The 70,922-nt window shown below is 32.2% G+C and overlaps 3 protein-coding genes across 4 annotated transcripts; all 3 read left to right on the plus strand.

The window, feature by feature from the left end:
• Nucleotides 1-21,771: 21,771 nt before the first annotated feature.
• Nucleotides 21,772-38,506, plus strand: LOC134278839 (uncharacterized). 2 transcript variants are annotated; one of them, XM_062761144.1, is made up of 4 exons: nt 21,772-21,868; nt 22,342-22,549; nt 22,650-22,754; nt 38,126-38,506. In XM_062761144.1, the coding sequence occupies exons 1-4, from the start codon at nt 21,812-21,814 to the stop codon at nt 38,275-38,277; spliced, it is 522 nt and encodes a 173-aa protein (XP_062617128.1). In that variant the 5' UTR covers nt 21,772-21,811; the 3' UTR covers nt 38,278-38,506. The 2 variants fall into 2 exon arrangements, with proteins under 2 accessions (XP_062617128.1, XP_062617129.1); XM_062761145.1 differs by having other exon boundaries at nt 22,345-22,549.
• A 2,265-nt stretch (nt 38,507-40,771) lies between these two features.
• LOC134278845 (ankyrin repeat and KH domain-containing protein mask-like) lies at nt 40,772-45,249 on the plus strand. The gene is made up of 2 exons (XM_062761150.1): nt 40,772-40,860; nt 42,408-45,249. Exon 2 carries the CDS (start codon nt 42,488-42,490, stop codon nt 44,915-44,917), a length of 2,430 nt encoding a protein of 809 aa, XP_062617134.1. The 5' UTR covers nt 40,772-40,860; nt 42,408-42,487; the 3' UTR covers nt 44,918-45,249.
• Nucleotides 45,250-51,092: 5,843 nt separating this feature from the next.
• On the plus strand, nt 51,093-56,533 carry LOC134278840 (trichohyalin-like). The gene is made up of 15 exons (XM_062761146.1): nt 51,093-51,199; nt 52,172-52,282; nt 52,393-52,440; nt 52,704-52,775; nt 53,186-53,281; nt 53,670-53,753; nt 53,889-53,975; nt 54,182-54,268; nt 54,650-54,733; nt 54,909-54,995; nt 55,122-55,205; nt 55,326-55,412; nt 55,629-55,730; nt 55,998-56,069; nt 56,286-56,533. The coding sequence occupies exons 2-15, from the start codon at nt 52,193-52,195 to the stop codon at nt 56,349-56,351; spliced, it is 1,146 nt and encodes a 381-aa protein (XP_062617130.1). The 5' UTR covers nt 51,093-51,199; nt 52,172-52,192; the 3' UTR covers nt 56,352-56,533.
• Nucleotides 56,534-70,922: the final 14,389 nt, after the last annotated feature.

The raw sequence follows: 70,922 nt of genomic DNA on the forward strand, positions 1-70,922 counted from the left end.
TTCGGAGTTTCCTCAATTATGCGTGAATTTTGTCTTTGACAAACTTTTCTCTTAGGGAAATACTTAGGAAAAACTTGCCTATCTGAAATGTTTATACACGAAATGCACCTGGTGCTGGCTATAGTATACGAAATATATAAATTTGATAGAAAGACAAGCTTGTGTTCTCTGTTTACTGAAACACAATTTGCTGTAAAATTGATGAAAATTTGCATAAAAATGAGAAAATTTGGAAATTTACATATTTCTTGACCTTCTTGTAACCTCTGTGTTTCCCGTAACTTAGAATCAATATCAATTCTTTGACAGGGATGACAACAGGTTTTTATTGATAAACAAATTGCATCATTTTAAAAGCCACACCAAACCAGGGTCCAAACAGGGGTCTCAGCCTATCTGAATAGAGCAAGTCTACCTGAATATCTGGCCAAATGAATAAACGGATTAGAAAAACATAGTTTTGCAAAACTTAAAAAAATGCTTGGAGGGGTTTATAATAATTATAATTTTATCTTTACACTTTGATTGATCAATAATCACATATTTTTAATAATTATTTTTAATAATTATTGATATGAATGGGAATCATATCTTTAGGGTTAATTTTAGTGATTATCGAACTATACGAATTTATGTCTGATGCTGTTTTATGATTAATGATCGACTTTAACATATCGTCAATAAAATATGTTCAAAACGAATAGATTAAAGGCTGAACATTTACCGGTATGAGCAATTCGCATGAGGTCATCACACAGGATGTTTTAAATTTATAGATAAGGGACAATTTGCTTGATCATAAGCTGATGATTAATTGCATTCGCACCAAATATTTACACGGAACTTAAAATTTTTTATTCGACGTATTTTTGTTCAAACCGTCTTTTATCCTTTATGAGTGCTTAAGGACTTCCAAAACATATTTACTGCAACACATGGTGAGCCATCTGGTGTGAATTACTTCTCACCAATTCGTTTCTTTAGTAGTGTTGAAACATGTAAAATGTCTTTTCCTTGTCCTTGTCGTTTTTGCATTTATAAATATACATTTTAAATTTTTTTTTACCTTAGAAATTCTACAATAGTAAAGTAAAAAAAACTTAATTTCTACACAATCCTGGTTTATAAATAGGCGACGCATGGTTAAAAAAAAATCACGTGCGGGGTGGGACAAAGTTCCCTTTTAAGTGAAATATAAATTATTCCTAACAGTTAGAGAGTACAGTATAAGCGAGTCATAATTGTATATCTCTGTCATAATAGAATATCAACGTTATTATAAAGAAGAAAATAAAATAATTTAAATAAATACCCACGGGAAAACAGTTGAAAATAGGTAATTGAAGGTGAGTATCTTTTTTTTTTATGTCAATTTAGCATGAAATTTTTATTCAAAGACACCGTAAATTTTTTGGTTGCATTTTAATCGATACAAGATTTGCTATTTTACCTTTATTTTATGCATTTGTGTGAAAATTGAGAGCGAGAAGTCCAATGAACATGATTTTCTTTTTTTTTTTTTTGGGGGGGGGGGTATAAATAAAAGTCAAATGTGTACATCTTTTCATGAGCTTATAATACATTGAATTTCTCAATATACATCGAGGTACAGTCAAATTGAAATATGAATTACATAGTCAAGTTTTCACATTTCTTATAGTGTTTACGTTTATGAACATGTTAATGAACAAACTGAAATAATGGAGTGTTCAATTGCCTTGGAAACTCTTGTCTTACTTTTTGGGAATATAATTCCTCATCGGACATTAAAATTTCATAAAAATCGTACTACAGCCACTTCCTTTCTTTATCATACTATTTGATAGACAGGGTAAATATCACCTCTTTACCTTCTATATTTTTTTTATATCGCTATCTTATACCTCATTATAATATGCTAATACAACGCACTATCTGATTGGTTCTAGACAATATGTCACAGTTTTCTTTTAGTTATTTTATCTATGATATGTATTACTCATGGCAATAATTTTTACTTATACTCATCTATAATGAAAAAATGTGTTTAAAAAAATAAACACGAATTCGTATATGATTTTTATTTGATGAATAAATCTTACCTACGATTAAAAATATATGACCGAGTTTAACCGACCGTGACAATCAAAGAGAGGTCTCTTGGACCCATGTAGAACACAGTCTAGGTTGTTTTGACAGAGGTGGTCAAGAAGCCTTTAGCCCCCCCCCCCCCCCACCTTTTGAAGTCGCCAAGAAATGGTAAAAACATTGATGACTTAGCGAAATTAAACGATCAACAGTTATGTTCTCTCATAAGCTGTATTCCTGAAACTATCACTGTCTCTGCTAAAATGTTGAAGACATATTCTGCAAATATGTTTGAATGATAAATAAAAAGAAAAGATTTTCAAAAAAAGAGAAAGAGGGTTCTTTTAGCCGACATATTAGACATTTTTATCATTACATTATTTATATATTCATAAATAAATTTGATTTTATGCTCAATATGAATATGAAAGTAATTAATGGCGCATAATCAGATACGATAGACAATCCCTTGTTTATACATCGCATCATATCTGGTGTGTGAAATGTGTTTCCGTATAATTTGATTTATTTACAAATTATTCATGTTTGTCGTGTTGATGTGGAATTATTATAAATTCCCGGATTCTGATACTTTACAATTCTGTTGTGTTGGGAATGAACATTAGGAAGATGCATATACTTTCAACATAAGGAAAAATATAAAGCAAATCGAACGCCTTTTTGTGTGCAGATCATGAAATGTACTAAGCTCCACGGGTATTTGTTGTCCTGAGCGCATTAATCTTGACGCCCAAATTCTTACTTGGCTAGTGATACCTTTAGAAAACATGTGTATCTAGATGAAAGTTAACTCGGCAACATGCGCCATCCCATTGTTTAAGTTTTATTAGGTGATTACACCTCCTATACCCGATTTCGCGGATTCAACGATACCCTAATATCGAGTATTATACGCGATTTCACGGATAATACTCGATTTCGAGTATTCTCTCCGACCTGTTAAATAAAGAAAGTCATAGTAGCATTTTTATAACGAAGCAAAAACTCTTATGATTGATTGAACTTCTTGGCGACGTGTAGCTTGAAATAAGGTTTGTATTGCTTCATTAAATAAATTAATTTCTTTTGTTTATACTATTTACTCGAGGTTTTCTTACTTATTTATACTGAAAACCTTATACTCACAATTATGACGTTTTTATTCTTTAAAAAGATACTCTTGGGGATGAATTAGGCGCTTCTCATGCAGTAAACCTGCCTTTGGATAGGATACACTTTATGGATAGCAAAGTGTTTTAAAAAATCATGAACTTCTTCAATCATGATCAAACTGCAAACTGTGCAGTTGATTTTTATTTCATTCTATTTCATTCTATTTCATTTCATTCATTTTCATCTGAAAAATGACATTAAATTGTGCTTATTATAAATGGGTCGTAAACTTAATATCAGATGGATAGAAAATTTAATGTTTTTAAACTTTGGCACAGGTCATTGTAAGACTTGAAACGCAGACAAGAGGAACAAGAGATTCTCTCTGGCGTAAGTTAACTTGGTAAAGGATCTCAGAATGGTATTTTACATATAAAATACATTAAGATGACATTGTAGTTTCATAGCGTTATATAACATATCTAGTGTTAGTTTACAAGAGCGCTGGCATTTTATTTATGTCAATTGAAATTTAAATTTTGCATTTATCCTAAAAGGGATTTCGCATTTTAAAGGAGTCGTAAGGTTTCATTTTGAGGAAGATATATGGGATAAGTCATTTGATCATTTTCTCAACAGACAGCTTCTTTCATTTACGTTTCTAAGTTTTTTTAATTGATGAAAGATTTAAATTTTAATTTGAAAAGAGATACTTAACAGAGACTTTGGAGCGTACCTCTAACTCTTTAATGACAGCAACAAGAAGTTTTTAATATGTAAAACCGTCTCAAAAATTATCATAAATGGTTTCATATACATAGTTAAGTATTAAAAAGTCACAAAAACTGCATTTTTGAAATTAACATTAATTTTTTTGCTGTAATAAGTTCCCCCTGTCTAATATAATATCATGTAAACAGGAAGCCCAGGGGCAACATCGTTCTCCTGACTACTTTGGCTAGGAAAAAAGCAAAAAATCAATCAGTTCCAATTCGGTGTTGAAAAGTATAAATATGACCTATCATGGCTTTTATGTTCTTAAGAAGATTTTTAAAGATGTTTGATCGCTCATTGTGGCTCTACCCTACACCCAGGGTTCATGATTTGAACTAACTTAAACTTTTACTACCTGGGGATGTTTCCGTATATATATGACCAACCATGGCATTGCTTTTCTGTCTTGTTGTACATGTAACGTATCCAACAATAAACTAGAGGTACAGTGATGAGTTGCAAATTTTGACCTATACTAGGCAATGGAGGTCATTAAGCAGAGAGGGATATACCCCAAAGCGTAGCACACAGACGGACGAACGGACACAATGATCACTGTATTCCCTCCCGCTTTTCAAGCGGAGGGGGGAGGGACTGGGTATAATCAATGTCCCAAGTCATGAGACCTTACTACTCTATGACCTATGGAGTAAGTTTAAATATTTAACCCATTCACCCATATATGGTGGCGTCTCTATGTGAGTGAAAAAAATTATTGAACGGGATATTTTGTTTGTTCGCTTTTTGTTTAACGTCCGGATCCCTTTCGCTCATATGCAGACGCCAGCACTTGCCAGTGATGAGTTGCAAATTTTGACCTATACTAGGCAATGAAGGTCACTAAGCAGAGAGGGATCTTTTTCCTGAAAGTATATACTCCAACACAGGACATCGGTTTATAGATTTCATCCGAAGAAACGGTTTCCTGGTCAAGCATTAGGATTCAAGCCTCCCTTTTTTTGCTACTTTAGCTAGATAAGACGCTTTACCCTAGGCCACGAGGGCGACTGAAGGGATAATTAACAACATACAATCAATTACTGAAGATTCTTTTTATCACATGTTTCATACTTCACTATAGATATTTTACACTTTTTTAGATATGAATCTACATTATTTCATTTCATCACTTTCATACAAAACTCATTGTAATGTCACAGTAGTGGGATGTGAAACAATATCCAATGAGTTTTATCATCGGGAATAATGGGAAAACATTTTATAACCTAAACAAGACAACTAAAAAATCCATCTTCAGTTCAAATATATTGTTAATATAAGTAATGGTAAGGGGTATGTGAATTACATATTATAACACAAAAAGCCAATTTGTTTTGGATTTAGAAGACTTTGGTAAGTTAATAGTTTTATAATTGTAAAGTCACAGCAAAGGTAACAAAAAATGGTACATGAAAAGTTTTATTACAAAGATCTTGGATATCCAAGATGGTAAAAGCTCATATAGTCATTGTATCACATAGGTCTCAGAGCTAAATTCGTCAAAGCCCTCATGGTCCGTCTCGGAGCTTAGATGATAAAAAACTATTGATACTCAGTGCGCACATCTTTTGTACAAGAAGCTGCATCATAGGATTTACATATTTGGTAATAGCAATTAGTTAGTTAGAGTGTCACTTCATTAATATTAATATAGTCTGCCCCTCACTGAAGCTCCGTCTCTCATCTCCTTATAGGACACGGCAATGTCCACTGCTTACATTAACATTGCGTATCTTGCACATTCTTCAGAGTTTGTAAACAAGTTCGTAATTAAGATATTATTGTCCGTCGCTCTACACACTTAAAGTAACAATAATAATTCATAACACAATATTAAAATATAGATAAATGTACCGTACAAATTAATATTTCAATTACTGTACAGCAGGAAATTAACTCGCGGAGTTAATATTCGCTATATTCGCGGAAAAAGAAATTCCGCGAATTCAACATATAGTGAATAATTCTTTAAAAGATTTATAAGGAGAAACTGAAATTTTGAGAGTGTATACAAACACGCAGTTTTTGGTGTTTTGTACAGCTTATTTATTGTTAAATTAATTTCTATAGCTAACGATTCTAGTAGACGTGCAATGTAATTATTTCATTAAACAAGCTTACAGTATAATTCCACCCGTGCGTATCACTCAGTCATTACCTTTATCAAGGCATTTGCGAAGTAAACAGGGTAAAGACAATTAAATTAATTTCAATTATATGATTAAAAGTTCAACAATCTGACTACTATATATTTTTTTTATTTGGACTCGGAAATAAAAAAAATATTCTGAATGCGTAACATTACTTTGACTTCAAATCGGGATCAGTCCGGTGTTTCGTTGTTATTTAATCGGGCTCAAAATTGACACAATATATAGACTTGCCTTTCCTGTATGATATGCGCGATAAACATGAACAGACTTTTATAAGACAAGACATAGACTGAAAATAACAGTTCACACAATATATACATAAAGAAAAATGCTTGCAAGTACTGTTAAAAAAATGTATGGTTTTATCCTTTCCGCGAATTCAAACGACCGCGATTTGCTGAAAATTGAACAAATCGCGATCTTTTCCGACCGCGATTTTAACCTGCTATACAGTAAACTTATGATTTATACGCTCCTTGTGTTACAATATGTGTGTAAATTCAATTTAAAATACTGTATACAGGGTTATTTTCACTCCGTCTTATTTTTGCCCTTTTACCTTTGGAAACACTTTTGCCCCGTTTTAAATTCGCCCAGACATCGTTTTGTTAAAAAAATTATACTGTATTCTTTGAATTCGCCCCGTTTTAAATACGCCCAAATTAGGGTAGGATGAAAGGGGCGTAAATAAAACGGGGGCGAAAATTTCCCTGTGTACAGTTCTTTGACGTTGGCATACTAGTAATTTGCATACCAATTACACCCTCAAAACTTTAAAAAAATCTTCATACACTGTATTACTATTGTTGAAAATGGAAAAGTCACATTGTGACAGACGTTTTTCGTTTTTCATTTTATTGTTTTTACACTGAATTGACGACGGATTTTTCTTTTATTTCCTGATCATCACAAGGAGCACACAAAGGTTATGACCGGTCGGCAGGGGATGCTCACTCCTCCATGGCACCTGATCACATGGTGCGTGAGGTCACTGTTTGCTCTGCCCCTATTTTGTATTATTTTATGGACTTTTGATCTTGAATACTGCTCATTTAACTCAATATGTTTCATATTTACGAATTTGATGGTATGCTTTATCAAGTACTGTACTGTACTTCATAGATTCCTTAGTTTTCGCGAGAACTAATTATCGCATAATGGCTTTTAAACGTCAAATCGCAAAAAATATATATTTGCGAATGGATGGTTGATCAAGAAAAAGGACATGGATTTCAGCATCATAAAAATAAAAGCGAGTTATCATAAATTCCTTGCGTTTAATTGGGAATTTACACCCTTGGAAATTTGCCGAGATAATATATAAGAAAATACTGGTTAGTAAAACAAAAAAAAAACCTATTGCTTAAGAAAGTAAAAGGAGTGTTCTTAAACTGCTACACTGCTGACCTCTGTTATGCAATATTCTAATCTCGATGTCATTTGAAAATCAGTTGATAGTTTACGAGAATACTTATTATAAGAGGGGTCTGAAGGGTTACACTTAATCTTATCTATGAATTTGTTAACATTTTACGTCATTATTGCATAATGTTTGATGTGGTACAAAGAACATGTTTTCGCATGAATATTTTGGCGACATGATTTCCACGACATGAATCCAATACCATTTCGTCGTTGCCTCAGTGAAAATGATTTTCAAGGGCGAAGCAATCTTCATGACACCCTCATTAGCATGCAATAGGAGTATTACATCTAATAAAACTTCCAAATAATAAAACAAACTCAACTCAACAGCACTGACAATCTCATGCAAAAAAAATTAAGATCCCTATCTCAGAACAGAAGACAAAAAAAGCTTTTTGTAAAGACTTATCAAAATCAGTCCCGTCATTTTGTCAGCACTTCCGAATCGTTTGGTATGAGATAAGGCTTATAATTAGAAAATTAGTCCAATTAAGTGATAATTCCTTTCCTAAAGGATATTAAATTCTCCCATGGTAAATTAAATTCTTCAAAATCCTACAGGAAATAAGTGAGTCCTGCAGAACTTTGAAAAAATCATATCTCTCTAGAATTTTATTTTTCTTAAAAGTAGTTTTAAACTCTGTGAGTGATGGTTTACCACTCGGTATACTTGGTTCTTATATCAAATAAGAGTTTGGTGGGTGCCAATATGCCACTTTAATTTGGAAGTGGCAGAATTATTACAGTTTAAGATAAGTGTCGTTTTTTTTTTGTATTATTGTGTGTCTATAATGATAACGTCAAATAAATTTAAAGAAAACAATTTCATTAATCGCATTAATCCAATAGATGAAAAATATATTTAACCGAAATCTCGATTTCAAAAATAAATACGGATTTCTCTATGCATTACGACAAATTATAAGAGCTCTCTGAATGAAAAAATTATAAATTCATTGTAACAAACGTTCCTGTACTAAAGACAAGTTTATCTAAAAATGCGAAATATTAAAACGAAATTTTAACTTAGTTACATGTATCACATATTTAAGAAGAGTGGATCTAACTTACCTTAACACAATTACCTACTAACTGATCGATGAATGGTCATTCACGTTATTTTTACAGAAATTTATGAAGATAGGTGGATTGGAAAACAAACAAACTTATGTTTACTGTACTGTTTTACAGTATGATTAAAATGGCATAGATACGATAAAATCTCAAGTGTACGTATTTTTATTTTATAACATGTATAGAGGATGATCCGAGAGCAGCATATAGGCCTGTAAGATAATGCAATCATGTGTACACAATCAGTTGTAAATGTATTTGTGTAATAGATGAGATTAGCCTCGAAGTACTCGATTTTTTTTGCTAACATTTATAAATGAAGATCAAAGTGTATTAAAAATAAAAATAAATATATGTGTTTTCAGTAAATGCGATTGAACTTGTTCACGAGACAATCGATAAAAAATTATCTGATTATATTTCCATTTCCAATTGTTTTCTCTATGATAAACACTACAAAAGTGAATCTTGTTAATTTTATGGTAATACCCTGTGGTATGTATATTTCTCTATTACTGAAAGGTCAGGTGTCAACCAGGATGTATATCACTGGCGTATAAGTATACAAAAGAAGAAATAGATGTTTTGTTTAATTGTTTACTGAGTAATTTGATATGATATATCTTTTTAACAAACATAATAAATAATGAATTATCTTCGGCTCGAAAGCAAGTCACTAGCGCAACGCTGTCCATTATCACCGAGGCCTCGCGAGACCAGCCACATGGAGAAATTGACATTGCCACATGGATCTGCACGTACTCCATCATCTGATACAGACATCGTCCCTCAGTCATTACCATTCGACTTCTTAAGCAACTCAACTTCTTCTGCAGGGACGTAGCAACCGGGGGGGGGGGGGGGGGGGGGGGCAGGGGGGGCCTGGCCTCCCCACTTTTTTGCCAACAATACTTTTACTATTGAAAATGTTCATTGAAAGGCTGGTTGGTCCCCCCTACTTTATACTAAAGTAAAGTAATATGAAGGAAATATAGTATTGTAACCTAAAAAAAAATGGATATCGAAAGGAATTGGTAGTGAAAAAAGTTTGCTTTCTTTCTACCCCCCCCCCCCCCCCCCCCCCCCCCCCCCCCCACGAAATAGGATTTTCGACTTTGGGCAGTTTTCCCTTTTTTTTTTTTTTTTTTTTTTTTTTTTTTTTTGCTTGTCAACATTTTCAGGTAAGAGAAAAAAATTTCAGTGGCTGCCCCCCCCCCCCCACTTTCAAAATCGATGCTACGGTCCTGTTCTGTTATTTTAACATCCATACAAATCGGTTTCCTGACCATGCTGACCCGTTTCATCAACTGCAACATTGCATTCAATATGGCGGCGAAGAAGCGACATAGTGCCTCTATATGTTCGTGCTTCCGACAACATAAATCTAGGTCACTTACATAATTAAAGCTAACAAGATTACTTGAATCATAATTTTAAATTCTTTTGTTGTTTAATTTATAAATGTTGATATTTGACTACGGTAACTAAATAATCAATAAATTTGTTTCGTGTTTTTGGGACTATTTTTGTAGTAAAATTTGACGTCATGTGGCTTTGTGCATTTCTAATCTACTCAATTAGACGGTATTTTGATTTATTTTAAGATGGTTATTTCAAGTAAAAATGGAAATATAAGGAATCACTGTCTAGTTTTGAGAGTATGCCAGGGACATCAACAATAGTGGGAAACATGGGATAATTTAGCATAACGTTATGCAATATCCCATGTTTCCCACTATTGTTGATGCCCTGGAATACCCTCAAAACTAGACAGTTATTCCTTAAATCTATAATATTATTTCACAATGAAATGGAAATATAAGGAATCACTGTCTAGTTAGTATAGTATGCCAGGGACATCAACGATAGTGGAAAACATGGGATAATTTATGCATAACGGACTTCGCAGACTGGCATACTACACTAACTCGACAGTGATTCCTTAAGCATGTTCTCCGACTGATCCATCAAAAACGCCACTTTCCAATCATTTGTTCAGCACGTTGAATTTTTAATTAATTTTTTAAAAATAATTTTTAATTTTTTTATCAGTTTGATAATTGTATCAATTGTATGATTATTCATTTCTCAATTTATCTTAAAGTAAAGCCAAAACAACCCCCCCCCCCAAAAAAAACAAAAAAAAAAACTGCCAAATCATAGTTGCTTTATTCCATCGAAATAATATGACTCAACTAATTATGAGTTAAGTCATGTTATTGAGATGAATAAAGCTAGTCCAATAAAGATGACTCGTATGACCTTAGCTTCGGCCTTGGTAAATGTCGTTAGTTTCCGCTACCCAGGTTGTCACGAAGTATGCGTAATCCTTTTTCCTTTTCGTAACTTCTGGTACACACGAAAACAAGCAATCCCTCCCCCACCCCTTAATTACAATAATTGAGTATTTTTTGTATAATTTTGTTTGGTTTGTTGCTGCTGTTTTTGCTTTATCTTTTACGGGAATGACGTTTGTCTCCTCTACACAATAAGGACATGGGCGTTCTAAGTCATGGCTTTGCTTGTTATGCTGTTCGAGACTCTGCTATACTTTGCTTGTAGCTCCGTTTGACTGTGGCCGAATTTTGCTTGAAGAACTCTGCAGGCTCTGTAATCTTCCAGAATCTGTGGCTAATAATTGTGTTTCCGTCATTGTGCCATTGTCATTGAACCGTCTACATCATACACTATTTATAAAGTCGATGTAGACCATTATGTGTGAACTCATTGCTGATCATTGAACTTATCTTTGTATCTATTGAACTATTGAACAGTTATTGATTATTGTATATATTCATTGTACTGTATTATTGAACAGTTTGAAAATTGTATGCATTGTATGATTGCACTAAAAAAAAAAACCTGCCAAATCATAGTTGCTGTATTCTCTCGAAATAATACACAGGGGCTTGTGTAGAGAAAATAAACCAGTTAAAAAAATTATTACCTCGGAGAAAAAAAAACACAAGGGAGGACGCCATTTTGGATACCACCTCGCTTCATCAGCTATTTTCTAGCTTAAATTGTAAAACTAGACATATAAGCTGCTTTATATCCCTTAATAATTGTTTTTTTCTTGAATATTTTACTTGCAGTCTTAATCTATGTTTGTTTACATTTACAGTCTTGATCAATTTATCGCGCAAACATCCTAAATCGACAACTCCTTGGCTTCTGCAGAAAACGAAAGTGTGTCACGTTACCTAGTGTCGCTCGGTTTGTCTCAGGATTTTACTAGTACAATGAAGGTAAAAGTAAAGTCGTATCCAAACCGAAATATTTGAAAATTTTATCGGTAAATTTTGATGCTTTTATTTTACCAACAACTGTATATCATTTCTTTGCGCTTCTGCTTGAGGAAATTTTGCTTTCGGTTTTTTCCAAAATTTGTTCAATTTGGACTGAATCTTGGGTAGTACGAAATAATCTCTAAGTCACGTGAGTCCAATAAAACAATACAGATTGTTAGCACAGCAAACACATGCCTTATAAACATTTGAGGAAGAATAAGACGTCATGGAGGAGTAAGTATCTCCTGCCCACGGACACACCTGTCATTATCGCGACCACCCCCCCCCGGAAAAATACGTAGACAATTTAGTGTATAAGTAATTGCCCAAAAATAAGTATGAGAAACCTACGTCAGTCAGCTTTTGACTAAATGTTTGTAATAACTGACTAGGCATTGTTTCAACTTAAAAACTTGAGAAATGATGACTTCAAACGCCAATATTGATATCCTTGTTTCATCAACTTGTTTGTCAATAGTAGAACATCCTCTTCTAAAACGGGTATATTGCTACATTAGTAAAGAAAGTTAACTCATTCTAAAGAAAAAGGATTAAACATTTTTTCCATACACAGTTTTTGTGACGCTTTTCTTTTCCTGGACACTAATAACTGCTTCATATTTTGCTTCTGTAGCTTTTTACACGTTGTACATGGTCAATTAGGGATACATTAACTTTGCTTTCGTGATGTGCATAAAGCAATATGTATGATCCTAGTTTTTGACGTAATTTATTCTCCCTTAAGCTTTTTTGAGGATTCAGTGTCAATTCTTTAGTGGTTTTATCTTAGATTACTCTTGACTATAAATTGATACCTCGGAAAAGTCATGTTGTTTGGTGGAAGGACCAGGCCTCGAGACCATAAACTGAGAAAAGACTTCAGTCAAAATTTTGACTTTGAGTAGCATGTCATTTATAATACATACTTCTTCCAAAATTTGCAGGATGTATAATATTTCAATCAAAACATATTGTAATAATTTTGTCTCATCAAAATTATTTCAAATGCTACATATATTTGAAATTTTGACTTAAGTCTGTTCTCAGTTTATGGTCTTTGGTTCAGTACTATTGCAATATATATTTCCACTATTGTACTTACGTAGGGTAAAATGAAGTCAAATTGCTAATTGTCTGCTTTTGAAGGTCGACTTTCATCCACACTAGTACCGTAATTTTTTGGGTGATTGGACTTAAGGTGACTCGATCAACTTTAGCGAAAGGGGCTGAATCACCGAGATATCTTAGTCACAGGGGTACTCCATATGGGATGGGATAATTTGTAGGTTTTATGATGTGTTCGGTGAGAGTGCAGATAGTTCTCTTTGCTGTGATTTTCTTAATAATCACCATACACTCCTTCCAGAAGTTTCCAATGTTTTGATTAAAAAAAATCTATCTACTCTATGAATAGCAGTGTGCATTACTTATACAAGAAGAAAGAATCGTCAAGCATTTCAACACCTTTACAGAAAAGCAATGATGTCTTGAAAGAGAATTAAAAGGGGGTAACCGGTATAGAATATCTAGTTTTGTACATTGTAATTAATTAAAATATTACTTGTTATAAATACCTAAAATACGAAAGGAACTTTTATGAAGTGAAGTGCTACAGAGTGTATAAATGAAAATAATAATTCAATAAAAAAAGGTTCTTCAACTTAAGTAAATAAAAAATGGTGAAATAAGTAACCGAAATTAACTAAAATCGGACAAGATTGGGATTATTCGACATCATTCAGGTTGACTTGCTTTTAAATATGTCAATATGTTAATTAATATATACACTTTTACAGTAGTACATGTATCATATTATTACACGTCTGTCAAATCAGGTGATCTATGTACAATAGTCTGATTAGGATTGTACTTTGATATTCTATTTATTTAATAAAATCACATTTCTTCTTTGATAAAATATTCTTTAAGATAATACAAGAAGTAAATGGGGTCGTAAGTACAAAATTCCGTTGACTTGATAGGCTAGCATATTTATCTTTAAATTTGTGTTTAATATATACATGTATATATGTTCAATAGTTACTGTTCCTGGGTAAAACTAGAACTCTATAGTTTAAAAAGTATAACTATTGAAAATTTTCCGGGGTATACTGCATGAGCGTGGAAAGCAAATTGAAGTGGGGGGGGGGGGGGTTAAGGCAACAACAAAAGGTAAAACTCAATTTTCAATGCCTATATAATGTCTATTTTTGCCCCAAAAAAGTGGCCCGCCCCTCGGTTCCGACGCATATGAACTGGAAATTTCCAATAGCAGATACACTGTACGGTAGTGTTTTTGCTTACAAAGGAAATTTAGGGGTTCTACGCTATTTATAGAAAAAAAATTCCCATCTTATTAAATAGAACTAAATAGTTAAAAAAATATGACTATTGAAAATTTTCAGAGGTAAACTGGAAATTTCCAATAGCAGATACGGCAGTGTTTTTGCTTACAAAACGAAAGTTAAGGGTTCTGCGCTATGAATAGAAAAGTCTTCTTATATGTGGCATGTTATAAGGATATTAACTGAGCTCATCATAAACTCATATAAATTTAACAGAAATGTGTAAACGTTATCAGGGACTTTAGAAATACCAAGGTCTACATTGAAAATAGGGATAGTAAATTCTGTACAAGGACTACTGAGAGAAAAAATCAGAAAGTTCGGATATGCAAAGTTTCAAAGAGCAAGACACAAGTTCATGAAGTCAAGAAGAAAGAACGTATGAAACAGTGTGAGGATAGGAGAAATGGACAGTTCAGCAAGAACGGAGTAAATGGATATTCAACAATGAAAGTCAAACTTTTGTTGGGAACAACAAGAGCTCTGATGTATATGTGGAGGAAAGCGGACGAGAAGTATAACTCTCCTGCTTCTCGACGGGTCATCGGATGACATTTTATTTCAGGGCTTCCCTGTCAGCTTGAGGCAAATATTCTGGTATTTCACCCCGAAGCCATGTGATGTATGTTTCCTATCGTACTTTAAATTCGCACAGCAAGATCTAAATAATTCATGGATTGAAATAAACTTGTCAATGTGACGTCATATTCTAAAGATTGCTTGGAGGTCACGTGGTAATCAATATCTAGAGGTTTCTCAAGATGTACATACGTGAATTTTTTCAGTGTTGTACCAAGTTTATAGAAATTTACAGGAAAGCAGAAATTTCCGTTTCTTCAGAGCAGTTCTAAACTTTTTTTTGTAATATGGCAGTGGAAAAACGCAAAATTAACTACAAGAAAAAGAGAATTTTCAATTTTAATTACCATGGCAACATCGTTCATCAAAAACAATAAAAATAATTATGTTTCTCAGTGTAGTCTGCTTGCTTGCCACATTTTATTATAATTAGCTGACTAACACTGCAGGAGGAGTACAGCATTTTGAAAGTGTTTCACAGAAATATCTATTTAAAGTAACCACGGCAACACCATTTATCGGAATCAAAAATCGATATAAGAAATCAATGATCTTAGTGTAGGCTACATGTGTACCAAGTTATACTGAAGTCAGACGAAAACTGTAGGAGAAGTAGCATGTTGAAAGTATTTCACAGATTTTTTTTATTAATCACGGCAACACGTTCATCGAAATATAAAAAAAACCCCGATATACAGAATTATGTACCTTAGTATAATCTACAAGTGTGCCAAGTTATATTGAAATCAGACGAAAACTGTAGGAGGAGTAGCAGTTTGAAAGAATTTCAAAGAAATTTCTATTCTTAGTAACCAAGGCAACATTGTTTATCAAAATCAAAAAGCGATACACAGAATTATGTATCTTAGTAGAATCTACTTGTATGCCAAGTTATATTGAAATCAGACCAAAACTGTAGGAGGTTTCAAAAATGTATTTCACAGAAATTTCTATTTTTAATAACCACGGCAATACAGTTCATCGAAATCAAAAACCTATAGATATAATTAGTAAATGTATCTGAGTTTAGGCTATTTGTGTGCCAAGTTATGTTGAAATTACACTAAAAATGTAAGATGAGTAGCATTTTGAAACACTGTTCACAGACGGACAGGACGTCTTACTTCTGATCTCTGACAGAAGAGCTAAAAAAGTAGCAGTACTGGTGTGGTCAATAAAATAAGAGTAAAATTACTGATAAAATTTTCTGATATTGCTGAAGTTTAATTTACCGATTCCTTCTGTATATACATGTACGAAGTAGCTAATAAAGTTTCATTAAAATTGAAAAAAATGGTTGATCTAGTTAAAACTATATTTAAATTAATATTTCTTAAGAAATACAGTAACTAGGATGATCCTTAATTTTATTGATATCAGATAAAAACCCTGGTTTTGTATGGTGATTTTTTGGGAAAAACATTTTATGATACACTGATTTTAAATTAAAATTTTCTAAGAAAACAATCAGTTTGAAAGTAAAGTTAACAACGTACTAGTAGTTTGTGTAAATGCACGTCGTGTATATGAATCAGAATTTTAAAAATCTTTTTTTTAATACACGTAATAGTACCAGTATTTATAAATATTCACATAATAAAAGGTGAATTCATTAATTGTAAAGTTTATCAATTTCATTGTCATTTTTCCTTCATAAAAGATAAACACCCGTGCTCTTATCCAGGCCATGATTTCCTCTGATAATTTTGTCACTATCGCAGATTGTAAATACAAGAAAATGACGATTATTCTGTGAACATGGCGTTATATTGAGACTAGTAATTGCTCTGCTGCCAAACTTTTCATAATGAGCTACACGTGATTGTTTGTGTTTACTTTGATATTTTATCTATGGTGTTATTTAAATGAGGTCATGTTCCTGATCCTGTGACGGCTGAAAATTTCCACAGGTAGACTGGAATTTTTCAGCGCCAGATATTTCTTCTTATAAGGTAAAAAAAAAATGTTTCCAAGAATGGGACTTTTTAGATAGAATGATTCTGTGAAAACCAAGGTAATAATTCCTTAAAAGACCAAGAAGTCTTCCTTAATTTAGGGTAAATGTAAATTTTTCTGCATTAACTAAGGATGTTCTTTTCTGCTTGTAAGTATTTTTAGAACGAGAATATTTTTTTTTTCAACTATTTAAATTTTTTTATACAATTTATTAATTTTTAAAATTTCTAATTAAGGATACATGCATCTTATTGGCTGGATTAAAAGTGTCAGTGAAATTAGGATTGATACAAAAAAAATCGTATCATATAATTGAAGTAGTTAGCGTTAAAAATAAAACAACCTTAATAAATACCGTTTTCTGCCTTCAGGTTTTCAAAATTAAAACCGATGTGTAAAGACATCTATGAATTCGAACTTGAAAATCGAAAACATAAAATACATTTCTGAATTTATTATTCAAGGAGCATTGAAATAATAATTCTGAAAAAAAATTATTAAATATAATAAAGACAGTATTATAAAGTCACTTGAGAGATATTGAGATCAAACTTTTAACGTTAACATTGAAAGGTAGCTGAAAAGTAGAAAAGACATGATCTTCCTCTTTTGTGTACCTTTAAATTATTTTTTTAATACGACTTTGTTTTGCTCATTTTAGTCTCGGTTACCGGGTATATCACCGCAAGAAAAGATTTTTTATGTTTAGCACTTGAATATAGGGTTTCATTAACATAGAGACTTGAAAATTTGCCATGGTACAGTTTATTTAAATCACCATAACATAGCAATGACTAGGTACTTTCATACAAAATTCAGATGACATGTATAGTTATTTAAGACAAGTTTAAATTGTAATTTGAATACATAGAGGAAACTTTATCTCAGGTAGGTCACGGTGAGTCATTTTTTAAATATGAAATATCCTCGGGGATTTAAAGTATGTACTCTAATCTGGGACAAGACAGGGCCCATTTTGAAGAATCTTAGTTAAACATGTTTTTGAAATTTATGGCTGCATGGTCTAGATATTGCAGTAATAAGGAAAATAAGAAATATAATAAAATAGAATGAAGACTGTATTTGAAATACCAGTAACTCTTTCCCCACCTTGAAAAATTGATGCAACAGAGGGGGATCAAACATATTAGAGAATTGCAAATTTCCCCTGGAGAAAGGTTGTCAACAATTACTCATGTTGATGTCCCATTTTGGTGAACATTCATATCTGTTCAAATAATACCAATTATCGATAAGGTATATCATAAATTGATATTATGTTATGTCAAACAAAATCAAATAATTTTAATTACAATTATAGAGAAACGGGACGAAAAATTAGGATGAGATGTAAATAGTTTTATTTTCTGTAGAATTGTTCTTTTCAAACTGTGATTAGTGTGATAAGATTGGAGATAAAATAGACTATCAGAATTATACAATCATAACTTTTGACAAAAGCATCGGTGGAGCAAGAGCTAGTTTTGATTAACAGATATGATTTTGTGTATGATTTTTGCATTTGAATAGAGAAGAGAAAATCTTTACAAAGAATCTTCAGAACACTGTGGCTAGGTTAATTGACCCTATTTATTGCATTTGTTATATTGTCTCATTTAAAGCATTGCTCTCTGCGTTCCGATAGTTGTCAGTTTAAAAGAATTGTGAATTATGTAGATAATCTTGCTTTGAGACTCAGCAAATACCTATTTAAGGTTTCTTTTAAATGCCTGCCTATTGCCAATCTGATTAATATAGTATTTTGGCATCCTCCGAGATTCTCCATTTATTACGTATTTAACTAACACTAGTTATAATAATTGACAATGTGAAGAGATGAATCAGCTTTTGAGATTGACAGATTTATTTTATGTTACAGACATTAAAAAATGACCTTAAATATTTTTCATGATAAGACTTTTGTGTCTTGGTTACCGGTATATTTATAAGAATTACGAAACATGAAAAAGGAGAAAGAAAGGAAGACCTACATACATATAGGACAAGTCCCAGGTTATGGAAATCTATTAGTTCCAAACCTAAATAGGATTTTTAGAAAAATTTATATGTGTAGTGCTAATGCCAGTTTGTCTTACTGAAAGATTCCATCAGGTAAAATCATATCTGCAAATCAAATGACCTTATGATTTTAATCGTATATAAATCCTTTCATATTAGCTGATTCCTATCTTTTTCGATATGTATTGTTACAGTACAAACAATATATTGTAACAAAATAGTATGTGTAGCTTAAATGGACAAAATATGGTTACAGCCAATTTTAGTGCTTTATTTGATATGAAAACGAAGCCTTTTAAATTTTATATAGTTTGTAATTCATAACTTTAAAAGATGTTTGTCTTGAATCAAGCATTATTTTTATTCAAATAGTAAACGGAGGCAAAAAAAAAAAAAATGATAGAACTTTAAATAATAGTTTAAGTGAAAGATAAGGTCCATTTTATCCTTAGACAAGCGTTTCTGCATTAAATCAAAATACATAATGAACATAAAATTAAAATTGATAAAATATTGAAATGTGTTATACCGTCTGTATATTAAGAATTTACTTATAAAATAGCAACAACCGAGTGTCCAACAAAACCTTTTCATTATTGGTAATTTTTATTGAAAACGTATATGTCCATTTTTAATATACATGTACGCATTTCTACCGTAAACTAAGTCTGTAATACAACAGTATATTTTCTCTCTGAATAATGTTTGGAAATGTTTTGGGACTAGATAATTCATAATGGTAAAATGAATCATTTCCCGTGAAGTTCATGTTTCTTAAGTGGAAGATCAAAATCAAAGTTGATGTCTTTTCATTTATATGTTAAAGTATCTTTTTTTTCATTTTTACGAATTCTTTTTTATTTTCATAATGTAAAAGAATGCATTTCCTAAAGTAAACATTTGACAAATACCTCTGAAAATGGATTACAATAAGAAAACTGCGGGTATGTTTAGGAAGGTATCTTAAGACTAAGATGATCACAGACTAAAATCTTAAGACATCTTAAGTCTTATGTCAGGTTTCCGAAAGAGTCCTGAGATAAGACATGTCTTAAAATTATCCTATCTTAAGGACACCACATGAGGTGTTTTAAGACTGTCTTAGAACTCCTTCACATGCTGTCGTTTACCATAACTTGTTATAAAGATATCGTTTAGGCCGTGTGCGAGTATTCAGAGACATTGACAACCCGCTAGATTATTTTGACGACGCTGCGATAATCTGTAAATACAGATTCCCACAGCATTTGATCAAAAGCTTTTGCAGGGAATTTAGCATCCATCCTTCATCGACCTACATTGCCGTTGCAACAGGGAATTTTCAGGCCATAACAGCCCTTTTCAGACCGTTCACAGAATATCGCGCCCCATTGTGTCCTAAGTAAGGATGGTTCCAACTGCTTGAAAAGAAAAGCACCAGAGTATATAAAAATGCCAACCTCTTGAATTGAACTTTTAAAAGTTATGCAAAGCTTTCATAATATTGCAGATTTTCCTGATGTTATCGGTGCAATAGGCTGCACTCATTTTATAATTAAATTCCGTTCAGTTAATGAACGTTTGTTCGCTAATTGAAAGAAGTATAATTCAATCAATTCTCAAGGAGTATTTGATGTCCATGGCTTTTGATTCTTGTGATTCAGCCTACAACATCAACAGTGGAAAGGTACTATACCGTCTACAGGATCAGCAGTGGAAAGGTACAATACCGCCTACAGGACCAGCAGTGGAAACGTACAATACCGCCTACAGGATCAGCAGTGGAAAGGTACAATACGACCTACAGGATCAGCAGTGGAATGGTACAATACCGCCTACAGGATCAGCAGTGGAAAGGTACAATACCGCCTAAAGGACCAGCAGTGGAAACGTACAATACCGCCTACAGGATCAGCAGTGGAAAGGTACAATACCGCCTACAGGATCAGCAGTGGAAAGGTACAATACCGCCTACAGGACCAGCAGTGGAAAGGTACAATACCGCCTACAGGACCAGCAGTGGAAAGGTACAATACCGCCTACAGGACCAGCAGTGGAAAGGTACAATACCACCTACAGGACCAGCAGTGGAAAGGTACAATACCGCCTACAGGACCAGCAGTGGAAACTTACAATACCGCCTACAGGACCAGCAGTGGAAACGTGCAATACCGCCTACAGGATCAGCAGTGGAAACGTACAATACCGCCTACAGGATCAGCAGTGGAAACGTACAATACCGCCTACAGGATCAGCAGTGGAAAGTACGTCTGTCGCTACTCTTTTCTTTGCCAGACACCATTTTCTAAGTTTCAGACATGTAAGTTCCACTTTATTCGAACTTCGTCGACTGTCCGTGTATGTCCATTGGCGGAATATGCATTTACTTTATCGCAGAGTTCCATGCGCTTTTTTTGCAGTTATATATTGTATTGTTACGTTCGATAACTTGGAAAACATTGTTTTTCTCAACTTCTTACAACAGTTTAGAGCTCCACATCTCTGAAATTTGGATTTCTATTACGGTTCATCTTCGTCTTCGAAAGTCTGTAGCTTTACCAAACAATATGCCCACACGCATGGAGTGTGGCGTTAGGTTTCAAACATGATCGAGTTTGTAGTTAAAATTGGTCAGTAGGAAGCTTTTTTTATCAATAACAAATACATATCTACATGTGGCGGATCTACTCAAACAAAGAATGATATACTGCAGTCTTGTGTTCTACGTCTCCGTTATCTTTATATATATATATATGAAGTCATTTCAACGACATATTAACAATGAAGAACAAAACTCTTGCCTAGGTTTGCAAGTTTGGCTTGATTTCGATTGATCGAAAGAATTTATTAGAAAAAAATAATTCTTTATTAAGCATTTTTAATCCTTATCTTTCTAAAAGATGAACCTGTATTGCATCAGGATGACTTTATCGGACCAATTTTAAGTTTATATGCCGCAGCGGTCAAATAAATGTATTGCTGTCTATTTGTAGGAAACCAGTCAACGGAATCTCTTATGTGTGCATTAGATTAGAGAATGCATTTGTTCCTGATATCTTTTCTTCTTGGTTTCAAGGATGTATTGCTGAGCGAGGTAATAAAAACTATTATTATATAGGTAATAAATAGTCTCTAATAAAATACTACCAAAAATCTAGAGAATTTTAGCTTTCAATATCTTGACGTTTAAGTGAACGCTGACTTTGCATTACGTACACGAGTATATCCGAAACATTCCGAATACGAGCGTTCAATATCGAACGCCCCGTTGTAAACAAAAAAAGTCGTCTGGTCAGATTCTCAGAGCTATATTAACGAAATGAAGTGGCATCTAGGGAAGATGTGCTTATTTTTCACACAAAATGAAATTATTCAATAAAAAGTTAGTGCGTATTAGACCCATTTAAACCTCGCAAGCTTATGCATTTGAACAGCCAACTCATGCCAATATTCACCAGTATAAGTTCAATAACCCTATATTATAGATGTATGAAAATGTAAAAGTATTAATTTTTGTAACAAATGAATGTTTTGCATTTATACATGTATAATTATATTTCTTTCAAGCAGTCATCTTGTCAGATGATACAAGAAACTATTAAGTATGTGCCTACATGTCCCCACAATAAAAATGAGTGGTTTCTAGCAGCGGAGAACAAAAACTGCAGTCAATACAGTAAAGGATGTAAAGAGAAATTGGTTTATCACTGCGTTCCTAACCACTATGAAAATGCTACTTTAGAAGTTTGTGTGCCGGTGACATTAATTGTTTTTGGTAAGAGAAAAGTCTAATACTTCAGATACTGATAAAATAAAATGAATACCCTAATTACCTGCTTTAATTTCACACAGATTTCTCTGTCTTCTCTTCAAAGGGCATTGTTTAGAATACAGCTTCCTCGGAAAAAGGGTTCAAGCAAACCACAACACTGAATGCAAAACATGTCCAATATTCTACAAATCAAATGAAGCATACAAATGTAAGGTTTTATCCATATAAATAATTATCTCGCAATTAATGGTGACAATCTTCATTTACAAAAAGAGATATATTTAATTTGTTATAATGAGTTTTCAATTAATATGACAGTTTTTTTTATTGTGCATTAAAAGTAAGAAAGGGGAAATTTTGATTTTTTTTTTTTTGAGAATTAAAGACTATTACGAGTAAATAAATTTTCAGGCAAAAACTCGATTATGTATTTTCACTCCGTTCCAAATACATATTATAGATGGTTTTGGGGGTCAGAATGTTCATTAAAGTACCTTTTGTCGTTTAATACACTGTATGTAGTAGAATTTACTTTATTGAAAAATGTATGAGGGCAAACCTCTGTATTCCATTATAAATGTTATGTATGAGAGAGCATTGACTTTTATTGTAAAAAATGTAATCGGTGTATTTGACAAATTATAGCAGTTCAGACAATGGCAAGAATACATAACTAACTAGGAGACTAATTGTTCTCGAACAATTAGAAGTCTCTCACCTTCTTTGAATTTCAATTTCACTTAATATTTATCTCTTTATACTTATATTTCATTTAAAAGAAACCAGAAATGGCTTAAAAGATGTAAAAATTAAAAAATTAAATTTTTAAATGACCTTGACGTTTGACCTTGCTGAAATCTTAAAAGTCAAAGGTCAAGGGTCACATTGCAATGACCCCATGCCAATATGACTTATAGCTTTAAAGTTATAAGGTTTAGTAGTAAGCGCTTATGCATTAAAGGGCAATAACTCATATAAGGGGTCATCAGATCCTTTCACACTGGAACATGAAAGTTGTGCCTAAAGTCTCTTAAGGCATTAGTGAAGATTTCATGTCTCTGCACTTTACAGCTTCGGAAAAGTAGCAATAACAAGGTTTTTCGCATAAGGAGCAATAACTTTTAAAAGGGTCAATCTTAGGGAACAAGAATGAAATCTTTGAAAAAGTTTTAAGAGTACATATTATAAATGCAAAGACATTTAGTATATGTAAACAGACAAGAGAGACATTAAAAAGGCTTATTTTCTCGTTTTTAGAATGACCTTGACCTTTGACCTTAACATTAATTTCATGATCAAAGGTCAATAAATCTTATGCATTTGGTCCCATGTCTCTACGACTTCACGTTTTGAAAATATTTAATTATTTGTAAAATTAAAAAAGTTTCAGGGGCCATCACTCATTGAAGGGGTGATCGAATACTTTCGCAATGAATAGATTTCAGAGTCCTCTCAATTAGTTGAAGACTTAAGTGAGGGTTTCATATTTCTATGGTTTACGGTTTCGAAGTAGTAGCGATAACAAGGTTTTTTTTCGCACAAAGGGTGCTAACTTTTCATAGGGTCAATCTTAAGGAATACAAATTAAATCTTTAAAATAGTTTTAAGAGTACATGTTTATGATGCTAAGACAGTTTGTATATGTTAATAGACAAAAAAGATATAAAAAGAGCTTAATTTCTCAATTTTGGAATGACCTTTACCTTCGACCTTTGCATTTATTTCATGATCAAAGTTCAATGAATCTTATGCAGTTAGTCCCATGTCTCTATCTCTTCTCATTTTGAAAATTTTTAATTATTTCTAAAATTAAAAAAGTTTCAGGGGCAATAACTCATTGAAGGGGTGTACGAATACTTTGGCAATGAATAGATTCCAGAGTCTACTAAATTAGTTGAAGACTTTAGTGAAGGTTTCATATTTCTACGGTTTACGGTTTCGAAGGAGTAGCGATAACAATGTTTTACGTACAAGGGGCGAGAACTTCAAAAGGAGTCATAGGTCATTTACGTTGGGTTGCTATTCGAAATATCTTTTGGTGTCAAGTAACACAAAAGTTTTTCGTTAAGTCTTTTGGATCAAAAGTCCATAGCGGAAAAATAATAACTAGGAGACTTATTGTTCACAGAACAATAAGAGGTCTTTCCACCTTTCCACCTTCTTTTCAGTTCAATTTTCCTTACATCTGTAATATCTAACTCTTTTTAAAAACTTTAAAATTATATACCATGAAAAAGTAACCAAAAGTGGCTTGAAGGTTAGAAAAATGAGAAAATTAACAGTTTAGGAATGACCTTGACATTTGACCTTGAAAAAAATTTTCAAGGTCAAAGGTCAAGAGTCACATTGCAATTGACCCCATGCCTCTATGGCTTTTAGTTCTGAAGTTATAACGTTTAATATTATAAGCAAAGAAGTTTAAGGGCAATAACACATATAAGGGGTCATCAGTTCCTTTCGCCCTGATACAATGAAGGTGTGCCTAAAGACCCTCAAGATATTAGTGAAGGTTTCATGCCTCTACCAACTACGGTTTTGAAGTAATAGCGATAACAATGTTTTTCGCATAAAAGCAATAACTTTTGAAAGGGCCATTCTTAGGGAACAAGAATAAAATATTTGAAATAGTTTAAAGAGTACATATTCTTGATGCAAAGACATTTAGTATATGTTAAAAGACATTAGAGATATAAAAAAGGCTGAATTTCTCGTTTTTCCTATGACCTTGACCTTTGACCTTTGCATTAATTTCATGATCAAAGGTCAATAAATCTTGTGCAGTTGGTCCCATGTCTCTACAACTTATCGTTTTAAATTTTTTGAATTATTTGTAAAATTCAAAAAGTTTCAGGGGCTATAACTCATTGAAAGGGTCACCGAAGACTTTCGCAATGAATAGATTTCAGAGTCCCCTCCAGTAGTAGAAGACATTGGTAAAGGTTTCATACCTCTATGTTTTACGGTTTCGGAGGAGTAATTATAACAAGGTTTTTTGTACAAAGGGCAAGAACTCCGAAAGGGGTCATAGGTCATATATGTTGGGTTGTTTTTCGAAATAAGTTTTAATGTCCAGTATCATGAACTAAAAAGTTTTTCGATAAGTCTTTCGGTTCAAATGTCTGTAGCGGAAAAATAATTTTAAAAAACTAGTAGACTAATTGTTCTCGAACAATTAGAGGTCTTTTCACCTTCTTTGAATTTCAATTACATTTAATATTTATCTCTTCAAATTTAAATTTCATTAAAAAGAAACCAGAAATGGCTTAAAAGATGAAAAAAAAATAATTTTAAAAATTTGGAAATGACCTTGACCTTTGGCCTTCAAATGATATTCAAGGTCAAAGGTCAAGGTTCACAATGCAAACAACTGCATGCCTCTATGACTTATAGTTTTCAAGTTATAAGGTTTAATAGTAAGCACAAAAGCATTAAAGGGCAATAACTCATTTAAGGCGTCATCAGAACCTTTCGCACTGGGATATAAATGTTGTGCCTAAAGTCCCTTAACACATTAGTGAAGGTGTAATATCTCTGCAATTTCCGGTTACGTCGCAAAAACACGATTTTTTGCACAAAGGGCGATAACTTTTAATAGGGCCAATCTTAAGGGACAAGTATGAAATCTTTGAAATAGTTTTTAGTGTACATATTAAAGATGCTAATATAGATTGTGTATGTTAAAAGACAAAAAAGATATAAAAAATGCTTAATTTCTCATTTTTGGAATGACCAATAAGAGGTCTTTCCACCTTCTTTGAATTTCAACTTTGTTTTATATCTGGCTCCATAAAATTAATTTCCACGAATAAGAAACCAAAATTGTCTTAAAGGTTAGAGGAAATGAAAATTAAAAAAAAATGAAATGACCTTGAAAATATTCAAGGTCAAAGGTCAAGGGCCACAATGCAATTGACATCATGCTTCTACCACTTATAGTTTTCAAGTTATAAGGTTTAATAGTAAGTACAAAGACATTAAAGGGTAATAACTCATATAAGGGCTCATCAGATCCTTTCCCACTTATTCAGTGAAGTTATGTCTAAAGACCCTTAGGACATTAGTGAAGGTTTGGTTTCTCTACGGTCTACGGTTTCGGAGGAGTAGCGATAACAAGGTTTTACGCACAAGGGGCAATAACTTTTAAAAGGGTAAATCTTAAGGGACAAGAATGAAATATTTGAAATAGTATTAAAAGTACTTATTAATGATTTAAAGACATTAAGTATATGTTGAAAGACAAAAGATATATAAAAAGAGCTTAATTTCTCATTTCTGGAATGACCTTGACCTTTGACTTCGGGAAAATATTGAAGGTCAAAGGTCAGTGAATCTTATGAGTTGGTCCCATGTCTCTACCGCTTATACATTTAAAGTTATGAGGCTTAGTAGTAAGTGCAAAGTTGTAAAAGGGTGATAACTCATATAAGGGGTCATAAGATTTTTTCGCACTGAATAGATTGAAGTTGTGCATAAGGACCCTTAAGACACTAGTGAAGGTTTCGTGTCTCTACAGTTTACGGTTAGGAGGAGTAGCACAAGGGGCAATAACTTTTGAAAGCGTCAATCTTAGGGGACAAGAATGAAATCTTCGAGAGAGTTTTAAGAGGGCATTTTGCAGACAGAAGATAGAAAGTATATGTTTAAGGATATAAGAGTTATTAAAAGAAATTTATTACTCATTATTGGAATGACCTTGACCTTTGACCTTAAAATGAATTGAAGGTCAAAGCTCAATGAATCTTATGCAGTTGTTTTAATGTCTCTATGACTTCTCGTTTTAAAATTTTTTTAATTTTTTATAAAATTTATAAACTTTCAGGGGCAGTAACTCATTGATGGGGTCAAAAAAAAACTTTTGCAATGAATAAACTGAAAAGTCTCCTAAAGTAATTGAAGACATTGGTGAAGGTTTTGTATTTCTACTGTTTACGGTTTTTGAGGAGTAGTGATAACAAACTTTACAGTGAAAGGGGCAATAACTGCGTAAAGGTCAAAGTTCTAACATAGGGGGTCGTTTTTAGGAATAAATTTTAATATACAGTATCATGAACTATAACGTTTTTCGATAAGTCTTACGGTTTCAAAAGCTAAGGTGAGAAATAGAATAATAATAAACATAAGCATTTCAATAGGTCTTTCCACAGAAAGGTGGAAAGACCTTATAAACATAAGCATTTCAAGAGGTCTTTCCACAGAAAGGTGGAAAGACCTAATAAGCATTTCAAGAGGTCTTTCCACAGAAAGGTGGAAATACCTTATAATATGTGTTTTGAAGGACCTTGACCTTTGACCTTGACCTAGATTTGAAGGTAAAAGTTTTTAAACTTGGCCCCATGTCTTTACGACTTGTCGTTAAGAAGTTTTAACACGCATTCTCTGTAAGCACCAAAAAATCTTGGAAACGACATGTCTCGGATTTTGATGAAATTTTCACCATAGGTGTGTCTTGGTACAAAACTAGTAAATATGGTGTCGGAAGTTCCACACGTGCACTTGGTTGCCATGGAGACGGATCCATTGAATTAGGCCATTTTTGGCCCATTTTGACTAAATGAAAACCTGAAAATTGAGGAAATGTAAATGAATATTTATCGGTATCTAATACACTCTAAAAAAATCATTGGATCATTTGATAACATAACCTTTTAAGGTACACAGAGCATATAATTGTTTATTCTAGAAATATTCTTCCCGTAAGAGAAAGGTCATGCAAAATGACATGGTTTCTAAAAATTTGAAAAATGGGAAAATTGGAATTTTTTGAGATCTTTGAGGCTAAATATAAAAAATTGTCCGCGGAAATTTCCCAAATCTTATATGTGTAATTATACTTGGGAATAAGTAGTGTCATCTCATGAAAAAACATAAGTGGGCTTTTGCTCCTATTTTTAGTAACATGTATCTATAAATAGATATATTTTAGAAAAATTTGAAAAATCAAATTTTGGCAGTTTTAATTGTCATTATTGCATAATTAGAACGTATATTGTAAAATTTGAAATTTTAATGACAAGAGCTGGACACCATTAGCTGGTATGGATAACGGTTGAGGGGAATTCCCATTTCTATTTTTAGTAACAGGTGGGTAAATATAGATATGTCTATGAATATTAGGAAAAATGGCATTTTTGTTCTAATTGGAAGCTTCATATAAAAAGTCCTAACAAATATTAAGCTTTCTACAATATGCTTTCAGAATGTACACGTGTTTGTTCAAAAATTGCTACAATATTGAGGATGGACTCTTGTTTTATTTTTTGGCAACAATGGTCTAAAATTAAACTACTCGAATAATTAAGAAAATGTAGATTATTGTACCTTTTCAGGCAAATTTTAGATGTAGTTGCTGCATAAATAGGAAATATTTTGTAAAATTTTAGATGTAAAAACAAGATCTGGACACCACTAGCTGGTATGGATAATTGTTGATGGGAATTCCCATTTCTATTTTTAGTATCAGGTGGCTAAATATAGAAATGTCTCTGAATATTAGGAAAAATGGCATTTTTGTTCTAATTGGAAGCTTCATATAAAAAGTCCTAACAAATATAAAGCTTTCTATATTTTTACAGAATGTATATGTGTTTGTACAATAATTGCCACAATATTGAGGATGAACTCTTGTTTCATTTCATATTAACAATGGTCTAAAAATAGATTATTCGAATAATTGAGAAAATGTAGATTATTGCACCTTTGCAGGCATTTTTTAGATGTAGTTGCTGCATAATTAGGAAATATTTTGTAAAATTTTAGATTTTAATGACAAGATCTGGATACCACTAGCTGGTATGGATAATTGTTGAAGGGAATTTCCATTTCTATTTTTAGTATTAGGTGTCTAAATATAGAGATGTCTCTGAATATTAGGAAAAATGGCATTTTTGTTCTAATTGGAAGCTTCATATAAGAAGTCCTAACAAATATAAAGCTTTCTAAAATATGCTTTCAGAATGTACATGTGTTTGCACAATAATTGCTACAATATTGAGGATGAACTCTTGTTTCATTTCACATCAACAATGGTCTAAAAATAGATTATTCGAATAATTGAGGAAATGTAGATTATTGCACCTTTTCAAGCACATTTTAGATGTAGTTGCTGCATAATGAGGAAATATTTCGTAAAATTTTAGATGTTAATGATAAGATCTGGACACCACTAGCTGGCCAGGTATGGATAATGGTTATGGGGAATTCCCATTTCTATTTTTAGTATCAGGTGGATAAATATAGATATGTCTGTATACTAGGAAAAATGACCTTTTTCTTCTAATTGGAAGCTTTATATAAAAAGTCCTAACAAATATAAAGCTTTCTACAATATGCTTTCAGAATGCACGTGTTTGTACAATAAATGCTACAATACTGAGGATGGACTCTTGTTTCATTTTATAATGGTCTAAACATAGATTACTCGAATAATTGAGAAAATGTAGATTATTGCGCCTTTTTTAGGCACTTTATAGATGCCATTGCTGCTTAATTAGGAAGTACATTGTAAAATTTGAGATGTTAATGACAATAGCTGGACACCATTACTCGATGTGGACAATGGTTGAGGGGGTTTCCCAATTCTATTTTTAGTATCACGTGGCGAAATATAGATTTGTCTCTAAATATTAGGAAAAAATGGCAGTTTTTTGCTAATTTGAATCTTCCTAGAAAATGTCTTAAATATAAAGCTTTCTACAATATGCTTTCCAAATGAACACTTGTTTGTACAGGAATTGCTACAATGTTTAGGACTGACCTTTTTTTTTTTATACCAACAATGGTCTAAAAAGATTCCTAGAATAATCTAGAAAATATGGGTTATTGTACCTTTTTAGGCAATGTTGGAAAGAAAAATCAATGTTATACCGGTAGACGTTGTGTGACTGACAAATACTTCCAAACTATTTAGTGAAATGCACACTATCTGAACGGGGGGCTCTCTTTTCTATTTATAGCACATCCACTTATAATGTAGCAACTTCTCAGCAGAAGAAGGAAAATGACAAAGGATTAAAGGAGCTTCATTGATAACATATTTACGAAATATACTGCTGTATTTAATATGTTCAACATGTCATGAGTATAATCAAGTTTTCCTAGTAAAAAAATTATGTGACTTATAAGTATAAAATATATGTAATATCGGTAGTTACCGTTAACTAACAAGCATAAAAACAATGATGATATTCAGTTCTACTTATATTTGAAATATGCAAAATCAATGAGGACTTCCAGTTCTATTTATAGAAAGAAAGAACAAGGTATAGTTTCAATACAAAATATTTAAAGCCCTATATTTTTCTAAAATATGAAAGTGATATAGGAAATCAAAATTCACTCTTTCTGAATCATAAGAATTCCCTTCAGTAAAAATACACAAATCGTTTTTATATGACCTCCTAAATGCTAATTGTGACGTCATTAACTTGTATATTTTCCCGTATTTTCTAAAAAAGTTGCAGAAGACATCAATTTTCAGTGGAATATTTTCTTTCAGAAGACATACTCTGCCACTCTCGCCCAGAGAGATTTTGTGATAACCGATATGTGATTTTTCATAGCACTTTACATAATATATCTCAAAATTAAAGAGGGCGACGGTGGCTAAAGGAAAATCAGCACAGAAATGAGTCATTTTGAGGCTTTTCTGCATTAAACTTAAAAGTGTACCAAATTAATGACGTCATATATCCTAAACGACCCCCTTTCGTGTCATATTCTTTAATGGTCTATCGTATTCATCTACTCAATGATTGTTAAAGCCAATTTCACAACTTTTTAAGAACAATAAATTTTTAGGGCACAATAAAGTTCAAACCGTACCTTCTTATAAAAGAGACCAGAAGGCATCAACAGTCATGAGAGCAACCCTGTAATAGATCAGTGAAATGGCATTTTTGTTATTAGAGATTTTGTTATTAGAGATTAGATTCCCTAGTATCTCCGCTTGTTTCAAGAGAAAATCCCTATGTTTGGTACATGTATTAACAAAAATCCTTAGATACTCTGTGACAATTTTGACAAAAAATGACAAAAGGTTCTTGAAATATGGTGACTATCAAAAAAAAAAAATGCAGACTACAGAAACTGCCATATAGAATACGCTCTTTGAGTCTTCGTCTAAGAAAATTAAAAGTCTTTGGACAAAATAAACTTGTAGATGAAAATACAGGTACATTGTCAAAGACTAGAATTAGGACAATCAGGAATTATTTTACAGAACAATTGAAAAGATTTTTAAAGTTTTCCTATAAATGGCCTAAATGTATATATTTCGCCACGTGATACTAAAACTAGTAATAGGACCCCCCCCCCTCAACTTTTGTCCACACTAGCTAGTTGTGGCCAGTTACTGTCATTAACATCTCAAATTTTACAATATACTTCCTAAGTAATCAGCAATGACATCTTTAAAGTGCTTAAAAAGGTGCAGTAATCTACGTTTTCTCCATTATTCGAATAATCTATTTTTAGACCATTGTTGATATGAAATAAAACAAGAGTTCATCCTCAATATTGTGGCAATTATTGTACAAACACATGTACATTCTGAAAGCATATTGCAGAAAGCTTTATATTTGTTAGGACTTCTTATATGAAGCTTCCAATTAGAACAAAAATGCCATTTTTCCTAATATTCAGAGACATTTCTATATTTAACCACCTGATACTAAAAATAGAAAGGGGAATTCCCCTCAACAATTATCCATACCAGCTAGTGGTATCCAGATCTTGTCATTAACATCTAAAATTTTACAAAATATTTCCTAATTATGCAGCAACTACATCTTAAAGTGCCTGAAAAGGTGCAATAATCTATATTTTCTCAATTACTAGTATTCGAGTAATTTATTTTTAGACCATTGTTGCCCTAAAATGAAACAAGAGTTCATCCTCAATATTGTAGCAATTTTTGTACAAACCTATGTACATTCTAGAAGCATATTGTAGAAAGCATTACATTTGTTAGGGTTTTTTTATATGAAGCTTCCAATTAGAACAAAAATGCCATTTTTCCTAATATTCAGAGACATTTCTATATTTAGCCACCTGGTACTAAAAATAGAAAGGGGAAGTCCCCTCAACAATTATCCATACCAGCTAGTCGTATCCAGATCTTGTCATTAACATCTCAAATTTTACAAAGTATTTCCTATTTATGCAGCAACTACATCTAAAAATTGCCTGAAAAGGTGCAATAATCTATATTTTCTCAATTATTCGAATAATCTATTTTAAGACCATTGTTGCCCTAAAATGAAACAAGAGTCCATCCTCAATATTGTTGCAATTTTTGAACAAGCACATGTACATTCTGAAAGCATATTGTAAAAAGCTTAATATTTGTTGGGACTTCTTAAATGAAGCTTCCGATTAGAACAAAAATGCCATTTTTCCTAATATTCAGAGACATATCTATATTTAGCCACCTGATACTAAAAATAGAAATGGAAATTCGCCTCAACCGTTGTCCATACCAGCTAGTGGTGTCCAGCTCTTGTCATTAGAATATCAATTTTTACGACATATGTTCTAATTATGCAGTAATGGCAATTAAAACTTTGCCAAAATTTGATTTTTCACATTTTTCTAAAATATATCTATTTATAGATACATGTTACTAAAAATAAGAGCAAAAGCCCACTTATGTTTTTTCATCAAATGACACTACTTATTCCCAAGTATAATTACACATATAAGATTTGGGAAATTTTCGCGGACAATTTTTCTTATTTAGCCTCAAAGTTCTCAAAAAATTCCAATTTTCCCATTTTTCAAATTTTTAGAAACCATGTCATTTTGCATGACCTTTTTCTTACAGGAAGAATATTTCTAGAATAAACGAGTATATGCTCTGTGTACCTTAAAAGGTCATGTTATCAATTGATCCAATGATTTTTTTTTAGAGTGTATTAGATACCGATAAATATTCATTTACATTTCCTAAATTTTCATGTTTTCATTTAGTCAAAATGGGCCAAATATGGCCGAATTCAATGGATCCGTCTCCATGGCAACCAAGTGCACGTGTGGAACTTCCGACACCATATTTACTAGTTTTGTACCAAGACACACCTATGGTAAAAATTTCATCAAAATCTGAGACATGTCGTATCCAAGCCCTATAGTAAATTCGTTGGTGCTTACAGAGAATCATAAACTGTCAGGGGCAATAACTTTTTAAAAGGTGTACGAATTATTTTGCTCTGAATAGATTGGAAAGTGTACTTAATTAGTCGCAGACATTTTTGAAGGTTTCGTACCTCTACGGTTTACGGTTTTGGAGGAGTAGCGATAACAAGGGTTTACACTAAAGGGGGCACTAACTTTCAGAGGGGTCAATCTTAGGGGACAAGAATGAAATCTCTGAAATGGTTTTAAGAGTACATATTGAAGATGTTTAAAATTTGGTGAAGAACAAAAGAGGTATAAAAAAAGCTTAATTTTTCATATTTTGAATGACCTTGACCTTTGAATCTGACCTAAATTTTAAGGTCAAAGGTTAAAGAATCTTTTGCAGTTGGCCCCATGTGTCTTCGACATGTTGTTTAAGAATAGATTTTGATATTTGTAAACATTGCAAACATTCAGGGGCAATAACTCATGATAGGAGTTCACGAATCCTTTTGCAGTGAGGGATTGAAGTCTACTAATTAAGTCATAGACATAGGTGAAGGTCTGGAAACTCTGCGGTTTACAGTTTCGGAGGAGTAGCGATAACAAGCTTTACGACTAAAGGGGTAATAACTGAGTAAGGGGTCAAAGTTCAAATACGTTGGGTTATTTTTCAGAATAACTTTTGATATCCAGTATCATGAACTATAAAGTTTTTCGATAAGTCTTGTGGTTTCAAAAGTCCGGCAGAAAAAGAATAATAACAAGAAACACTAGGAGACTTATTGTTCACAGAACGATAAGATGTCTTTCCACCTTCTTTAAATTTCAAATTTGTTTTATATCTGACTCCTTAAAATTATATTCCATGAAAAAGAAACCAAAATTGTCTGAAAACATTGAAAAAAATGAAAATAAAAAAAATGAATGATCTTGACCTTTGACCTTGACAAATATTCAAGGTCAAAGGTCAAGGGTCACAATGCAATTGACCCCATGCTTCTACGACTTATAGTTTTCAAGTTATAAGATTTAATAGTAAGTACATAGAATTTAAAGGGCAATAACTCATATAAGGGGTTCATCAGATCCTTTTGAACTTTTCAAGTTATAAGATTTAATAGTAAGCGCAAAGAAGTTAAAGGGCAATGACTCACATAAGGGTCATCAGAACCTTTTGCACTTATACAGTGAAGTTAGGCCTAGAGACCTTTAAGACATTAGTGAAGGTTTGTTGTCTCTACGGTGTACAGTTTCAGAGGAGTAGCGATTACAAGGTTTCTTAGCACAAGGGGCAATCACTTTTACAAGGATTAATGTTAGGGGACAAGAATGAAATCTTTGAAACAGTTTTAAAGGTACATATTAATGATGCATAGACATTAAGTATATGTTGAAAGACAAAAGAGACACAAAAAGAGCTAAATTTCTCATTTTTGGAATGACCTTGACCTTTGCCCTTGTTATGAATTTTAAGGTCAAAGGTCAATGGATCTTATGCAGTTGGTCCCTTGTCTCTACGACTTCTCGTTTTGAAAATTTTCAATTATTTTTAAAATTCAAAAAGTTTCAGGGGCAATAACTCATTGAAGGGTTCACCGAATGCTTTCGCAATGAATAGATTGAAGAGTCCCCTTAATTAGTCAAAGACATTCATAAAGGTTTCATACCTCTGCGGTTTATGGTTTCTAAGGAGTAGCGATAACAAGCATTTCTTGAGAAAGGGGCAATAACTTCGAAAGCAGTCAAGATTTATTTACGCAGGGTAAACTGCAATAATCTTTTATGGAGTACATTCTTATGAACTATAAATCTTTTCGATAAATCTTGAAACAAAAAATCACATGGCGGAAAAATAATAAAAAAGAAGAAACAGAAGGCAATCAATAGGTCTTTCCACAGAAAGGTGGAAAGACCTAATAAGCATTTCAAGAGGTCTTTCCACAGAAAGGTGGAAAGACCTAATAATAAACATAAGCATTTCAAAAGGTCTTTCCACAGGAAGGTGGAAAAACCTAATAATAACTAAGAGACTTATTGTTTACAGAACAATAAGAGGTCTTTCCACCTTGTTTGAATTTTAATTTTGTTTCATATCTGCCTCCTTAAAATTAAATTCCATGAATAAGAAACCAAAATTGTCTTAATGGACAGAGAAATTAAAAAAAATTAAATGACCTTGACCTTTGGCCTTGAAAAAATATTCAGGGTCAAAGGTCAAGGGTCACAATGCAGTTGACCCCATGCTTCTAACACTTATAGTTTTCAAGTCATAAGGTTTAATAGTAAGGACATAGACGTTAAAGGGCAATACCTCATATATGGGGTCATCAGATCATTTCGCTTTTATAAACTGAAGTTAGGCCTAATGACCCTTAAGACATTAGTAAATGTTTAGTGTCTCTACGGTTTACGGTTTCGGAGGAGTAGCGATAACAAGGTTTTTCACATAAGGGACAATAACTTTTAAAAGGGTTAATCATAGGGGACAAGAATGATATATTTGAAATAGTTTTAAGAGTACATAATAATGATTCAAAGACATTAAGTATATGTTGAAAGACAAAAGAAATATAAAAAGAGCTTAATTTCTCAGTTTTGGAATGACCTTGACCTTTGACCTTTACATAAATTTAAAGGTCAAAGGTCAGTGAATCTTGTGCAGTTCGTCACATGCCTCTACAACTTCTCGTTTTGAATTTTTTTTAATCATTCCTAAAATTCATAAAGTTTCAAGGGCAATAACTCATTGAAGCGGTCGACGAATTTTGCAATAAATAGATTGAAGAGTCTCCTAAATTAGTCAAAGACATTGGTGAAGGTTTCATACCTCTACGGTTTACGGTTTCGAAGGAGTAGCGTTAACAAGCATTTCTTGCAAAAGGGGCAATAACTTTGAAAGGGGTCAAAGTTCAAACAAGGGCTGTCGTTTTTCAGAATAACTTTTGATATCCAGTTTCATGAACTATTAAGGTTTTCGATATGTCTTGCGGTTTCAAAAGTCCGGCAGAAATAAAATTATAATAAAAAACATAAGCATTTCAAGAGGTCTTTCCACAGAAAGGTGGAAAGACCTAATAATAAACATAAGCATTTCAAGAGGTCTTTCCACAGGAAGGTGAAAAGACCTAATAATAATAACTAGGAGACTTATTGTTCAGAGAACAATAAGAGGTCTTTCCACCTTCTTTGAACTTTTCAATTTTGTTTTATATCTGACTCCTTAGAATTAAATTCCATGAATAAGAAACCAAAATTGTCCTAAAGCATAGAACAAATGAAATTTAAAAAAAAAATTCAAAAAAACCTTGACCTTTGGCCTTGATAAAATCTTCAAGGTCAAAGGTCAAGGGTCACAATGCAATTGACCCCATGCTTCTACGACTTACAGTTTTCAAGTTATAAGGTTTTATATAAAGTACAAAGAAGTTAAAGGTACAAAGAAGTTAAAGGGCAATAACTCATCTAAGGGTTCATCAGATCCTTTCGCATTTATACAGTGAAGTTAGGCCTAAAGACCCTTAACACATTAGTGAAGGTTTGGTGTCTCTACGGTCTACGGTTTCGGAGGAGTAGCGATAACAAGGTTTTTTGCACAAAGGGCAATAACTTTTAAAGGGGTTAATGTTAGGGGACAAGAATGAAATCTTTGAAATCGTTTTAAGAGTACATATTTATAATGCATAAACATTAAGTATATATGTTAAAAGACAAAAGAGATATAAAAAGAGCTAAATTTCTCATTTTGGAATGACCTTGACCTTTGATCTTTACATGAATTTTAAGGTCAAAGATCAATAAATCTTATGCAGTTGGTCCCATGTCTCTACGACTTGTAATTTTAAATTTTTTAAATTATTTGTTAAATTCAAAAAGTTTCAGGGGCAATAACTCATTGAAGGGGTCACCGAATGCTTTTTCAATGAATAGATTGAAGAGTACCCTTAATCAGTCAAAGACATTGGTGAAGGTTTCATACCCCTACGGTTTATGGTTTCAAAGGAGAAGAGATAACAAGCTTTACGACGAAAGGGGCAATAACTGTGTAGGAGGTAAAAGTACAAACACGTTGGGTCGTTTTTCGGAATAACTTTTAATATCCAGTATCATGAACTATAAAGTTTTTCGATAAGTCTTGCGGTTTCAAAAGTCCGGCAGAAAAAGAATAATAAACATAAGCATTTCAAGAGGTCTTTCCACAGAAAGGTGGAAAGACCTAATAAGCATTTCAAGAGGTATTTCCACAGAAAGGTGGAAAGACCTAATAAAAAAACATAAGCATTTCAAGAGGTCTTTCCACAGAAAGGTGGAAAGACCTAATAATAATAATAAACTAAGCATTTAAAGAGGTCTTTCAACAGAAAGGTGGAAAGACCTAATAACTTTGTATTAATTTTGCAGTTTAGTAATTCATACCTTAAAAGCCGTCCATGCAATACAGTTTTAACATCTCAGTTTTCTTTACAGATAAAGAATGTTACAACATATCAGAAACGACGACAACTACACCAACAACAACAGCAATACATTTTTCAGTGACGATATTCGACAAAGAAATCACAAAACATTTCGAAGAAAATATTACAATCCCATGGAACATTCATGAAAAGGATGGGTAAATATTTTTAGAAAATCCTTCACAGATTACTTTTTGCACACATTATGATACATTATAAATAACGAACCAAGATCCAAATATCCCTACTAAAAGGCATTTTATCACAGAGAAAGGAACACATACAAGCGTCATTTACATAATTATCATCAAATTAAGGTTCAACTTTCATAGATCACCAGACATGGCCACATTCCTGAACCTTAAAGTTGTAGAAGTAAGGCCCTTGACCTTTGGAACTAAAATGTTAAGTACCTGATTATTTAATTTGGATGAATTTTTTTCACATAATCATTTATCCAATTAAAAATTCGTAGTTCAAATTTTAAAGTCCACAATCACTAAACAAATAGCTAAATCCTTGACCCTTTGGCATGCTTGTACTGCTAGGAGACATATTCCGTAGGCCGAGCGTTTTAACCAGGGTTTTGCCGGAAATTGGAATCCTTATAAAAGTGAATATCTGCGCGCTTTCTGTAATAATATTTCTTTAGTTTGGGTATTTTTCATATACAGTAAAGTGAAACCTTTGAAGCTATCTTTGATGCATTATACAAAAATCTAGAATTCGAAGCTTTCAATTGCTTAAGTCTTGAACAATGTTTAGCACATATTAGCTGTAAGCTCAGTGAGCTTTTCTGATCACCTGTTGTCAGTCTGTCTATCTGTAGAGTTTTCACATATTCATCTTCTTCGTAAGAAACACTGGGTCAATTTTAATGAGAGTTAGCGCACATCATCCTTGGAAAAAGTGATATATAAAATTCTAAAATAAAAAAAACCAAGCCCCCTTCCAAAGGGGGATGACAAAGAAAAGACAGAGATAGGTTAGGAACATTTAAAATAAAAAAAAAACACTGAGCCAGAAAAGCTTAATTTTATGTAAAAGCATCTCGACAAATTTTATATTCTATATTGTTCAAATCATGGCCCACTGGGGTAGGGTTGGACCACAATAGAGAATTCGAGGTTACATTGAAACATATAGGAATATCTATTCAAGTCTTCTAAAAACACTTGGTCAAAAGGCTGAAACTTACATGTATGTGGAAGCATACTGGGAAGTGTCGATTTTTAATTTTTCAAATTACGCCCCAGGGGGTAGTGTGGGATGATGATAGAAAATCAAAATATTACATTTGAAACATACAGGGAAAAAGTCTTCAAAAATCTTCACAAATACCACTGGACCAGAAAAGTTGAAACTTATATGAAAGCATTCTGGAGTAATGTAGATTCTTAATTGTTCATATCAGCCTTCCCTAACACGTGAGGTAGGTTAAGACAACAGTAGGGAATCAATGTTTAGCATTGAAACATACGGGAAAAGTATTTTAAATAGCTTCATCTCAAGGCGAAAAAACATAAACCTTACGGGGAAACTACCTGAGGTAATGTAGATTTTTAATTCTTCAAATCATACTCCAGGTGTAGTGTTGTGCCACGATGAGTAAAACAAGGGTGTATTAATGTATGTTGAAGAAAAACTTGGCTTGAGTTACTCAGGTGACAGTGTTGTGGCAAATGGGCGTCTTGTTTTACAGAGAAGGAAGTGACAGGGATGCACGTGTAAGCTCATTCCATATTGTGATAATTTCTGTCATCATAGTAAGTCTGGCTATTCTGTCAACGTTTGCGATGTACCATCACTTACGAAAAAGAAGAAAGGTTTCACATAAGGATGGTTAGTAAATCTTTTGAGAAAAAAATCCCAAAAAATAACTTTAAAGAAACGCGATGAAATTGAAAAGAAATATACTGTATGTAAATCGTAGCTCGTTCGCTTCAAATCCATATTTCTTTAATATACATGTATTTTATAATCAATTTATTATTAGCAGATGAAGAAAGGAAACCATTGTTAGGTAAGCTCGGTTTAAATAACCTTTAGTGTATGGAATTTAATCTCTTGGCTATATCTTTTAAATAAAATCGATATTCAAACAGAAATATTATTTGCAGACGAAGAAAGCCAACCATCTATGGGTAAGCTCGATTTATTTTACCTTAACTTACAAAGGCTACATAACATCACGAGAATGACGTCATAATGTAAGTTTACTGTTGAGCCAGAATTAAAGTTTAAGTTATATATATCCCAACAGATGTTTTAAAATGATAACTTATTACTTATATATATACTTACATTTGTAATATCCATATTCTATATTTGACTGATTATGACTTTTAATGCAATGTTTTATTTTTCAAACCCAATAGCATATATATGTTAACCATTGCATGTGCGTCGAACCCTTTATGACGTCACGGAGAAATAACGTCGAACGTTTATGATTTTCAAAGAACTGTACTTTAACGGTTATAACAATGTAGTAGTATTATATAAAGATAGTATAGTATAGTATAGTATAGTATAGTATAGTATAGTATAGTATAGTATAGTATAGTATAGTATAGTATAGTATAGTATAGTATAGTATAGTATAGTATAGTATAGTATAGTATAGTATAGTATAGTATAAGTAGTATTATATAAAGGATAATATTGCCAAAAGCTTGGGGAATTGATTCTCTTGACTATCCTTTTTAATAAATTTTTCAGATGTAGAAAACCAACCATTGTTAGGTAAGATCTAATTATTTTTAAAACTTTTTTGTCACCTAAGTCACTCAGGAGACCTATTGCTAGCTTTTCCTGCCCGTCATCATTCGTCGTGTGTTAAAATTTGCATATAGTTTTATGGGTAAAAGGGTTCTTATTAAGCAAATGTACTAATTTGATTAAGTCTATCACAATATAAATTCAATCTGTGGATATATTGTTACACAGATTTCTAAGACTACCATTATATACACTGAACCAAACTTTCAAGTGTTCACCTAACACATTATAACTTTTAAAGAACAAATGCATACAATAAATATTTTTTTTAATTCATGGTCAATGACGGATATTTCAGTTCGATGTTGCGTAAATTTCATGTACATGCACGTATCTCGTCAGAATTTTAGCAAAGTGTCAAGGAAATGATGAACCCTCAAAATGAAAATTCACACAAGATAATCTCTATGGAGTTAGACCACCACTTGCTCTAATTACTGCAAGACATCTTTTACAGTATGATACCATGTACCCCTGAATAGGACATTCCTTAACAAAATCCTAAATGTTGTTCGATAGGATTCATATCCGGTAATTTGACGGTGCATCATCACACAGATGCCTTTTGGTCAATATCCTTAGGCGTTCAGCACGTAAATGCACCGCTTTAAGGATAATTCAGACCGCTTGAGCTAATATTAGTCTGCCACGAGCACCGATTTCTTATCATTTTCATACGATTGAAATTGTTTGTTTCCATTTTCTAAGATTGTGACTCAAAACTTTGGCCTCAGACGATGATCAAGGTCAATTCCTGTTTGGTTAAATTTTGTCCAAAACTTTCAAATTTTGATAAATTAACGATGACAAATGATGCACAGCTTATAGAAAAATATGTTTGAATGAATTTTTGATACTGTTTGTTAATTTTTAAAAGTAATATCAAGGACAATTAAACACTAAAATAAAAGTGAGTAAAAGGTGGTACAAGCATGCTCCAGATATCAACATTCCAAGGGCTCTCCCTTCTACCTCAATGGCTATAATGCCAATGTTTTGTGTTTTTAGTGAAACCAGTTTTTAAAATTTGATAATGATCACAAAAAAGACAATTTAACAAAACGCCTGTCGCAAAGTTCAGATTTATTGTTTTTAAGCTTCGTCACGGAACTTTGGTTTTCATCGGTGATATTTAATTTTCTTTCAATAATTGTTGAGAAGACTCATTTGTTTTAATAATTTGAAAATGTAATCCATTCTATCAAGAAGTTTTTAAATAAATATAGTTATTAAAGTGAACAATTAGAAGTTTTGTTAAGTGTACACTATAAATAGGCTGTGGCAAATTGTCGCTGAAGTATGTGATCGTGAACATAGCGTAATATGATTTTAGGCCGAAATATTAATATTTACAGTTTTTTTTATAACGAAGGACTTTACAACATTTGAGAATTCATAATGTACTTTTGCTATTTTATTGTCTATAAACATGTGAAGAATATCCGTCCATATGGAATGTATTGAGGTAATACATGTAGCATGTTTTCAACTGGCTCTGTTTTTGTTTTAAGATAAGAGTACTACAGGTCTTCAGGAAGCTGATGTAGTAGATGAGGTTAAAGACTCACCTGATGCACATCCTGAGGAGAATATGAATAAAGAAAGAAATATGGAATGCACGAAAGCTCCAACTATGCCACAGAAAGCACATTCCCATTTGCGTGGAGGTTTTGGTGAACAAATAGGGACCAAAAACGAAAAAAGCATCAAAAATATGAAAGTCATAATACGCCCATCAGAACACGAGACACTATTGGATGATATCATTAATATAACTTTTGTACCTGATCTGTCTCTTCAGGATGAAAAACGATTTAAAATGAAGGCCCTATTTATGGCTTTGATAGAAACTGTTGATACCCACAGAAAGCGATTAAATATTATTAATAAGATATCAACCGGGTTAATGAGGCAATATTACAGCCATTTTATAATTTCCAATATTTCAGCGTTAGAGCGAAGGGGTGACGCTGTGAATAAACCTGTTATAATTGTTCGTCATGACATGTCATACCAACTGCTTAGAACATTGTTTAAAGCGTCTTCCATGATACATAAGCTGTTGCATTTAATGAGTGAATATACTAAATACAAATCATACGGTTTGAAGCAAAAGTTAAAAACAGAAATAGAAACGCCATTGAACGGATTATATCCCATACATATTGCCTCCCTATTTCATAATGTTCCTGCAGTTGAATTATTATTAGAGCATGGTGCAGATGTTAATGTGCGCAATGACAAGGGATGGACTGCGTTGTTACTAGCTGTTGCATTTGATATTAAAAAACACTATAAGATAAGATATGGATTTGGTAGATCGTGTCGAAAGAAAACGATATATACTTTGCTGAAGCATAATGCAGATGTAAATTTGTGCACAACCTATACCAGTAGTCCTCTTTGTTTGGCAATAACGAATAATTTCGATACAGTAGCACAACTTTTACTCACACATGGAGCTGATATTCATAGAACAGATAATAAAGGCAGACATCCTATTCATATTGCTTGCATCAGCGGACATTTAAACACTGTAGAATTATTATTGGAGCATCAATGCAATGTTGATGCAAGAGACCACAAGAACGAAAGTGCCCTTATAAAAGCATGTAGAGGAGGATTTACCGACATAGTCAGGACGCTGATTCAAAATAATGCTAATATCAATCTTTGTAATCATAATGAAATAAGTCCTCTGAGCATCGCTTGTATGAATGGACATTATGACATTGTTAAATTATTAATTAGCACTAATGCTGATGTTAATCTATGTGATAAATACAACCGGAACCCTATATCATATACCTGTTCCAATGGTAATAAAAGAAAAGCATATAACCATACAATTACAAGACTTTTACTCACACATGGAGCTGATATTCAAAGAAGAGATAATAAAGGTAGATGCCCTATTCATATTGCTTGCATCAGCGGACATTTAAACATTGTGGAATTATTACTGGAGCATCAATGCAATATCAATGCAAGAGACCACAAGAAAGAAAGTCCCCTTGTAAAAGCTTGTAGAAGAGGTTTTAGCGACATAGTCAGAACGCTGATTCAAAATAATGCTATTATCAATCTTTGTAATCATAATGAAATAAGTCCTCTGAGCATCGCTTGTATGTATGGACATTATGAAATTGTTAAATTATTAATTAGCAGTAATGCTGATGTTAATCTATGTGATAAATACAATAAGAGTCCTTTATTATTTGCATGTCTCCATGGGAATCAAAGGACTACATATGATCATTACATTGATGAAAATAAATCAGCTGAAACTGTAGGGGTTACTCGAACCAGTGATGATTTCAAAAATATTGTAGATCTATTACTTAGAAATCATGCGATCATCAACTGCAGAGATAATAACGGCATAAGTCCGCTTCAGGCCGCATGTTTAAACGAACATGAAGAAACAGTTAAACTTTTACTTGGTAACGCCACTACTAAACGGAGGATTCTTGTCGATAATAGTGACAGGATGGGAAGAAGTCAAATACACTTAGTATCTGAAAAAAGTTATGATAATATACTACTCCAAAATCTAGCTAATGTTAACATTCAAGATGCAAATGACAATACACCACTTCTTCAAGCGTCTAAAAGGAATAATTATGGCATAAGCTGTTTATTGTTGGAAAATAGTGCAGATTTAAATTTATGTGATCGTAATGGAAATACACCTTTACACCACGCCTGTTATAACGGTAATGAGAAAATGGTCACGCTTTTTCTTCATAGAGGTGCTGATATTAATTCATTAAATAAAAATGGAGAGACTCCTCTAATCATTGCTTGCAAAAATAACCAAGAATGGATGTTTAATCTATTGTTTGAAAAGGGTGCGGATATAAACATGCAGTCCAAAAATGGAGACACAGCTTTGTTAATTGCAAGTCGTAACATGAATGATATCATTGTTAAACGACTGCTAAACAGGCTATCCTGTAAACAAGACATTAACAGTAATACTAATTTTAGAGACAATTTTACAGTGATCTACAGGAAATGATGCTTTAGAGACGAACATTTAAAACGAGATTCTGTCAAAGTATGAAAATGTGTTCTCCCTGAACTTTGAAGTACAGGGTGTTTCAACAAACATGCCCGACTTTAATTTGGATATCTATGTTTTTCCAAATCAGAAAATATGTATAAAAAACTGCTTTTGGAAGCAAATTTTACGACAAATTGTATTAAAATGTGACTATAAGGTATTATGCCGCCATAATTACTTATCTAAGATTTTATGACATCATCAAAATTTAGGCAATCAGGTATTTTCAAAAATGTAAGACAAAAGAGATCACTACACTGATAAAAAGCTTCTCTCTAGAAAAAAGATTTGTTTTTTTTTTATTTTTCTTCAAGCTTTCCTTTCATGAATGCGGTATTACTTTTTTTATGAAACGGCAAAGTCGGGACATGTTTGCTGAAACACCCTGTATATTTACTTCAGAGATATATAGAAATATCTCCCTAATTCTTATACTTATTTCTATAACTCAAAAGGTTGTTTATACTTAAAGTATGTATTAAGGAAAATCACTAGACCTTGAGAACACATAAGAATGAGGAGAAAATAAGGATGTTTTTGAGTGTGGATTTGTTTTATGATTGTGAGTATTAACAAATGAAAACTCTACTCTGTAATTGGAATCGTCATTTAACACTGTTGGTAACATGAACTCCTAATTTATGTCTTTTGGTACATCTGTTAAAAAAAAAACTCTAACATTATACAAACTGAACAATTTGCAGAATATCTACATTACAGGCTACTCGTTGTATTGATGATAAATGGTTATGATTTGTTACTTTTCATTTGTTATGTTACTTGTTATTTTTTACTTGTTACTTTTTTTTACTTTGTTATTTGTTACTTGTTCCTTATTTTGAAATAAATCTAACTTTTTTAGGGGAGGATTTTGGTGTTTAGAATACTATTTGTAAACTTTTCGATATTTATAAAGATGGTGCGTGCTACATTAATTGATGAAATATATGGAGAACAGTATTCAAGCTCAAAAGTACATTACACAGTACAAAATTAGAGCTGAGCAAACCCGGAGAGCATCCCCTGCTGACTGTCACACCCGTTAACGTCTTTTTCAAGTTAAATATCTAAATATGAAAGAGATGTGTCAGACTCTGTGGTATCTTTCAGTTTCAGGAAATATTGCAATTTTATAAATTTTGTTTTTCGAAATGTATGGTCAGTGTATATCAGTTAGCCCTGATTACTAATTTACTATCCATTTTACTTGAATGCAAGGGAATGTCATCATGAGAGTTTGAATGGGATATACACTAAGTGCACTGAGTGTGCTGGAAAAAAGAACGATTTTTTATATGCATTAGAGGCGTCCGTTGTCCATTCGTTCGCTCGTGCATCTCTACGTCCGAAAGTAAACTTTTTTTTCAAAATGCTAACTTTTTGTAAAATTTAATGAGATTTGATACACAAGTTGAATAAAAAAACATAAAAAATTTTCAGTAATTTTTTTTACAAAGGTAAAAAAATCTTTGTAATGTTTTAGCTCACCTGAGCTGAAAGCTCAAGTGAGCTTTTCTGATCACCCGATGTCCGTCGTCCGTCCGTCCGTCTGTACACTTTTGACATTTTCAACTTCTTCTCAAGAACTGTTTAGCCAATTTTATCCAAACTTGGTACAAAGCATCCTTGGGTAAAGGAAAATATCAGTTGTTAAAATTGAGGGCCAAGTCCCCTTACAAGGGGAGATAATCAAGAAAAAGACAAAAATAAGGTGGGGTAATTAAAAAATCTTCTTCTCAAGAACCACTGGGCCAGGAAAGCTGAAACTTATGTGGAAGCATTTTTGGTTAGTATAGTTTTTAAATTGTTAAAATCATGACCCCCGGGGGTAGGGTGGGACCACAATAGGGAATCCAAGTTTTACATAGAAATACATAGGAAAAATCTTTAAAAATCTTCTCAAGAACCACTTGGCCAGGAAAGGTGAAACTTATGTGGAAGTATTCTAAGTAGTGAAGATTATAAGTTGTTAAAATCATGACCCCTGGGGGTAGGGCCACAATAGGGAAACAAAGTTTTACACAGAAATACATAGAAAAAAATCTTTAAAAATCTTCTTCTCAAGAACCACTGGGCCAGGAATGCTGAATATTATGTGGTAGCATCCTGGGGTGGTGTAAATTCTAAATTGTTAAAACCATGACCCCTGGGGTAGGGCGGAGACACAATAGGAAATCCATGTTTTACATAGAAATATTTAGGAAAAATCTTTAAAAATCTCAAGAACCACTTGGCCAGGAAAGCTGAAACTTATGTGGAAGCATTTTAGGTAGTGTAGATTATATATTGTTAAAATCATGACCCCCGGGGGTAGGGCGGGGCCACCATAGGGAAACCAAGTTTTACACTGAAATACATAGAAAAAATAATTAAAAATCTTCTTCTCAAGAACCACTCGGCCAAGAATGCTGGATATTATGTGGTAGTATCCTGCTGTACTGTTAATTCTAAATTGTTAAAATCATGACCCCCGGGGTAGGGCGGAGACACAATAGGTAATACAAGTTTTACATAGAAATACATAGGAAAATCTTTAGAAATCTTGGCCAGGAAAGCTGAAACTTATGTGGAAGCATCTTTGGTTAGTGTAGATTCTAAATTGTAAAAATCTTGACCCCCAGGGGTAGGGTGGGGCCACAATAGGAATCCAAATTTTAAATAGAAATACAGTTTATAGGAAAAATCTGTTAAAATCTTCTCAAGAACCACTGGGCCAGGAAAGCTGAAACAAATGTTGGATCATCTGGGCAGTGTAAATTCTAAAGTCAGTATTGAAATCATGACAGGGGAAGGGGTGGGGGCCACAATAGGGAAAACAAGAGGGGAAATCTGGTAAAGAGCTGCATCACCAAAGTTACTCAGTTTAGCGATGTGGCCTATTGGCCTCTTGTTTTTTTTTTTTTTAATTTTGATGAAGGGGGATGCCGTAATAAATAAAGATAGAAATTTATGTTAAGTACAGATGATACAAAAAAAAAATGGATGTCTGGATTGGTATATTTTTTTTTGGTCACATTTCATTGCAAATGATGTAAATAATAAATTTATAGAATATAAGGAAATTGTAAACCTAATTGTAAACATCTGTGATGTTCAAAAGTGTGCCCTTCTGAAACCATCCTTATTAATCTATACAAATATTTTTCACTTAAAATTCCATTTTTGTGCAAATTTGAATAAAAAATAAAAACTTGCGCGGTGAAAGTAACTCATTTTATTCATTTAAACATGTAACAAGTTGTCATTTTCAAATTCTTTGACAAAAGTTTGTTTGTATCATCTGTCCTTAATAGCTTCTCTTCTTTCAGTTTTATTTGGATTTGAAATAATTCTAAAAAACTAGACTACACTAAGGTACGAGGGGAGATCAAAAAGTTCGTGAACTAATTGAATAACTTCCATAAAAGAAAACCGATCACGGTAGCCTAGTGGTAGAGCGTTTGCTTCGTGATCGGGAGGCCCTGGTTCGATTCTTGTTTGCGGCGCCGCGTCAAACCTAAGACGTAAATATAGGTAGTGACTATTCCTTCGCCAAGCGCTCGGCACTAGCAGTGAAAGTCACGGGTCTTTCGGATATGTAGCTCCTGTGTTACTGTAGGCATTGGTACGATGAAAAAAACCCTAACTGCTCAATGGCCCTGAGTGCCGAGTATAGGTATAAATTTGAAGCCCTTCAAATTTGTGTACAGCAAACGGTGAAGTCTTCATATGAGTGAAAAATTCTCGAGTGGGACATTAAACAATAAACAATCAATCAATCCTTAAAAGAAATGATATAGGGTTTCAGTATTGAACAGTCCTCTCTGATTTTAACGCACATCCTTAACCGTTCTGCCATTGCACGAATCACGTGATCTAGGCGGACAAGTAACATGCTCCGGACACAGAATTCGAAGCTAATATATTTTTCAGACTCATTTACGAGGGTTGTCCCAAAATTCCGTAGACAAGCGTTGTATTGTAGGAACCCTATGTCATACATTAATGAAACTTCGAATATAGATTAAACCAACACTATCTAATAAATTTATGAACAAATATGGAATAACTTCACAGATTAATCTAATTAAAAAGACCGAAAACATTGTCTAATGTGGGAAGGCGGCGCAATACCCAAAAGTTACAATTAAAAATTGGCATATTATATATAAAATCCTACGGAAAAGTGATTACTACCCTGTATTTTTTTAATGGAGGTAAAAATTCTCAATATAGTTTTATTTACTATATTTCCTAAAATTTTGGTGTGTATTCTTTGATAAAGATGAATTTTACAACGTTTTGTATACATGGGGTTGAAATCCGACTTTTTGAAAAATGGCAGCTGCTTTGGCAGAGGCGGCGCACTGGACTATGTTCAAGTGTTTTGATCCTGAATTCACTCTCACAGAAATGTACCAGTCATAAATGTTTGGTACACTAGGAAACTTTTTCTCGTCCTAAGTATTTAAAATGACTAAAACAGTTTCTCTAAGTATATGTGAATAAAACTAAAATAAAAGTCATGGCTAAGAAATAGGCAAGAACTCCATTGTGCAACTTCATTAGAGAAAACAGACGAAAAGCCGATAGAAGTATAGTGTTTTCAGATAACTATAATTTTATACCTGTACATGCATATACTTTGTTTACATATTTTAATGTTTGCTCATATCATAGTTATTAAGGTATTTCACATTTATAACTATAACCGTTTCGTTCAATTTAAGAATTTGATCCTGGTAATTCAAATATTTTCTCAAAAAAATTGAAGCGTTGACATATGTATTTTTTGACGTTGCAGATTGCTCCGGGTGCTACATGACGATATCACTTTAAATCCTATAACTCGAAAAGTTTTCAATTAAACATGATAAAACTTCGTAATTTATCTGTCAAGAACACGCTTTATCCACCCTGAAAATTTTATAAAGAAGCATTAATTTCTTGAAGAGATATGAGCTCAGTCTACGAAATTTTGGGACAACCCTCGTATTTCTTACTATGCAAGTTATTTTTTTATAACAAAAATAGTCAATTTATCAGAAGGATATCGTTGTTCATAATGAGCATACGGTGACCACCATAACCTAAGTCCTTTGTCTTGGAAGTGTTGTTTATTCAATGCGAAATTATATTTTTGGTTCATCTCTACATAAATTTAAAGTTTAAGGTAATGTATTTTTTATGGATTTAATAATAATATTGTTGTTAAGAATTAACGTTTGTTAAATGTAATAACAAAGACTTTTATATCAAATTATTCAAAACAAACTTTTTCCCCAGCTATTTTCACTAGGTATCAGAACGAACATCATTTTCACATCCCCCTTCCTTCACTAAATCAATCAATCCAATTTATGACTTTAAACTTTTGACAAGTCTTTTGTCTTCAAATACCGTGTACAAATTATTAGTCACTACTGCATAGGGATTTTCAAAGATATTTGTTATGTTTAAAATTTTGAGCTTAACTTGTAGTTTATGTGTAGCCATGTTATGGTCACAAGAGATTTACAGGTGTACATTGAGATATCACAAACATGGAACAAAACATACATATGCTATTTATAGAACTTGTGTTTGACTCTATGTATACCAAATTTCATTCTTATCTGAATTGTGGTTTTGTAAAGATAGAGGTAGTTCGCAAACTTTTTGATCAACCACGTATATATCTTTTCTATCAGCCTTTTTTATACCTCCCGCTTGAAAATTGGGAGGGTATATAGTAATCGTTATGTCCGTCCGTCCGTCTAGCTGCACGTCCGTCTGTCTATCCGTCCGTTACGTTTCGGGGTACCCATCTCTTATCCGCAAATCCTCTCACACCACTCAATGAAATTTGATGAAACTTTCACAGAATCGTTATTACTTACTGCCATTGTGGTGATCTTACACATAATTTGTGTTTGCCACAACAAATATGGACACTCCCATTACATTCATATTGAAGGCAGGGTACATGCATCATTTAGTGAGCTCATTGCTCACAGTACCTCTAGTTTCTTTTTTATATGCTAATTCTTAGAATGATATCAAACTGATATGCAATTTTTTGTAACATGAAAACCTGTGTGATTGACAACCATCAAATGTTTCTTTTTATTTTAATAGCAGAAATATTACTTATAAAATATCTAAGTCGGAAATCAGTATCACCCAAATGTTTTCAAACATCAAAAGGCCTTTGATTGTGATTATGACGTCATAATACATCACTGTTTTGTTGACAACATAGTCGTGGACGTGCAAATTGTAAGTAGTCGCTTTGATTTAGAATTTTAATGTATTTTAAAGTAAAAGCATTTTTAAAGTGTCTGTAAGGAAAAAATCATTTGTCTCGTGAGTTGTTACGTGTAGCTCTTCATACGCTACGTATAGATCTGTTTACATCTGATTAGTTAAACAATTTTTTGTATTTATAGATTTAGAAAGGACCCACACTGGTAGTTTTCCTTTCATTACTTTTTCTTTTAAATGTTGAACCTTATCATCCTAAATATTTGAAATGGTGAACTTTTCTTGAATTATTATTATACTATATGTACGCATTATAATTAAAGAAAAAAGAGTTTTGATTTAGGCCCTAGGGTGCCTATCAAAATGATAAATTCATTAACACATTGTTACGTCATGATTGAGGTCTTTAGCGATGACCTATGACGTCATAGTTTAGTTTTGTTTACAAAAAGCGGCAGAGGTGCAATTTGTGAGTAAATCCTTTTCTGTTACTGAAATGTTGTTTGTGAACGCTTTTTATCTTCATTAACACTTAAATATAGTTTGTCTAACCGGTTGCACTAAATTAAAGTCTAGTGAGAATAAATTTCAGAATTAATACTGTTCGAAGTCTAGATACTTTGATCCGTTTATATATATTTGTACTCTGTATATACACGTGGGTATGTTTCTCGAGTTGTAATCTAGGTTAGCGGTTCATTAATCATGCTGATTGTAGTCATTTTCTTCTTATTAACTACGATTAATTTCAACGATATGAAATTTTTACCTAATTTTAAATAGTTTATCGGAAATACATATTTTTCCACATGTATTTATTACCGTTATATGTTTAATTTTCTTATTTAAATGTGTAGTATTTACATGTATACCCTATATAATAATTTTGGCAATTTTTAGTTTTAAATATCTTACAATATTCTTGTGGAGTATACATATTCTAAAAACGAATCAAGCAACACTTTTAAAGCTTTATTTTTTTTCCAGACTGCAGTAGAGAGTGAGAAAATGAACATGGAACAGAGACTTGAGGAAATTCTGAGCGAACTGGCCTGCCGTTCAGCTGATGTACCGATAAACATGCTCCCCATCCCTTTTGTAAGGATCTTATCAGCAGCTCTTACCATTTACTTAAAAAATATATTAAATTGATTACGGGTGGGGGGATCAAGTTCCTAGAAACTTAAATATTTTATTAACCATTACAGGACGGAGAATTAATTTTGGACTTCGGGGAAGAAGTTGTGAAAGACCTGGTGAGTATTTTAGACTCTGAATTATGAATTTATTTATTCACTTTTTTTGGGGGGGGGGGGGGGGGGGGGGTCAAAACTAAATCTAAAGTAAAGTCAATGAATAGATCAAAATGCTAGACCCGTGCCTTTTGATAAAAACTTACAAGTATATACATCATTTACATATCAACCATTTTGTGTTCGAGAGTAAAACTATTTTCTATAATCTGAGATAAAGATAGTTGGAGGCAAATAAAGATGTTTCTGTGAATTTTTATTTTTAGAAATCAAAGAAAGAGATATTAAAGTTTGAAAGAAGTTGGGTCGAGATGGTCGAAGAGGAAGAAGTGCGACAGGTAATGCAGGGCTTAATACATACTTTTGAGAAAATACACGAGTACCATTTTTATTTACAAATGAGCACATTTTAAAAGATTATATGATTAAATTTTTAAATATTTTTTATTAAAATTCACGCGTGAAATTTACAATGACAAAGTCTATGTACACCCTTCTCCTTTATAATAGGTCAATTAGATAACATTCATAAATTTATTCATTTACTTCATTTATTTATTTAATATTTGTATATTTGTATAGAAGAACTTATTAAAGATGGAATCAGAAGGCGCCACAAATAAAGCTTAAAGAAAAGATGCAGGAGGAACTAATGGTACGTACTGTGTAGACTTCTTAAAAGATGTCAAATGATATTAACTTTTTTCTTTGTAGATTGATAAATACATGTATTCTAATTGTATTACAGAGAGAAGCCCCTAAAAAGATCGTGAAGCTCAGGCAAACATTTCTTGCCATAGAAAAATCGAGGAAATTTTGGAAGACAACCCACGAAGAATTAAAGGTAAACTTTGAATAAAAAAAAAATACATGCTCTTTCACATGTATCTAATGATACTACAGGCAGGGGGCAGGGGGCAAGGGGGGGGGGGGGGCTGGCCCCCCACTTTTTTCCCCAACCTTATCTATACTATAGGAAATGTTGATTGGAAGGTTGATTGCCCCCCCCCCACCCCACGAAATAGGACTTTCGAGTTTGGCAACTTTCTTTTTTTTTTGCTTGTCAACTTTTTCAGTTGAGTAAAAGAGAATTTTCTCTGCCCCCCCCCCCCACTTTCAAAATCGATCCTACGTGGCTGTACTATACTTTTTTGTATATATATGCAATTTAATTTCTATGATTCTTTGATATAGCAAATTAATTTTGTCTTTATTTAATTATATTTATACAGGTAGTTTTGGTTAAAAGGGATCAAGCGAAAATAGAATTCCATCATCAAAAGAAGATCATGTCAGAAGTGTTAAAAGAGGTTGAGGTAAATATGCCAAATGTTACCACCATTGGTTGCAATGTTCCAGGAACTGATAAAAATGGATGGGTGGGGGATTTCATTAAATTTTTGAAAAGGGTATAAACTTTTCAATAAGTTTTAATAAATTTGAATTTTTAGGTAGTGGCATCAAGGGAAATTAAGAAAAGAAGTGAGAGAGAGGAAAGAAGGAATACCATTCAGAGAGTGATGCATCAAGAGTTGATGGTAAACTTTGATGTGTTTTATCCTTAATTTATTTTATATAATTGTACTTTTTGATTATGTTCTTGTTTTGAAAGAGCTGAAGGTATATATGCCGCCAGATATCAGTGTTACTGATTGCAATATTGCAAAAACTAGAGTTGGGACTATTCAAAATTTTTTAAAATAACCTTAACTGTTAATAAGTTTTGATAAATTTTCATTTTCAGGTAGTGGCATCAAGAGAACTGAAGATAAGAAATGAGAGAGAAGAGAGAAGGAAGACAACTTGGAAAGCTATTCACAAAGAGCTGATGGTAAGTTTTCATGTGAACTTTTTTTTTTTTTTTTTTTTTTATTTTTGGCATCCAAAAATGTGGAGCATAGATACAAAATTAGAAAATAACATAAAGATAATTTAATGACAAGACAAGAAAGAATAAGATAAAAATCTTGTACATCTAAAAGACTGACTACAAAATTTTTATAGTTTGGACATGTAAAATTGAAACCAAAAAAAAAAAAAACAAATTTAAATCTAATATTTCTGCAAAGTACCTTAATGAAGGGATCCATATTTTATAGAAATTCAACAAAGCCACCAAGTATCAAATTATATTATACTTTTTTTATATTTGCTATTAAATTTCTATGATATAAAAAATCAATTTTGTTTTTATTTAATTATATTTATACAGGGAGCTTTGGTTAAAAGGAATCAAGAGAAAATAGAATTCCATCATCAAAAGAAGATTATGTCTGAAATGTTAAAAAAGCTTCAGGTAAATATTCCAAATGTAACTATCATTGGTTGCAATGTTCCAGGAACTGATAAAAATGGGTGGGTGGGGGATTTGATAATTTTTTTAAAAAGTAAACTTTTCATTAAGTTGGGGATTTCATAATTTTTGAAAAAAGTTAACATTTTAATAAGTTTTGAAATATTTTGAATTTCAGGAAGTGGCATCAAGGGAAATTAAGAAAAGAAGTGAAAGAGAGGAAAGAAGGAATACCATTCAGAGAGTGATGCATCAAGAGTTAATGGTAAACTTTTATGTGTTTTATCCTTAAATTATTAAATATATTTGTACTTTTTGATAATGCTCTAAATTTTAATAGTTTTGTCTTGTTTTGTCTGTTTTTAATTCTATAATTTTTTTTTTCTTATAGGCAGTTTTGTCAGAGAAACATGTAGAGAAAGTACAGCATGCAAAACAGAAGGAAACGGTGGTTCAGATGTTGAAAGAGCTTAAGGTAAATAAGCCAAATATTTCTATTATTGATTGCAATATTGCAAAAACTAGAGTTGGGACTATTCACAATTTTTAAAATAACCTTAACTATTAATAAGTTTTGATAAATTTTCATTTTCAGGTTGTAGCATCAAGAAATTTGGAGATAAGAAATGAGAGAGAAGAGAGAAGGAAGACAATCTGGAAAGCTATCCACAAAGAGCTGATGGTAAGTCTTCATGTGAACTTCCTTTATTTATATTTTTGGCATCCAAAATGTGGAGTGTTGAGACTAAAATGGTTTGAAAAGAGAAGAAATTAAGTTATGCATCTGAAAGACTGACTTAATAGTTTTCATAGTTTTAACTTGTAAAATTGAAACACACAAAACAAAATCAAATATATTTCTACAAAGTACATTAATGAAGGGTTCTATATTTTATAGAAATTCAACAAAGGCACCAACCCAGAGGATGAGGAAGAAGATTTATTTGTCCCTAGAAAGCTTTTTATGTTCAACGTGGACACATTTAAAACTTCTCCACAGGTAAAATTTTGATATATTAGTGTGTAGAAATCATTTGGAAGTTTTTCCTGTGCAAAACAATTCAATGAAAATATGCGTATTACCGACATTCACTTGACGTACTATCTATGGGAGATGATAATTATGCAATGTTCTTTCATATAAATCTATTGTTTGTAAGGAGAGGGGGTCAGAAAACCTTGTGAGCAAAGATGACATAGCTAAAAATTTGTAAATATTGTTAATGTTTGTTAAAAGTGCTTAACAAAATAATTTCTTCCTTTCTAGAATGTTGAGACTACACAATGCCACAAGGAAACAGAGATTAAGAAGGGCCACTGTACCTCAAGTTTAAGACAGGTATGTAGAACAAGTAATTTGTGTTTTAGGCATTTATGCAAAGTCTATCAATGAATTTAAATAGGTAAAAAAGACAAAGCAACATCTATCATGCCTCATGTCTAGGCATTTCACTCTATCCATGTGTTTACTTTTTGTTAGATCTACATGTACATTTATTATATTACAAAATATAATATCATATTCAACTAACTAATATTCTTTCTTATTATTCAGGTACCCAGCCTACCAAGAAAGAAAACATTCCGAGGACGGCTGAGGAAATTCTTTGGTTTAAAATAAGAGACTGTGTGTGGAACCTAATGATGAAACTATATAAGATATTCACTTATAAATTACCGGCTGAACATAACTTGGACAAAAAACAGACTTCTGTTACGATCGATCATCTCTACATTACATTTAAATTTTTCTATTTATCATTATTTTCATCATTTTTAAAAAATAAAATGTATAGAATTGCATTCTTGATGTATTTATTTGTGTATCAATTGCATGGACTCAGATTTCTTGAGTAATTCAGACTAATTCAAAGCTCCAAATAAGAAGATATACCATGATCATATCACCATAGTCATGCCAACATCTCCAGTAATTCCTCAGTTTGAACTTGGACAAAATACAGTCAAACTTAGTTATCTCAAACTCAATGGGACTGAAAAAAACTTCAAGATTCTGATAATTCAACATATATATAAAAACGTGTAAAATACTTAAAAAATAAGTAATTGGGACCATCAAATCACTTCAATACGTTTTCGAGATACCGATGTTCATCTGTACTTTGATATATAGATTTTCCCATTATTTCCCGATCATGACAAGGAACATACGGCGGGTGTGACCGGTCAGCAGGGGATGCTCACTCCTCCATGGCACCTGATCCCACCTCTGATTTTGGAGGTCCGTGATTGCTCTGCTAGCTCCTATTTTGTATTGTTTTATGGACTTTTAAGCTTAATTAAATATTGTTTATCTACATATATTTCATTGAACAGTACTCCTGTGATGATAAGTTCATCATCAGTCTATTAGTTAGGGGTTTGAGCTTATTATTTATGAATATTTTACTGAAAGCTCACTTTATGCGTGAATTTATTTAGCGTCCGGATATTTATTCTAACCATTCTCCAAAAAAAAAACTAAAGTTAACAATGGTTTTTGAGTTGTCTTTCTTGTCATAATCAACTATAATTGTACAATACTACTAAAACAGTTTTCACAGTACTGTAATTATAATCTAGTAAAAACGCCTTACAAGTACAGTATGTCAGTTATATATGTTGTAATCCCCAAATGCTGTTACCATCATTATATTTTTTTGTTAGTTTCTTTTCTTTTAATATCTACAAATTGATGCTATCAATTTTTGAATTTCTTCTATGTATTTCTCTTTACCTGACTTCTAGTACTACAAAGTATTCCTTTTAGAGAAGTCTCAAATTAAGCTGAAGACGCCAATTTATATTAGTGGTTTTTGTCGTGTCCGTCCGTCTGTCTAGCTGTATGTCCATCTGTTACGCTTTGGGGTACCCATCTCTTATCCGCAACTCCTCTCATACCACTGTAGGAAATGTAATGAAACTTTCACATAATCTTTATTACATATTGCAATTGTGACCTCCTATTTTACTTTTTGATCTGACGTATATTTTGGATTTTCCAGAACAAAACATGGATACTGCCATTTTATTCATATGGGAGGTGGGGGGTAAATAAGAAATAATAATAAAAATTGTCTTGATTGGAAAAACAGAAACTTGAAACTTTTGAGAAATTTGGAAAACAAGAAGTTAGAAATAAAACAGAAACAAGCAAATTCAAAGAATTGTGGTCCCCCGCTTTCGGTGTCTTTGTGGGTGAGATGTTATTTTTTATGAAATATTGTGTGTAACATGAACATCTTATCATATGTCATTTATTTAGAAAGTAACATTGAAGTTGATTTTTTTTGAGGGATGAAAACCTTAATCCTGACCGTTAAAAAGTTATGGAAATTTTTAAAGTAAAATTTTTTCTAAAGTAGGTCAAATCCAAGGTCAAGATTAAAGGGTCAAAGTTGTTGATATCCAATCAAAGGTCTTCTCACAAGGATTACATATGTGAAGTATGAAAGCCCTAGCCCTTACTGTTCAAAAGTTATGGTCAAGGTTAAAGTTTTTTCATAAGTACGTAAATCTTTAAGGTCAAGGTCAAAAGGTCAAATTTATTGATATCCAATGAAAGGACTTGCCACAAAGAATACACATGTGAAATATAAAAGTCCTAGTTTCTACCGTTCAAAAGTTGTGACCAAGGTCAAAGCTTTTTTAAAAAGTAGTTAAAACTCCAATGTCAAGGTCAAAGGGTAAAAGTTGTCGGTATCCAATCAAAGATCTTCTCAAAATGATTACATATGTGAAGTACGAAAGCCATAGCCCTCACCGTTCAAAAGTTATGGTCAAGGTTAAAGTTTTTTCATAAGTACTTAAATATCCAAGGTCAAGGTCAAAAGGTCAAGGTTTTTGGTATCCAATGTAATGTCTTGAACCAAGGAATACATATGTGGAATATAAAAGTCCTAGTATCCACTGTTTAAAAGTTGTGACCAAGGTTAAAGTTTTTTAAATGTAGTTAAAACTCCAAGGTCAAGGTCAAAGGGTAAAAATTGTTGGTATCCAATCAAAGGTCTTCTCACAAGGATTACATATGTGAAGTATGAAAGCCTTAGTCCTCACCGTTCAAAAGTTATGGTCAAGGTTAAAGTTTTTTCTAAAGTACGTAAATCTCCAAGGTCAAAGTCAAAAGGTCAGGGTTGTTGTTATCCAATGAAAGGTCTTGCCACAAAGAATACATATGTGAAATATAAAAGCACTAGTATCTACTGTTTAAGAGTTATTGCTAAAGTAAAACTTTAAAATTTTTGTATAAAAGTGGGTCAAATTCCAAGGTCAAGGTCAAAAGGTCAAATTTGCAGGTACCCAAAGAAAGGTCTTGTCACAAGGAATACACATGTGAAATATGAAAGTCATAGCTCCACTAAATCAAAAGTTATGGGCAAGGTTAAAGTTTTTGTGACGGACAGACTGACAGACTGACAGACTGACGGACAGACGGACAGACAGACAGACGAATGAGATTTAATGTCCCCTCGCTTTCGCGAAAGCGGGGGACAATAAAAAACATAGGTAATCAGAGATTACAGTTACAGAGCTCACCTCAACGAATGTAGTCTTTAAGTAAGGCAAAGTCACACAATAACCCAACAAAAAGTGTACATCCAAAAATGCAATATTTATGCAATTTTGATCTGATACTTTGGAATAGACCTATAAAAAACTTCAAACTAGTTCTTCATCACAAAAATGTTATTAAAATTCAACATCTGAAGCAAGTTGGAGATTTTCATCCCTTGATGCATCATTGTGGCAAATTTGGTTTATATAAGCCTTATAGTTTCTTGGTGATAATCTGCACCCATAACTATTACCTGGTCCATTATCTGGAAGCAAATCCATTAGTGTGCATCCTAAGGTGTATCATCCATATAAGTTTGCACAACATAGGGCTAATAGTTACTTAGAAATGAGACCTGCATAAAAATTTACCCTCTTCACTCATCCAGAAAAAAATGTAGGTCAGATTCAGCATTCGAAGCCAGCCTGGTAGTATGCATCATCAAGGCAAGTTTGGTCATCATAGGGCTTGTAGTTTTTTTTTTTTTTTTTTTTTTTTTTTTTTTTTTTTCAGAGTTTTTATTCAACAAAAATATAAATCAAGTTTTGAGGCAATACCTCCTAAGAGGTCCTCCGTGTATTCCTCACCTGGGGTGCCAGGGGCCCCCTGGATTGGAAATTTAAAACATATATGTATATTAATATACAAAGAATATAATCATGTAGATTCAAAAATATTTTTAAAGGTATTCATATCGTTATATATATAGATTGTGTCTTTAAAAGATACTTATACTTGTTACTATACTAATAATTGTTACTTCACACATTCTTACTATAATATGTATGAATTTTTTTTTTCTTATATGTCATATAATAAGACGATGGACCACTCACAAATTCGGAGGTACAATCCTTACACACCACAGAGTCCATATCATAAATTTACCTCCGAAATACAAGATTACTGGCTAATCCTGTAGTGAGTGATAGATAGAAAGAATAACTGCTAGTAATAATAAAAATAACAATTTACAATTTTTCAGACAGAGTTTTTAGCATACAATAATCAAATTTGATAGTTTGTGCTTGCCGATTAACAAGGTAAAAGTTAGCAAGCGATGACTTCAAAAATAAATTAAGCCCATCACTTGTTATTTCTTCTTCTAATAATTTACATTTCATCTTATATTTAAAAATTTTAAATGCTATGAAAGAAACAACATTATTCAAAACTGTGCTTGTTTGGTTTCCATGATAACTAAAACCCAATACAAGATGTTTCCAAACAATATTAACTTTAAGTACAACAGACACTCGTTTCCAAATATTTTCTATAAGTATACAGTCAAAAAGCATATGTTTTGTATTTTCTATTTCCTGACAATGAGAACAATATTTTTCAATATTTTTATTCCATTTACTAAGATACAAGTTATTTGGTAACATATTGTGCAGTAGTTTAAAATTGAATTCGGCAATATTTTTGTCATTAATTTTTACAATTTTTTCCTCATATATTTTTCGCCAACACAGTTGGTTTGTAACACTAAATTCCTTTTCCCAAAAACTTTCCATGATAGGCTTTTCGGACTTGTTAAATATTAAGATTTTATAAAAGAAACTAGATTTTGTTTTACTTATATCTTCTAATTTTCCTTGTAATTTAAATTGAAACTCTTTGTTGATATTAATATATTTTCCCATACTTGTATCGCCATATATTTTAGAATAAAAAACGTTTTTTAATATTAAATATTCACAAAGATAGTTTCGTTTTGACTTTAGTTTTTCAGCTATTTCATTAAGCGATTTAAAACCAGTATCATTAACAAGATCTTTCACGTAATGAAAGCCGCTTTCGTACCAGTTCTGAAAATACAAGATTTTCCCTTTGTATCTAAAGTTTGTATTAAACCAAATATTTTGTCGTAAAATTTTGTCTATTGTTTCATTGTTATTTAAAGTCTTGCATTCATTAAAGGCAGTAAAAACCTCTTTGTAGAATTGTGAAAGCCCTTTCAGACTATTGAAGTCAGAAAGTTTTGTTACATTTGACTCTGCAATATATTGGATATTCATTTTATGAGTTGCTAAAATTGCATTTAAAAGCTTACTTAGACTGCTCTTATTTTGTAGAAGTTTAGATACCCAGGCTGCTTTAATAGCTTTAATTTTGGTGTCCGGATCAATAACTCCTACACCCCCCTCTTTAATTTCTCGAATTAATGTAAGTCGCTTAATGCGTTCTCGATTGCCCCATAGGAATGAAAAAATGAGCTTATTCAGACTTTTGATGTAATCATTGCCTGGATTTTCTAAAACCGTTGCAGGAAAAACAATTTTTGATAAAATAAGCGAGTTCACAATTTGACATTTACCGAAAATAGTAAGTTTTCGGCATCTCCATGAATCCAATATTTTTTCAAACTCCTTTAGTTTACATATCCAATTTTTTTCATTACAAATTTCTTTGTTAGTTCCAAGATATATTCCTAAACATTTTAAAGTATCTTTATTTATTTTCGTCTGACATATATGTGTTTTTTGAGCTAATCTTTCCTTAAGAGGTCCTAAAATGATACATTCTGTTTTAGTTATATTTAATTTTGTGCCCGACATTTTGCCAAAATCGTAAATAATGTTTAACGCATTTTCCAATGATAATTCATCTTCCAGGGGAAGCGTAGTATCATAGGCGTGTTGTACACATTTAATTTCTTTTTCCAATGAATTAATTTTGAAACCTTTTATATCTTTACAATTGTTTATTTTCAAATTTAGTATTTCCATTACGAATAAAAAAAGTAACGCAGATACTGGACATCCTTGTCTAATTCCACGTTGCATTTGACATTTTCTTGACAACCATCCATTGTTCTTTACATAGAAGAAGGGGTTTTTATAAAATATTTGAATCCATTTTATGAAATTAGGTCCAAAATTGAATTTCTCTAGAGTTTTAAATAGGAAATTCCATTCAACCGAATCGAAGGCTTTATGAAAATCAGCAAAGAGTAAAATGCCCTCCTTGTTATTATTTTCGCAGTATTCTAGAATATCTACGATAAGTCTAGCATTATTACCAATAAATCTACCTTTAATATATCCTGTCTGGTTTTCATTTATAGCGGTATCTATGACATTTTGTAGCCTTCTAGCGAAAACAAAAGCTACGATTTTGTAATCTATATTAGTTAGACTGATAGGTCTGTAATTCTCTAATTTGTCTAGAGACCCTTTTTTATGAATAAGGGATAAAATAGAACATTTTTGTGTATTTGAAAGTTCACCTAGTTCAAAAGAATAAATTAGGGCATTGTAAAAATGTGTTTTTAAGTGCTTCCAAAACATTTTGTAAAATTCTACTGGTATACCATCATTTCCAGGAGATTTATTTTGTTTCATATGGTAAATTGCCTCAGCACATTCTTTTAAAGAAGGAAAGTTTTCAATTGTTTCTCTTTTTTCATCTGTTATTTTACTTTCAAGATTAATTTCACTTAAATAGTTATCAATGCATTCATCCGAAACATGTTTACTCGAGTAAAGATCGTCATAAAATGAGCTAAGTTGTTTAGGGCTTGTAGTTACTTGGAATGAGACCTGCACCAAAATCATTAACCTGTTCACTCAACCAGAAAATGTAGGTCAGATTCAGCATCCAAAGCAAGTCTGGTAGTGTACATCCTTAGATGTATCATCCATACAAGTTTGGTCAACATAGAGTTTATAGTTACTTGGAAATGAGACCTGCACCAAAACATTAACCTGTTCACTCAACTGGAAAAGTTCATCACATGATATGCTTGGAGATTTGAAAGTTGATTTTTTATTTATGTATTTATGTATGGCACGCCAAATTCACAAAAATGAGCTAAACATAGTTTCACAATTGATAAACTAGTTTATCGACAGTAAACTATAGTTTACAAATCGTTAACTATAGTTTACAAATCGTTAACTGTAGTTTTCATCTGTAAAACTATATTTAACGGTTGTTAACTATAGTTTACGAATGCTAATCTAAGTTTATATGTCTGTAATAAAACGTTAACAATAGATTTTGTTGATAAACATAGATTCACGTCTGTAAATTATAATTTACGATTGTTAACTATAGTTAAGAGTTGTAAACCATAGTTTACAAATCGTGAAACTGTATTTATCAGATAATCTATGTTTTGCAATCGCAAATGATTGTTTTGGTGTTAAGTATAGTTTACGGTTGTGAAACATAGATTATCGCGTTAACTATGGTTTACAGATGTAAAATATAGATTAACGTTAATAACTATAGTTTACAGTCCGTAAACTATAGTTTACAACCGATAAACCTAGTTTATCGACTGTGAAACTATTTGTGAATTTGGCGTGCTAAACATAGTTTCACAATTGATAAATTAGGTTTATCGACTGTAAACTATAGTTTACAAACCGTAAACTATATTTTACAAATCGTTAACTATAGTTTTCATCCGTAATACTATATTTAACGGTTGTTAACTATAGTTTACGAATGCTAATCTAAGTTTATCAATCTGTAATAAAACGTTAACAATAAATTTTGTTGATAAACATATAGATTCACGTCTGTAAACTATAATTTACGATCGTTAACTATAGTTAAGAGTTGTAAACAATAATTTACAAATCATGAAACTGTATTTATCAGTTAATCTATGTTTTGCAAACGCAAATGATTGTTTTGGTGTTAAGTATAGTTTACGGTTGTGAAACATAGATTATCGCGTTAACTATGGTTTACGGATGTAAAATATAGATTAACATTGTAAACTATAGTTTACAGTCCGTAATCTATAGTTTACATACGATAAACCTAGTTTATCGACTATGATACTTTGTTTAGCTCATTTTTGTGAATTTGGCGTGCCATATATATGAGAAATACTTTTTGTTTTCTCAAAAAGATGCCTTTTTTTTGTAGTGTGTTTTGAAAATCACAGCTTCCCTCTAAAACATGCACGCTTTTGGGCTTAGAGCAGGACCAAAGTTCAAACGATTGAGGACGATTTGAAGAACTGCTGACAAATTTAACTTCAAATCACTCTCATCCCACAATGAACACTCTTGAAGACCGCTACTCAGAAAAATGTCATGAACATTATCACACATAACTATGTAATAGTGAGCAGGGGTCAGTACCAGAGATGGAATTAAAGTTTAAACTGGTGAAATACCTTTATTGTTGATAATGTTTCCTTGATAAAAAGTAAAGGTGATTGCTTGGCTAATAATTTGTTCTGCACATTTGTCAAAAAGTGTGTTTTCCGATTCAGTTTGACTCATATCATCATTTTCATCATCAAACCCATAATTTGGGAATTCTTCATAAAATGAGATGGGTATATTATAATAATCTGGCTGCCCATCACGAATTAAAACTATATCTGGATTTTCATGCCAAAGCTCTTCATGACCTAAAATTACAATAAAAATTTCTGATTATAATTTTACTAAAATTCTGAGTTTTTTTTTCTAAAAAGACCTTTATCTTGTAGTAAACCACATCATACAAAAAACATCACTCACCTGAGCAACTAGCTAAGTAAAAGCAAAAATAAGTATAGTATTGAAAAGTTTAAATATAAAAGTGGTTTCAGGGGAGGGGGGGGGGTATTTGAACAAACTTAAATTTATAGTTCCTACAGCTTTTAAATTAATGATACATAATAGCTTTGCTGTTTATAAGATGAAAACTTTTATTGATAAAGCTTTTATATTCCACTTTATGGCTCCACCCTTGCCACAGGGGTCATGATTTGAACAAACAAATCTACACTACAAGAGAATGCTTTAATATAACTATGACCAATCATGGCTGTTCTTGAGAAGAACATTTTTAAAGATTTTTTCTATGTACTCCTATGTTAATCTCTGATCCCCCATTGTGGCCCCACCCTATGCCTAGTGGTCATGATTTGAACAAACTTGAATCTACACTATCCAAGGATGCTTCCATATAACTATGACCAATCATGGTATTGCTGTTCTTGAGTTTCTTATGTACTTCTACAGTGTATATTTAACTTTGATACCCCACTGTGGCCCCAACCTACCCCCTTGGGTCATGATTTTTAATAAACTTAATCTACGCTACCCAAGGATGCTTCCACACGAGTTTCATCTTTCCTGGCCCAGTGGTACTTGTGAATAAGATTTTTAAATATTATTCATATGTTTAACTTTGATCCCTAATTGTGGCCCTAACCTACCCCAGGTGGTCATGACTTGAACACATTTGAATCTACATTTCCAGAGGATACTTCCAAATGAGTTTCATCTTTCCTCATCCAGCGGTTCTTGAGAAGATTTTTAAACAACGCCATCAATTTTTCACCAATTCATAATTATCTCCCCTTGCAAGAGGGCATAACCCTTCATTTGAACAAACTTGAATCCCCTTTACCCAAGGATACTTTATGGCAAGTTTGGTTGAAGTTAGCCCTGTGGTTCTTGAGAAGAAGATGAAAATGTGAAAGGTTTTCAACAACAACAACGCAACTTCTGTTTATCGATTTGTAGCATAACAAAGTCAATCAATCAAAAGTGACAATCTACATTCTCATAGCTATCCCTAGATCCATCACAAATGTGCCTGCAAGGTGGGGTAAGGTATGGTGCTTAGAAGATTTGAATGAGACCTAGTGCAAATATTCCTATTCTTATGTTCCAATATACTCACATGATTAACTTGCCCCAAATATATTTACAATGTTCTTTTTGGATACAATCAAGTCATTTTTATGCCCCTGTAAACGAAGTTTTGGGGGTATATAGTTTTTGATGTGTCTGACTGTCTGTCTCTTTGTCTGTTTGTCCACAAAAACTTTAACCTGGCTCGTTACTTTTGATTTAGTGGAGCTATGACCTTCATATTTCACATGTATATTCCTTGTGACAAGACCTTTTTTTGGGTATCACCAAATTTGACATTTTGACCTTGGCGTTTGACCCACTTTTACGCAAAAAGTAGATACAAGGACATTTATACTTTACATAATTATGTATTTTTTGTGGAAAGACCTTTCATTGGATACCAACAACTTTGACCTTGATCTTGGAGATTTCCAAACTTATGAAAAAAAAAACTTTACCTTGGCCATAACTTTTGAACGGTAAGGGATCAGGCTTTCATACTTCACATATGTAATCCTTGTGACAAGACCCTTCATTGGATACCAAGAATGTTGACCCTTTGACCTTGGAGTTTGACCTACTTTTAAAAAGCAAATCTTGATCTTACTTTTAAAGGGTTAGGACTAGTGCTTTCATACTTTACATATTTAATCATTGTGACAAGACCTTTCATTAGATAGCAAGATCTTTGACCCTTTGACCTTAACATTTGACCTACTTATTAAAAAACCTTGGCCATAACTTCTGTATGGTTAGAACTAGGGCTTCCATACTTTACATATGCATTCTTTGTGGCAAGACCTTTCATTGGATACCAATTACCTTAACCTTTTGACCTTGGCGATTTTTGTACCTATGAAACCTTTTTGTACCTTGACCATAACTTTTGAATGCTAAGGGCTAGTGATCTCATGTTTCACATATGTAATACTTGTGACAAGACCCTTCATTAAATAGCAAGATCTTTGACCCTTTGAATTTGGAGTTTGACTTACTTTTAAAAAGTTGTTTTCGAGTTAAAAGTTTGCTGTAAATGAATGCGTCATATGAATATCTTTTTTTTTTTTTACATTTCTTTTTTTTTTTATCTTTTATTACACAGTTCCATCAATACCCATTTACAATTGCCAGTTAACCCGGGTATTTAGGATAACCAACATAAAAACAACAAATAAAAAGAAAATTACAAAATAAGTCATTATAACAAATTTGTTAAAAGTTTGACTAGGTCTTTAAACATACCAGTTTTTGACAAATTTAACATGAAATTTATATCTTTTTCTAATGAATATCTAATGCTTTTTTCTAACATGAACTTCTCTTGTATAATATTTTCTATTCTGCTTTTCATTTTAAATATATATATTTTATATGCCAAATATGATATTATAGTATTATAAAACGAATTCTTGAATTTCTTGAAGTAGATTCCTACAACAATATGTTTCCATTGCACATCATAGTTCATAACAATATTCAACTTTTGCCATACACCTTTTACATTATCACAATCAAAAATTAGATGTTTTATATTTTCACAAAATTCACATTTTGCATTTTCTCTTAATTTACATTTTTGTAAAAAAGAATTACAACATAAAATATTATTCAACAATTTATAATTAAATTCACTTAGACGTTTATCATACATGAGTTTGATTTTATTTCTACAAATATTACACCAGTATTCTTTACTCACGTAAAGGTTTCGGCTTAATATTGATTGATAACATGGATATTTAAACTTTTTAGACAACATATTCTCATAGAAAAACTTACATTTTTTATCTGTAATACAATTTAAACCACTGTTAAAATTGAAAGAATTTACAGGAGTTGTCTTGGTAAAAATACAACACTTCATATCAAACATGTTACTCTGTTTCGTTACTACTTTTTTTAGAATCTTGTACTCACACAACCAGTTAGATTTATTTATCAAAGTATTTGAAATTTCTTGTAATGTTTTAAAGTTACCATTTTCATCAAAGAGATCTTTCGTATACAAAATATTACTTGCAATCCAATTTTTAAAACATATTGTTTTACCTTTAAATTGGTATAAAATGTTATTCCAAAGTGGTTGTTGTGCAAATTTGACATTTGATAAATTTGATATTTCTATTTCCTTTTTACATTCATTGAAATAACAGAATATTTCTTTATAAAAAGTAGACAGGTGAGAAATAAGTGAAAAGTTTTCGAGTTTTCTTTCAGACAATGTAAGTAAATAATTAATGTCTATATTCATTTCATTCAGGTATCCATTTATGACTTTATTCAGTATACAAGATTCATCACTAAGTCTTGTTACCCAAGATGCCTTTAAGGCCTTTAATTTTAGTTCAATATCAACTAATCCTATCCCCCCTTTTTCTTGTTTGCCTATAACAGTGTCTCGCTTAATTCTATCTCGTTTGTTCCATATAAAATTGAATACACTACTTTTAAATTTTTTTATCAACTCGTAGTCTGGAATTGGTAATATGGAGCCAACATATATTAATTTTGATAAAGCTAAAGAATTAACTAAACAAGACTTTCCAAAAATTGTTAATTTTCTTTTTTTCCATGATTCAAACAGTTTTTCCATATCTTCATAAATTTTAATCCAATTTAAGTTGTAGCATTGGTCTTTGTTATGACCAATAAAAATACCTAAGCAGCGAACAGCATCATTAGTTACATTTATACCACACACATTTGATTGCCTGTCCTTGAGACTACCTAAAAGTATACATTGTGTTTTATTCAGATTGATTTTTGATCCAGCATGGTTGCAAAAAGTTTGAACACTTTCAATTGCTGTTTCTAATGAGGATATATCTTTTAAAGCTAAAGTTATGTCATCTGCATGTTGTAGATTTTTTATTTCTGGAGAAGTTGCATTTAGTTTAATACCTTTGATATGTTCATTACTTTTTATTTTTATAGCTAATATTTCTGCGACAAATAAAAATAGCAAGGCTGAAATGGGACACCCTTGTCTTATGCCTCTAGACATAGAACACGTTTTGGAAATCCAACCATTATTTTTTACTTTAAAAATTGGGTTGGTGTATAAAATTTTTATCCATCTGATAAAGTTTTCCCCAAAGTTAAATTTTTCTAGTACTTTAAATAAAAAATTCCATTCTATCGAATCAAAAGCTTTTTCAAAATCTATAAATAACAAAAGTCCTTCACTATTATTTTCCATACAATGTTCATAAATATCTAAAACAGTTCTAGCATTAATTCCGATATAACGTCCTTTAATATATGCTGATTGTTCATTACTTATTAATTGATCTATAACTTTTTGTAATCTTCTTGCAAATATGAAAGCTATTATCTTATAGTCAGTATTTGTTAAACTTAAAGGTCGATAGTTCTTTAAATCATTCTTGTCTCCTTTTTTAAATAAAACTGTAATAAGAGATATGCGTTGTGAAAAAGTCAACTCTTTATTGTCAAAAACGGATAGCAGTACTTCGTAAAATAGGGAGCTTATAGTGTTCCAAAAACATTTATAAAATTCACACGGTAAACCATCTAAGCCAGGAGATTTATTGTTTTTCATATTAAAAACAGCTTCTTTACATTCATCTATTGTAGGCATTGCATCACATTTTTCCTTCTCTTTATTTTCTAATTCTGGACAATTAACATTTTGTAGATATTCTGAAATTTCAGCATTATCAATTAATTTACTACTGTAAAGGTTTTCGTAAAAAGTGCACATTTCGTGCAATATTTCAGAATTTGAAAAAAATGTCTTAGTTTCATTTCGTACTTCAAAAATTGTATTATTAGTTTGGTTTTTCTTTTCTAATCCAAGGAAAAAACTTGTGTTTCTTTCGCCCTCTTCTATCCATTGTGCTTTAGATCTTATTTGTGCGCCTTTTGCTAATTCGTTTTGCATTTCATCTAAATCTTTTTCCAATTTTCTTTTTTCGTTCATATTAATTTGAGCGCTAGGAAGATTTTCAAGTTCATCAATTTTCTTTTCAACTAACTGTATCTTCATTTTTATGTTGTGTTTTGATTGTTTAGCATAATGTATTGAGAAATCGCGAATCTTTACTTTGAATAATTCCCATTTTGAAATTGAATCCAGCGACTTATCTAATTCATTAAAAATCTTGATGACACCTTTATATTCAGTCTTATCTAAATGAGATACGTTTAATTTCCAATATCCGGAGCCGCGTTCTTGTTTGCTAAAATCCACAGATGTTTTTAAGTATCTATGATCGCTCATTCTAGTGTTTTTATTGTGTGTGCCTGGTATGCGTCTAATAATTATATTTTTCATAAAGTTTAAAGTATCGCTACTTACAAATACATAATCTATTCTGCTTTTAGGACAGTTATCTGAATCGCACCAGGTAAAACCATCTCTCTGAGGATGTTTATATTGCCAAAGGTCTACAAGATCTAATTTGATTTAAAATTTCTAATAAGCGCTTTTGCGATTTATCACTTTTCTTTTCAAAGCTACAATTAAAATCTCCACAGAGAAATATTTTACTTCCTTCAGAGGAATACAAAGAAGTAAATGTTTTAAGTCTGTTGAAAAAGGTTATTCGAGCATTTTCACTGTTAGGTGCATATACATTAATAAATGTAATTAAGTTGTCATCTACCTTGACATTAACTAAAAGTTTTCTTGCATCTTCAGATCTGTGTATATTAAGAATATTTACATTAAGTTCTTTACGAAATAGTATGGAAACCCCTCTACTATATGAAGAATCAGAAAAAGCATGTATGGATATACCTTTCCAGTTTGAGTCATATTTTTCTTTAATTTTATCTATATAATGAGTTTCTTGTACCAATATAACGTCGAATCTATTTTGTTCTAACCAAATATAAAACTTATTCCTTTCTTCATACAACTTCAACCCTCTGACATTGACAGATATTATGTTTAAATTACACATGAGGTAGTTCTACATTTCTAAGTAAATAATGTTTAAATACACGTACCTATGTGATAGTACAAAAAGTTCAATTCATTTATATACAGCGTCTGGATTGAGGATTTTGGATG

Source organism: Saccostrea cucullata, unplaced genomic scaffold (assembly GCF_032062105.1).
Source record: "Saccostrea cucullata isolate Sc308-1 unplaced genomic scaffold, CSIRO_AGI_Scuc_v1 ctg2493, whole genome shotgun sequence".
NCBI lineage: Eukaryota > Metazoa > Mollusca > Bivalvia > Ostreida > Ostreidae > Saccostrea > Saccostrea cuccullata.

Bases quoted from the DNA above. Each gene is read 5' to 3' on its own strand.
- LOC134278839 (XM_062761144.1), top strand. From the start codon at position 21,812: ATGCATTTGTTCCTGATATCTTTTCTTCTTGGTTTCAAGGATGTATTG. The intron at 22,550-22,649 runs GTAAGAGAAAAG...TTCTCTTCAAAG, and splicing joins GGTGACATTAATTGTTTTTG to GGCATTGTTTAGAATACAGC. The intron at 22,755-38,125 runs GTAAGGTTTTAT...TTTTCTTTACAG, and splicing joins ATCAAATGAAGCATACAAAT to ATAAAGAATGTTACAACATA.
- LOC134278845 (XM_062761150.1), top strand. From the start codon at position 42,488: ATGAATAAAGAAAGAAATATGGAATGCACGAAAGCTCCAACTATGCCA.
- LOC134278840 (XM_062761146.1), top strand. From the start codon at position 52,193: ATGAACATGGAACAGAGACTTGAGGAAATTCTGAGCGAACTGGCCTGC. The intron at 54,734-54,908 runs GTAAATATTCCA...TTTGAATTTCAG, and splicing joins AAATGTTAAAAAAGCTTCAG to GAAGTGGCATCAAGGGAAAT. The intron at 55,413-55,628 runs GTAAGTCTTCAT...TATATTTTATAG, and splicing joins CTATCCACAAAGAGCTGATG to AAATTCAACAAAGGCACCAA.